General features: G+C 37.8%; 1 pseudogene; it reads right to left on the bottom strand.

Annotated features, from left to right (window-relative positions):
• Positions 1-27,380: 27,380 nt before the first annotated feature.
• Positions 27,381-59,146, bottom strand: LOC127665208 (cathepsin Q-like; annotated as a pseudogene).
• Positions 59,147-72,089: the final 12,943 nt, after the last annotated feature.

The following is a 72,089-nucleotide window of genomic DNA, read 5'->3' as shown; positions in this document are numbered from 1 at the left end:
GCTATTGTGAAGGGGGTCATTTCCCTAATTTCTTTCTCAGCCTACTTATCCTTTGAGTATAGGAAGGCCACTGATTTGCTTTAGTTGATTTTATAACCTGCCACTTTGCTGAGGTTGTTTATCAGCTGTAGGAGCTCTCTAGTGTTTTTTTTTTTTTTTTTTTTTTTTTGGGTCACGTAGGTAGACTATCATGTCGTGTGCAAATAATGATAGTTTGACTTCTTCCTTTCCAATTTGTATCCCTTTGACCTCCTTATGTTGTTGAATTGCCCAAGCTAGTACCTCAAGTACGATATTGAAAAGATAAGGAGAAAGGGGGCAGCCTTGTCTGGTCCCTGATTTCAGTGGGATTGCTTCAAGTTTCTCTCCAACTAGTTTGATGCTGGCTACCGGTTTTCTGTATATTGCTTTTACTATGTTTAGGTATGGGAATTGAATTCGTGTTCTCTCCAAGACTTTAAGCATGAAAGGATGCTGAATTTTGTCAAATGCTTTTTCAGCATCCAATGAAATGACCATGTGGTTTTTTTCTTTGAGTTTGTTTATGTAGTGGATTGCATTGATGGATTTCCATATATTGAACCAACCCTGCATTCCCGGGATAAAGCCTACTTGATCATGGTGGATGATCGTTTTGATGTGTTCTTGGATTCAGTTGGCAAGAATTTTATTGAGTATTTCTGCATCAATGTTCATAAGGGAAATTGGTCTGAAGTTCTCTTTCTTTGTTGGATCGTTTTGTGGTTTTGGTATCAGCATAATTGTGACTTCGTAGAAGGAATTGGGTAGTGTTCCTTCTGTTTCTATTTTGTGGAATAGTTTGAAGAGTATTGGTCTTAACTCTTCTTTGAAGGTCTGATAGAATTCTGCACTGAAACCATCTGGTCCTGTGCTTTTTAGGTTGGAAAACTTTCTATGACTCCTTGTATTTCTTTAGGCATTATGGACTGTTTAAATGATCTATTTGGTCCTGATTTCATTTTGGTATTTGGTATCTGTCAAGGACATTGTCCATTTCCTCCAGATTCTCCAGTTGTGTTGAGTACAGGCTCTTGTAGTAGGATCTGATGATTTCTTGGATTTCCTCAGTTTCCGTTGTTATATCTCCCTTTTCATTTCTAGTTTTGTTAATTTGGATACTTTCTCTGTGCCCTTTGGTCAGTCTGGCTAAGGGTTTATCTATCTTGTTGATTTTCTCAAAGAACCAGCTCCTGGTTTTGTTGATTCTTGTATGGTTCTCTTTGTTTCTACTTGATTGATTTCGGCCCTGAGTTTGATGATTTCCTGCCTTCTACTCCTCCTGGGTGAAAGAGCTTCTTTTTGTTCCAGGGCTTTCAGGTGTGTCATTAAGCTGGTAAATTATGCTCTCTCCATTTTCTTTTTGGAGGCACTCAGGGGTATGAGTTTTCCTCTTAGCACTGCTTTCATTGTGTCCCACAGATTTGTGTATGTTGTGTCTACATTTTCATTGTGTTCTAAAAAGTCTTTAATTTCTTTCTTTATTTCTTCCTTGACGAAGGTATCATTGAGTAGAATATTGTTCAGTTTCCACGTGTATGTGGGTTTTCTGTTGTTTTTGTTGCTATTGAAGACCACTTTTACTCCATAGAGATCTGATAGGAGGCATAGGATTAGTTTGATTTTCTTATATTTGTTGATGTCTGTCTTGTGACCAATTATATGGTCGATTTTGGAGAAGATACCGTGAGGTGCTGAGAAAAAGGTATATTCTTTTGCTTTAGGATAGAATGTTCTATATATATCTGTTAAATCTAATTGGTCCAAAGCTTCAATTAGTTTCATTGTGTCCCTGTTTAGTTTCTGTTTTCCTGATCGGTCCATTGAGGAAAGTGCAATGTTGAAGTCACCCAGAATTATTGTGTTAGGTACAGTGTGTGTTTTGAGCTTTAATAAAGTTTCTTTTATGAAAGAGGGTGCCCATGCATTTGGAGCATAGATGTTCAGGACTGAGAGTTCTTCTTGTTGTATTTTTCCTTTGACCAGCAAGAAGTGTCCCTCAGAGTCTCTTTTGATGACTTTGGGTTGGAAGTCAATTTTATCTGATATTAAAATGGCTACTCCAGCTTGTTTCCTGAGACCATTTGCTTGTAAAATTGTCTTCCAGCCTTTTACTCTAAGGTAGTGTTTTTCTTTGACCCTGAGGTGTGTTTCCTGTAATCAACAAAATGTAGGGTCCTGTTTACGTATCCAGTCGGTTAGTCTATGTCTTTTTATTGGGGCAATGAGTCCACTGATGTTAAGAGATATTAAGGAATAGTGATTGTTACTTCCTGTCATTTTTGACGTTATTTTTGAATTTGATTGGTTAACTTCTTTTGGGTTTGATGAAAGGTTACTATCTTGCTTTTTCCAGGGTGAAGTTTCCCTCCTTGTATTGGTGTTTTCTCCTATTATTCTTTGTAGGGCTGGGTTTGTGGATAGATATTGGGTAAACATGGTTTTGTCATGGAATATCTTAGTTTCTCCATCTATGGTGATTGAGAGTTTTGCTGGATATAGTAATCTTGGCTGGCATTTGTGTTCTCTTAGAGTCTGCATGAGATCTGCCCAGGATCTTCTAGCCTTCATAGTCTCAGGTGAAAAGTCTGCTGTGATTCTGATAGGTCTTCCTTCACATGTTTCTTGGCCTTTTTCTCTTACTGCCTTTAATATTCTTTCTTTGTTTACTACATTTGGTGTTTTGATTATTATGTGACGGGAAGTATTTCTGTTCTGGTCCATTCTGTTTGAAGTTCTGTAGGCTTCTTGTATATTCATGAGCATCTCTCTCTTTAGGTTAGGGAAGTATTCTTCCATAATTTTATTGAAGATATTTGCTGGCCCTTTATGTTGTAAATCTTCACTCTCATCTATGCCTATAATCCTTAGGTTTGGTCTTCTCATTGTGTCCTGGATTTCCTGGATATTTTGGGTTACAAGTTTTTTTGCATTTTGCATTTTCTTTAACTGTTGAGCCCATGGTTTCTATGGTATCTTCAGCATCTGAGATTCTTTCTTCTATATCTTGTATTCTGTTGTTGATATTTGCATCTATGTCCACTGATTTCTTCCCAAGGCTTTCTATCTCCAAAGTTGTCTCCCTTTGAGTTTTCTTAGTTGTTTCTACTTCTGATTTTAGATTCTGGATGGTTTTGCTTAGCTCCTTCACTTGCTTGTTTGTGCTTTCCTGTAATTCTTTCAGAGACTTTTGTGTTTCCTCTTTCATTACCTCAGCCTGTTGACCAAAGTTCTCCTGTATTTCTTTAAGTGTTTTTTGCGTTTCCACATTATTGACTTTTGTATTCTCCTGGATTTCTTTCAATGATTTTTGTGTTTCCCTTGCAAGGGCTTCTAACTTTTGATCCGTTTTGTCCTGGATTTCTTTAAGTATACCTTCATGTGTTCCTGTACCAGCATCATGACCAGTGATTTTAAATCCAAATTTGTTTTACTGGTGTGCTGGGGTATCCAGGACATGCTGGTAAAGGAGAATTGGGTTCAGATGCTGCCATATTGCCTTGATTTCTGTTAGTGACGTTCCTGCATTTGCCTTTTGCCATCTAGTTCTCACTGGTGTTAGTTGGTCTTGTCAATGCTGGACTCACCAGTGCAAGCTGCCCCTTTCCAGGTGGCCTCTGGTGCACAAGCTTAACTCCTGCACTTCCTATAGACAGGGTGCTGTTCCCCAGGCTGTTCAGATCTCGAAGCAGACACCTGAAGGCTCCTGCTGGGGCTTGCTGGATTCACCGGAACACATGGACTTCTCTCCCCTGGCCGCCCGGAAGCCCCTCTTGCCTCTTGCAGGACCTGGAGATGTGGTGTTGCCACTCAGGCTTATCTGGATCCGGAAGCAGAGAGAGCCGAGGGCTCCTGCCAGAGGCCTCAGGACTGGAACCTAAGCTCCGTGCCACAGGAGCAAGCTGTGCTGTCAGCTCCCAGACTGCCTCTGGGTGCACACTACGTCTCCCGCTATGAACATAGTGGAGCATGTATCCTTATTACATTCTGGGGAATCCCCTTGGTATAAGCCCAGGAGAGGTATAGCAGGATTTTCTGGAAGTGAGGTGCCCAGTTTTCTGAGGAACTGCCAGACTGATTTCCAGAGTGGTTGTACCAATTTGCGACCCCACCAGCAGTAGAGGAGTGTTCCTCTTTCTCCACATCCTTCCCAACACCTGCTGTCTCCTGAGTTTTTAATCTTAGCCATTCTGAGTGGTGTAAGGTGAAATCTCAGGGTTGTTTTGATTTGCATTTCCCTGATGACTAATGACGTTGAGCATTTTTTAAGATGTTTTTCCACCATCCAAAGTTCTTCAGGTGAGAATTACTCGTTTGACTCTGTACCCCATTTTTAAATAGGGTTATTTGTTTTTCTGGGGTCTAACTTCTTGAGTTCTTTGTATATGTTGGATATTAACCCTCTCTGTCTCTCTGTCTTTCTGTCTCAATGTACCTACCAAATGGAGGAAATGTAATGACTAAACCAGTAAGGAGCAATTTGAAAACAGATCATGGTACTGGAGGAGAATGGTCTAGATTTGGCTTCAATGCTATCCATCTGTCTCTATTTCCCAAAACATTCCCATATTCTCTATACTAAGACCATTTTAAATGTGTTGTTTCTTTATGGAACTCAAATTTTCTGCTGCTCATCCCCAGAGAATCCTGCTGACAAGTGTTATCCATTTCCCAAGACTTTGGAAGCCTAGTGTTCACTCACAAGACAAGATCAATGTACATTATTTTGGGAAATTCTGTATTATTGTCAAACCAGGCATTCCACCTCACAACCCTTTTTCCCCTGAGTTCCCCAAAGGGACAGAAAGCCTTTCTTGTCATATTTAGTGGAAATACTAGGATTTTTTTCTTGGCCTTCATAACAAGTAACCAATCTAAATCTAATGGTGAATGTTGTGGTTTCCAGCACACCTGAGACCTATTTATGTGATTGAGATGATTAAGAAATAAATGAATGACAAAAACTTTAGAAGCTGCAAAGACATCTTCAGATCCTCTGTAATGTCATCGATTCCATACATTCTAATATAATACACCCTTTATGTAACCCGGAAATCATCATATTAATTATATATGATACAAGAGACAGGAGAAGTTACCTAGTTTTGTTGGAAGATCTCTGTAATGGAACCCTCTCAGGTTGTAAGTGTCATGAAGGAGGGAGATTTGGTTGACAGTTCTTGCATACACTGGTTTTAGATAAAGGTCAATTGTTTATCAGCATTCCTACTTTGAGCAGATGAAGGCTTTACATCCATATATTTTTCATTTCTATAGGTCTGCAGCATTGTGCTTCTTAACTTTTTTGGCACTGGGGATTCTTGACATGTCCATGACCACCATGCCAATGGTTCATATTCAGTCTGTGTTATCTCACCTTCAAAGTATCAGTAAGTTTTCCCTAGTAAGTGTGATCTTAGGAGGCTTACATTCATGGCTAACACCTCTATGTTTTTCATTTGTATTAAGGAATTTTAAATGCTATTAAACTCTGGAAATCTTTAGTTTATATGCTGCCAAATACTGAATACAGTTTCATCCTCAAAGTTCTTGTTCAGATAAGCATTACTTAGACCCATGAGAAGAATGCAGACATGGTCACAGTGCACATATAAGTCAGTTTTAACAGGTCCCATGTAAAACATCAGTGCAGTGTACGTTTCCTCAAAGTGAAAATGGTTCTAACCTCTGTAGGAAATTCTTCCCCTTGAGTTCTAATCACTATTTCTAATCAGAACCCTAATACATTCTTTGAACAGAAACATAAACATTTTTGACCCTGTATTCTAATTCTTAGTGTGATGGATCTTTGGTGTGGGTGTCTGAAAACCTGTTCCAAATTAGCGAGAATCTGGCACACGCACACACACACACACACACACACACACACACACACACACACACACACACACACAACACACACACACACACATGAAGCATCAGTGCGAAAAATTTGAGCAAGTAATTTAGTTTGGGACTGTCGTGTTGCTGAAGAGCAGAATGTGTTCATTGGATGGGATGTCCTAGGAGCATATGGTTTAGGGAAATATCCACTTGAAGATTGACAGAACAGATAACCCAGTAAGTCTTAAACAGCAAATACTTGAGGAGTACACCTGAGGAATTCTCTATCTAGTATATAGAAAAATAGATTAGGGGCAATTAACCAACAAATTATGTTAAAGCTTGCTTTAAAAAGAAATCCATAGAACTGTGCCTCAAATATTTGTGGTGAAGCCTGGGCCTTATTAAGAAATAATAAAAGTTTCCTAAATGCCATTTACATTACTAAGTACAAATTCATTGCTAGAAGAGTTTACAACTTAGACATACAGCTTTTGGAATAGAATCCAACTGAGGAAAACACTAATGTCAATGGAAAGAACACAAAAATCAGCCTACTGGGTAGGAATTTGGTTGTGTGATCCATGTGTTCTCCTGGAAGGCTAATACTTTCACTTCTGAGCTGATATTGAATAAAAAGTGGCTTCTGATCTCTAGTTTTCTCCACGTCACATCAGTAAAATGAATATGCATTGTCACCAAACACTATTCAAAGCATAACCTATATTCCCTTTGTTTCTTTCCTGAGATTTAAGATAAAGACCAGTAACTGAACTGTCAAATATTGATATTCTATTAAGGATTCTTCACTTGCATTGTTATTGAGTATTCAGCTCTACAGTACAGCTTCCAGCAAATTCTCTGACAGTTTTTTTTTTAATTCTTCATCCTGAAGTTTTCTCATATGACATGGAGAGACATAGAAGAAGGTGACTTGCACTGTTATCTCTGTGTCTGAGGCACCGTTTATCACCTTAAATATCACAGAGAAGCCAAAGAGAGGAGTTCCTCAGGAAGGGACAAGATAGTCATATGTGTGTCTAATTATTCTGAAGCCAGAATTAGCTTGGCAAAACTCTGTAACATTAGCTGGACCAGTTAAATTCTATTAACATACATAACATTTAAAGACAAATTAGTGAATAACTGGAGTCACTGAGCAGGGGGGAATGACAGAAAGTCTTTCCTGTTCTTCACCTATGAAAGCCTTTCATAGTAAAGCACACAAACCTTTAGGAAAGCATCGAAAACTTGGCTTTCTCTTGTGGTCTGATTTCGGTTCAGGCCTTTATTTTGGCATCTGATCTTTATTTTGCTCCCTTCCAAATATATTGACACATTCTTCAAACTCTGGCATATACTATTCAGACTTTCCTTTGGCAGAATATGTAAGTTGTGGGAACAAAATGGTAAGAATACTTGCAGACACTTGAGTGACTTTTCATCAGGCAAGTACAGTGAACACTAGCTTAGAAAGATCTGCAGAAGGATTTCTGTCACTTTGTGTCTCACTGAACAATAATTCTAGACCTTGGGCCAGGTACTCTCTGAACACCAAGAGAGATGGACAATCAACAGGAAAGATCTAGTCAACAAAATTGAAGCTTTAGGCCAAAATGAACACCCTTCCTGAGTCACATCTACTTACATTTCCTATAATAGACATAAGGACCTGCATCCTCTTTCTGTCTTGTATCTCTGTCTTCCCTATGCCCACACGGTTCTGTATTTTTCTCACTAAAATATCCTGTATTTTTTTTATCACAAAACAGAGAAAAATTAGTAGAGTTATGCCCTCAATATATTTGTTCATCAATAAGAGAAAAGGAACTTTTCTATATTCTTAAATCATGATCAGATTTTGGGGATATCTCAGTGCCTCTGATGAATCCCTGCTACCCCAAAACCCTCACCATAGGAAGACATTTCACCTTTGATGGCAAACAGTCTCCTTCCAGGGCATCAAGGATGATGCTCAGGTACCAAAATGACCCCATGTTTTTTGCATAGTCCATGGGATTATGGGTTCAAAGCCAGTAGACAATAATAGGTCCACAAAAGATTTGTCTTTTGAATATACTTGGTTTATCACAAAATCATTATTTATAATATCATGCTAATATAAATGTTAAACTGACATCTGTCAAAGCATAGAACAGCAGTTATGTGGAAATGCTTAAGATGCATACTAGTGGGCATTGTCATCCAGTGATGATGCTTTTGAATCTTGATGACTTGAGTAATGGCTGCTTTAAAGTCATTCATTTGTGGCAGGCTCAGTGGTGTTTGGAATTTTGGCCGTCTAGGATGTTCTTGTTAGATTAGAGCAATGATTATGACCAATAGAAAGTCTGGTGTGCACACAGTGACAGTGCTAGAGTCTCATTGGTCCCTGAAACCATGTCAATGTAGAGTCTCATGTTCACTTGCATATGTGTATAAATACAGAGCAGAAAATACATGTTTCCAGAGCACAACAGAGTAATCAAACATTCAATTCCTAAAATTTCAGTAATTTTAAGATTGAATTTTACAGAAATTTTGTACTATAAGATGTCAGAGTTTTGGGCTAGGGCACTAGTTTTTCAACACATCATGAATCTTACTTCATTAGACTGGTAGAGATATATCTGGGCTAGGTTCCTATTTGAGCTGAACACTGGCCTGCCTGTAGCATTAGTGCCTAGTTCTTACCAGAACTTTCTGGTGCCAAACTTCTATTTCATCACTGCTAAATCATTTCTGCTCACACAAAAAGATTTCTAAATTAACAAAAATGGTTTTAAAGTTATGTTTCTTACAGTTAGGGAATCAGAAAGCTCAGATTTTTGTTAGTGATATGTGTATTCATTCAAAGACATAACATTAAAACTTCATCATTTTTTGCTTGTTGCTTCAGACATAAAACAAGTGTTTTGTTACAATAGACATCATCCCTTTTTGCTCATTAATCACCTACTAATCAACTCAGGAACTCAAAGTACATATTATATACAAATGAAGGACAAGGGTTGGCTAGTTTGGGTAGGGGATTTCTGTAGTTGGAACTCTTGGGCTCTAAAGATCAGTGAAAAAAGAGAAAGGAGATGTAGTTGATAATTCTTGTATACACAGAGGTTTTACATAAAGGCTGATCATTCATTGGCATGACTTCTTAGAATAGGGTAAGGTAGGCCATATACATTTTGTATACAGATTTAAGGCTTTACTATTCCCATGGGTCTTAGCCACTGGGAAACTTAACATGGCCATGTCTGTATCTACAGTACAAATTCTGCCCAGATTTCTTGTACTCTCAAAAGTCTTTTTCAGTTTATTCTGGTAAATGTGACTTGAATAGGCACAAATGAATAAACATACTTGTATGAAGATTTAAATGCTGTCCTGTACCAAGTACAGTGCCATCCTCATGTGTGTCCTCTGATATTTGTTAGTAGTATATCTTAGAATGTTTCTCTCATATGAGAACAGAGCACAGAAAATCCATTTTCCTGTTAAGACTCAGGAAAAAATCAACCTAATACTTCTTGTATGAACTTGAAATAATTTTCAACAAGATAAAGTTTGATGAGGCCTTATCTTTCATCAGTTCAACTCAGCATTGTCCCTTAGAGCCAATATGGTTTCTCTAAATACAGACATAGAGGAACCATTGATACTATATACTGATTTTTTGGTGTGCTACACAGTTTTTTTTTTTTTTTGTTGTTGTTGTTACAGGTCCAGTTAACCTGACTAAAATCCCCCAATATGCAATGAAAAATAAAAAATGAAAAATTTGAATCCTAAATATAAGGATGTACTCCAGTAATTCCTTGGTATAAGAGCACACAACTCAATGATTGTAGAACCCAATTGAGAAACAAAGGAGGCAACTGGCAAGAACAGCAAAGAAGTAGAGAAAGATTGTGAATGCATGAACTTGTACCTTATAAAGCATGCGTACTATAAGACTACCTTCTACAGCAATATTTTTTTTTTTTTTGGTTTTTTGGGACAGGGTTTCGCTGTATAGCCCTGGATGTCATGGAACTCACTCTGTAGACTAGGCTGGCCATGAACTCAGAAATCCGCCTGCCTCTGCCTCTCAAGTGTTGGGATTAAAGTCATGCACCACCACTGCCCGGGTTCTAAAGCATTTTTATTGAGCTGGCATTAAAAGAAAAGTTGCTCCTGTCATTCTTGCCTTCACAACATATTTATATAATGAATAATTCTTGCCAAAAATCACTATTCAAAATATAGGCTAGGTTTCTTCTGCTTCTATCTAAGGATTAAAGATGAAGAGCAACAAATAAACACTGTAATGCTTACTATCTCTTAAATGCTTTAACACACATAGTGACTAGGTATTTGGTTTTACAATACTGCTTCCTGTAACTACTTTAACAAAGTTTCTCATTTCTTGAATATGAATATTTCTTGTTTGAAATCTAGAACCTAGAAATACTAGGAAGAAAGTTGGTTTCCTTTTTCTCTTCATGTCTGAGACACAACAAGGCTTGGGCCAAAAAATTGTATTTATACAATACAATTGAGAATTCAGTCCAGGAAGTTCATAAAGAAGGCTCTGAGGCTAGAATGACGTTGGTACAACTGAAAAATCAGGTAGATCACTCAAGTTCTATTAACACCCTTACCTTTCAAAGACACTCATGAATAAAACTGAGGTATTTGAATGTGACATGAAGACAGTAACTCCTTCATCTTCTTTACCACTAGAAGTTCTTCATAGTAAATCTCACACACTATCAATGTGGCCAAAAAGAAAATCAAGGTCATGTTTTAGTCTGAACAGATTTGCTGATCTCTAGATTCAACTCTGGTATATTTTGCTCCAATCCAGTGTACAGGCCCAACCTTCAATCTCTACTGTATACCATTAAGGCCCTCCTTTCACAGAATGTGTGAGTTTGGGGGTTAAATATTTGAAGTAAACTCAATCACTCAAGAGGCTTTACATCATGCATTTATAATTAACTCTAATTTGGAAAGATCTAGTTCCGTCATTCTGTGTCCCAGTGACAAATGACTCTGGACCTTGGGTCAGGAACTCTTTAAGCAGGAAGAAATAGATACAATCAGCAGGAAAGAGTGAGTCAACAGGAATACAAGCCTTGGGCCAAAACAGTCTACCTTTTCTGTGTCACATCTACCTACCTGCACTCTGAATTTTATGAAGACCTATATCCTCATACTCTGTCATGACTCTACCTTCATAAAATTCTTTAATTCTATATCTTCCTTATTGAAATCTCAACTCAAACAACAATAAGGAGCCTAATAATTTGTAATTATATTTTGATAAATGACCAGGAAGGCATGGTCAGGCTTATTCAGAACCTGACTATTGGAAATTTCTTCATGTCTCAGTGGGCATCCACACATGTGAAGATTTTAGCAGGAACAACTGGTTCATGGGCTATTAATGTCAATAAAATGTGACAAGAATTCTTTGGAAAGATGAGTTGGAGGCTTAGTATGTATGGTGGATTGTTAGTATACATTGTAAATATGTATAAAGCATTTAGAGAAGAGAAATATCCCCTAAAAGTGAACTGTACACATCTCCATACTCAATGTGTATACAGAGACAGCAAGTCTTTTTTTTTTTACAGAAGGTCAAGAAGGCAGACATCACATACACTTTTTAAAATGTATGAAATTTCTTTTTGTTCATTAGATATTTGCTTAATTTACATTTCAAATGATATCCCCTTTCCATGTTATCCCTCTGAGTACTCCCTCCCTCCACCCCCTCCTAACCCCGCCCCTGACAATTTCCAGACTTTCATTCCCCTATTCTGGGGAATCGGTCCTTCATAGGGCCAATGGCCTCTCCTCTCATTGATGTCTGAAATGGTCATCTTCTGTTAAATATGTAGCTGGAGCCATAGTTCCCTCCATGTGTACTCTTTTGTTGGTGGTTTAGTCCTTGGGAGTTCTTGAGGTACTGGTTGGTAGCACATTATTGTTCCTACTGCAGGGCTGCAAACCTCTCCAGCTGCTCGCTTTCTTTTTCTGGCTGCTCTTTTGGAGACCCTATGCTTATTCTATTGGTTGGCTGTGAGCCATGGGTAATTTGGTCCACTTTCCAGTAAGGATCAAAGTATTCACACTTTGGTCTTCCTTCTTCTTGAGCTCCATGTGGTCTGTGAGTTGTATATAGGATATTCTGAGCTTTTGGACTAATATCAACTTATCAGTGAGTACATACCTTGTGTGTTCTTTTGTGATTGAGTTAGCCCACTCAGGATGATATTTTCGAGATCCATCTATTTGCCTAAGAATTTCATGAATTCATTGTTTTTAACCACTGAGTAGTACTCCATTGTGTAAATGCACCACATTTTCTGTATCCATTCCTCTGTTGAGGGACACCTAGGCTCTTTCCAGCTTCTGGATATTATAAATAAGGCACTATGAACATAGTGGAACATGTATCATTATTGTGTGTTGGAGCATCTTCTGGGTATATACTCAGGAGTGGTATAACTGGAACCTCAGGAAATGCTATGTTTAATTTTCTTTTGCTTTATTTTTATTTTCTATATCCTTTGTTTATATTCCAAATGATTTCCCCTTTCCCAGTTCCCCCCTCCCCATACGTCCCATAAGCCTTCTTCTCTCCACCCATTCTCCAATCACCTCCCTCCCTTTTCTCTGTCCTGGTACTCCCTACAATGCTAGGTCAAGCCTTTCCAGGATCAGGAACCTCTCCTTACTTCTTCATGGAAGTGATTTATTATGCTAATTGTGCCTTGGGTATTCAGAGCTTCGGGGCTAATTAATATCCACTTATCTGAGATTGCATTCCATGTGTATTCTTTTGTGATTGGGTTACCTCACTTAGGATGATATTTGGACATGACACTTCCAGATGATCCTGCTATACCTTTCCTGTGCATATACCCAAAGGATTCCCTGGCATGCAATAAGGACACATGCTCCATTATGTCCATAGCAGCCTTATTTATAATAGCCAGAAGCTGGAAAGAACACAGATGTCCCTCAGTGTAGGAATGGATACAGAAAATGTGGTATATTTACACAATGGAATGCTACTCGCAATTAAAAACAATGAATTCATGAAATTTTTAGGCAAATGGTTTGAACTGGAAAATATGTTCAATTTTCTAAGGAACTGCCAAACTGATTTTTAGAGTGGTTTTACCAGTTTGTAATCCCACCAGCAATGGAGGAGTGTTCCTCTTTCTCCACATCTTCTCTAGAATTGGCTGTCCCTTGAGGTTTTTATCTTGGCAATCCTGACTGGTGTGAGGTGAAATCTCAGGGGATTTTTTTGATTTGCATTTCTGTGATGATTAAAGATCTTGAACATTTCTTTAGTTGTTTCTCAGACATTTGGTATTCCTCCATTGAGAATTTCTTGTTTAGCTCTGTACCCCACTTTTTAATAGGGTGATTTGGTCCTCTAGAGTCTACCTTCTTGAGTTCTTTGTATATATTTGATATTAGCCCTATAGGATGTAGGATTGGTAAAGATCTTTTGCCAATATCTTGGTTGCCATTTTTTCCTATTGACAGTGTCCTTTGCCTTAAAGAATCTTTGAGAATTTATGAGGCCCCATTTGTCAGTTCTTGACCTTAGAGCCTAAGCTATTGGTGTTCTATTCAGGAATTTTTCTCCTGTGCCTATGTGCTCCAGGTTCTTTCCTACTTTCTGTTCTATTAGATTCAGTGTATCTGGTTTTATGTGGAGGTCTTTGATCCACTTGGACTGGAGCTTTGTATAGAGAGATAAGAATGGATCAATTTACATCCTTCTACATGCTGACTGCCAGTTGACCCAGCACCATTTGTTGAAAATGCTGTCTTTTTTCCACCTGATGGTTTTAGCTCCTTTGTCAAAGATCAAGTGATCAAAGGTGGGTGGGTTCATTTCTGGGACTTCAATTCCCTTCCATTGATCTACCTGCCTGTTACCCAATACCATGTAGTTTTATCACTATTGTTCTCTAGTATAGCTTAAGGTCAGGGATGGTGATTCCCCTAGAAATTTTTTTTTTATAGTTGAGAGTAGTTTTTGCTATCCTGGGATTGTTGATATTCCAGATAAATTTGGAAATTCTTCTTTCTAACTCTATGAAGAATTGATTTGGAATTTTGATGGGGATTGCATTGACTCTGTAGGTTGCTTTAGACAAGATGGCCACTTTACTACATTAACCCTGCCAATCCATGAGCATGGGAGTTTTTCAATCTTTAGAGATCTTCTTCAGTTTCTTTCTTCAGAGGCTTGACGTTCTTGTCATATAGATCTTACACTTGCTTGATTAGAACCACACGAGGGTATTTTATATTATTTGTGACTATTGTGAATGGGTGTCGTTTCCCTAATTTCTTTCTCAGCCTCTTTATTCTTTGAGTTTATGAAGGCTCCTGATTTATTTGAGTTAATTTTACATTCAGCATCTTTGCTGTAGTTGTTTATTGGGTTTAGGAGTTCTCTGGAGAAGTTTATGGGGTTAAATAAGTATACTATCAGATCATCTCCAAATAGTGATACTTTGACTTCTTCCTTTCTAATATGAATTCCATTTAACTCATTCTGTTGTCTAATTGTTCTGGCTAGGAATTAGAGTACTATATTGAACAGGTAGGGAGAGAGTGGACAGCCTTGTATAGTCCCTGATTACAGTGGGGTTGCTTCAAGTTCCTCTCCATTTAGTATAATGTTGGCTATGAGTTGCTGTATATTGCTTTTACTATGTTTAGGTATGGGCCTTGAATTCCTCATCTTTCCAAGACTTTTATCATTCAGAGGTGTTGCATTTTGTCAGTGCTTTCTTAGCATCTAATGAAATGAACATTCTTTTTTTTTTAGTTTGTTTATATTGTGGATTATATTGATGGATTTCTATATGTTTAACCATTACCAAATCCCTGGGATGAAGCCTGCTTGATCATCATGGATGATTGTCTTGATATCTTCTTGAATTCAGTAGGCAAGAATTTTATTGAGTATTTTTGCATCAATATTCATAAGGGAAATTGGTCTAAAGTTCTCTTTCTTTGTTGGGTCTTTGTGTGGCTTAGGTATAAGAGTAATTGTGGCTTCATAAAACCAATTGGGTAGTATTCCATCTTTCTATTTTGTGGAATTTCTTGAAGAGTATTGGTATTACGTCTTCTTTGAAAGTTTGATAGAACTCTGCATTGAACCCATCTGGTCCTGGGCTTTGTTTGGGAGACTGTTAATGACTTCTTCTATTTTGTTAGGGTTTATAGGATTGTTTAGATCATTTATCTGATCCTGGTTTAACTTTAGTACCTAGTATCTGTCTAGAAAATTGTCCATTTCATCTAGCATTTCCACGTTTTACAAAAGTGTAGACTTTTTTAGTAGAATCTGATGATTTTTAGGATTTCCTAAGTATCTGTTGTTATTTCTCCCATTTCATTTCTGATTTTGCTGATTTGGATACTGTCTATGTGCCCTCTGATTAGTTTAGCTAAGGGTTTATCTCTTTTGTTCATTTTACGAAAGAACTAGCTCCTAGTTTGGTTGATTCTTTGTGTGGTTCTTTTTGGTTCTACTTTGTTAATTTCAGTCCTGAGTTTCATTATTTCTTGTTGTCTACTCCTCTTGGGTGTATTTGCATCTTTTTGTTTTAGAGCATTCAGATTTACTGTTAAGCTGGTTAGTGTATGCTCTTTCCAGTTTCTTTTTGGAGGCACTCAGCTATGTTTTTTCCTCTTAGCACTGTCTTCATTGTGTACCATATGTTTGGGTATGTTGTATCTTTGTTTTTATTAAATTCTTAAAAGCCTTTTATTTTTTAATTTTTTATTAGATATATTCTTTATATACATTTCAAATGTTGTCCCCGTTCCTGGTCCGCCCCCCCCCCCCCGACCCATTACTGACAAGCCCATAACCCATCTCCCCTCCCCCTGTCCCTAATCAACCCACTCCTGTTTCCCTGTCTTGGTACTCCACTAAACTGTTGCATTGAGCCTTCCCAGGATCAAGGGATTCTCCTTTCTTTTATGTCTAACAAGCCATTCTCTGCTGTGTATGCCTCTGAAGCCAAGGGTCCCTCCATGTGTACTCTTTGGTTGATGGTTTAGTCCCTCGGAGCTCTGGGGGTACTAGTTGACTCAAATTGTTGTTTCTTTTATGGTGCTGCAAAATCCTTTCAGCTCTTTGGGTCCTTTCTCTAATTCTGCTCTTGTGGACCCTGTGCTCAGTTTAATGGCTGCCTATGAGTGCCACCTATATGTATTTGTGATACACTGGCAGAGCCTCCCAGGTGACATATATATCAGGCTCTGGTCAGCAAGCACATGTGGGCATTTGCAATATTCTCTGGGTTTTGTAACTGTAAATGGTATGGATCCCTAAGTCAGGCAGTCTCTGGATGGCCTTTCCCTCATACTCTGCTCCACAGTTTCTCACTGTATTTCTTTTTCCCTTCTAATAATAACCAGACTATCCCTACTTTGTTCTTCCTTCTTCTTGAGCTTCATTTGATCTGTGAATTGTGTCTTGGGTATTCCAAGTTCTGGGCTAATATCCACTTATCACTGAGTGCATACCATGTATGTTCTATTGTAATTGGGTATCTCACTTAGGATGATATTTTCTTGGGTGTATTTGCTTATGTGCTGTCAAGCTGTTAGTGTTTGCTCTTTCCAGTTTCTTTTGGAGGCACTCAGAGCTATGCGTTTTCCTCTTAGCACTGCTTTCATTGTGTTTCATACATTTGTGTATGTTGTGCCTTTGTTTTCATTAAATTCTAAAAAGTCTTTAATTTCTTTCTTTCTTTCTTTCTTCATGGACCAAGTTAACATTGAGTGGAATGTTGTTTATTTTCTGTGTGTATGTGGACTTTCTGTTTTTTCTGTTGGTATTGAAGACAAGCCTTAATCTGTCGTGATTTTGTAAGGTACATGGAATTATTTCAATCTTCATATATCTGCTGAGTTCTGTTTTTGACCAAGTATGTGGTCAATTTTGGAGAAGGTATCATGAGGTGCTCAGAAGAAGGTATATTCTTTTGTTTTAGGGGAAAAATGTTATATAGATATCTGTTAAATACATTTGTTCCATAACTTCTGTTTGTTTCACTGTTTCTCTGTTTAGTTTGTGTTTTCCTTATTGCTTTATTGATGAGAGTGGGATGTTGAAGTCACCCACAAATATTGTGTGAGATGCAATGTGTGCTTTGAACTTTAGCAAAGTTCCTTTTTTGATGGTAATGCCCTTGTATTTGGAGCATAGATGTTCAGAATTGAGAGTTCATCTTGGTAGATGAACTTTGATGAGAGTGAAGGGACCTTCTTTATCTTTTTGAATCTTTTAGGTTGAAAGTTTATTTTATGCGATGTTTCAATAGTTATACCAGCTTGTTTCTTGGGACCATTTACTTAGAAAATTGTTTTCTAGCCTTTTACTCTGAGGTTTTGTCTGTCTTTGTTCCTGAGGTTAGCTTCCTTGTATGCAGCAAAATGTTGGGTCCTGCTTATGTATCCAGTCTGTTAGTCTTTGTTTTTTTTTTTTTTTTGCTTTTTTTTTATTTTATTGGAGAATTGAGTCCACCGAAATTAAGAGATATTAAGGAGAAGTGATTGTTGCTTCCTGATATTTTTGTGATTAGAGATGGAGTTACGTTTGTGTGGCTCTCTTCCTTTTGGTTTGTTGAAAGAAGATTAATATTTTGCTTTTTTCTAGTGTGTAGTTTCCCTCCTTTGTTGCTGTTTTCCATTCATTACTCTTTGAAGTGCTGGAATTGTGGAAATATATTGTGTAAATTTGTTTTTGTCATCGAATATCTTGGTTTCCTCCATATATTGTAATTGAGAGTTTTGCCTGGGCTGGGATTTGTGTTGCCTTATGGCCTATATGGCATTTGCCAAGGATATTCTGGCTTCCATAGACTCTTGTGCGAAGTTTGGTGTAATTGCGATAGGTCTGCTTTTATATACTATTTGCCCCTTTTCCCTTTCTGCTTTTAATTTTCAATTTTTGTTTAGTGAATTTGGGGTTTTAATTATTATGTGATGGGAGGAATTTTTTCCAGTCCAATCTATTTGGATTTCTGTAGGCTTCTTGTACATTCATGGGCATCTCCTTCTTAAGGTTAGGGAAGTTTTCTTTTTAATTTTGTTGAAGACACTTACTGGCCCTTTAAGTTGGAAATCTTCACTCTCTTCTAGAACTGTAATGCTCAGGTTTTGCCTTCTCATTTTGTCCTGGATTTCCTGGATGTTTTGGGTTCAGAGTTTTTGCATTTTCCATTTTTTGGCTGTTGTGCCAATGCTTTCCATTTTTCTATGGTATCATCTGAACATGAGAGTCTTTCTTCTATCTCTTGTATTCTGTTGTTGATGCTTGCATTCTTGGTCTCTGACTTCTTTCCTAGGATTTCTATGTCCAGAGTTGTTTCCCTTTGTGTTTTCTTTATTGTTTCTACATCCATTTTTAGATTCTGGATGGTTTTGTTCAATTCCTTCACCTGATTTTTTGGGCTTCCTGTAATTCTTTAAGGGCTTCTACCTATTTAGCTACGTTCTCCTCCACTTATTTAAGGGAGTTAATTATGTCCTTTTTGATATGCCCACTATCAGCACCGTGATCTGTGATTTTCAACCCCACTCTTGCTTTTCTAGTGTGTTGGGGTACTCAGGACTTGCTGTTGTGGGAAAATTTGGTTCAGGTGGTGCCATCTTGCCTTGACTTCTGTTGGTAACTTTCCTACATTTGCCTTTTGGCATCTGGTTATCTCTAGTGTTAGGTGGCCCTGCTGTCTCTGGCTGTTGCTTGTCCCTCCTGTGGGCCTACAAGCTTGTCTCGGCACCCCTGGCCCAGTGTGCTGTTGTGATGCCCAGCTTCTGGGTGCAGGTGGAGCCTAGACTGACCCTGTCCCAACTACTCTGCCACTCATATTCTTTGTGCTCCTGTCTGTACCTGCCTGCTCAGTCATTGGAGAGAAGATGGCTGCCTCACTTCTAAACCTGGGAGTCAAATCATGCCCTGAAGAGCAGTTTGCCCCTGGCAGGATTTGTGCACAGATGACTGTTTTGCTACCCATCTCGTGGGCACAGATGGAACCTGGCTCTACCCTGGCCTAGCTGTTCTGTCACTCCTGTGCTCCCTTTGCTCCTGGCTGTACCTGTCTGCTCAGTTTCTGGAGAGAAGATGGTGGCTTCCAAGAAGACAGACCTCCGACACTGTCATAACTGCTCCAAACAAGAGCCACATACTTTTCTTTTGCCAGCCCACACAAATTTCTGGAATACAGTGACAACGTAATGTTTCCTCATATTTTTCCCTTCCATTTGAGTCTGTAAAGCAGTCAGCATTGTCGATATTTTCACCAGTCTCTAAGGAAAAATACATAAATTATTATAATATAAAAGACTTCATGTCTTTTTATATTATAATAACAGAACATGGCTTGAAATCAGTCTATGCCACACTCACTGTGTCACTGAAGTTGTTCATTGCTGTGCTTTAGAATTCCTTCCTGTGCCTTACTCCCCATGGTGCAGTTTGATCATTTCTACGTTTTCTTCTTATACTGCTTTGTCTGTATTTAAACTTCTGTGAAAGGGTGCAATAGGTGACATTTCTTTTTAACTAAACTTATGGAGAAGCTGACTGTTTGGGCTTATTGCTCCAGGTTAATAGAGGCCATGAAGTGTAATCTCAGTATACTAAACTATACTTACAGAGTCTGAAAATGGTGAGGGAAAGAGAACCTGAATACCATGTTTTTACAATGATTGTGATTAATCTTTCGGTTATATTTGGGGCTTATGACCACTCATATGGTCACACACTTGCTATAGGAAATCAAAATCTAATCTGGGCTTCTTCTGAACAGTTTCAGGTACCCAACCAAGGCTGTGTGATATTTACTCATCTTTTACTCTTGCCATTCAGCATTTAATTTACTATCAAGTAGTTGAGAATCTGCGGTCTCTCCAAAACATGGAAGGACATGAAGACATCAGAAGTAGTGTCTCATCAACCTGGAGAGATAACAAATATTAAGACATTACCAGGGTTTTTTTTTAATAAGATATATTATTTATTTACATTTCAAATGTATTCCCCCTTCCTGGTTTACCCCCCCACCCTCAAAAAATCCCCTTGCTCATTGCCCCCCCTCACCAATCCACCGACTCTGGCTTCTTTGTCCTGGCATTCCCCTATAATGTGGCATCTAGCCTTCTCAGGACTAAGGGCCTCTCCTCCCTTTGATGTTCATCAAGGCCATCCTGTCCTGCATATGAATCTGGAGCCACATATTCCCTCCATGTGTACTCTTTGGTTGGTGGTTTAGTCCCTGCGAGTTCTGAAGGGTACTGGGTAATTCAAATTGTTGTTCCTTCTATGGCATTGTAAACACCTTCAGCTCCTTGGGTCCTTTCTTGAGCGCCTCAATCGGGAACCCTGTGCTCAGTTTAATGGTTGGCTGAAAGTGTTCCCCTCTGTATTTGTCATGCAGTGGCAGAGCCTTCAAGGTGACAGCTAAATCAGGCTCCTGTGAGCAAGTACTTGTTTGCATCCATAATAGTGTCTGGATTTTAAACCGTATATGGGATGGAACCCTAGGATCCCTAGTCTCTGGATGGTCTTTCCCTCAGTCTCTGCTCCACACTTTGTCACTGTATCTCCTCCTGTAGGTATTTTGTTCCCCTTTCTAAAAAGGACAGTTTGTTCTTCCTTCTTAGAGAGCTTCATGTGTTCTGTGAATTGTATCTTGGACATTCCAAGCTCCTGGGCTAATATCATTTATCAGTGAGTACATACCATGTGGGTTCTTTTGTGATTGGGTCACCTCACTCAGGATGTTATTATCTAGTTCCATCAATTTGCTTAAGAATTTCATTAATCTATTGTTTTTTTACAGTTGAGTAGTATTACATTGTGTAAATGTATCACATTTTCTGTATCCATTCTTCTATTGAGGGACATCTGTGTTCTCTCCAGCTGTGGGGTATTATAAATAAGGTTGCTATGAACATAGTGGAGCATGTGTCCTTATTACATGTTGCAGTGTCATTGGGTATATGCTCCGGAGTGGTATAGCAGGGTCCTCTAGTAGTTTATTCCCACATTTCTGAGGAATCACCAAACTGATTTCCAGAGTAGTTGTAGCAGCTTGCAATCCTACAAGCAGTGGAGGAGTGTTCCTCTTTTTCTACATCCTCATCAGCACCTGCTGTCTCCTGAATCTTAGCCTTTCTGACTGGTGTGGGGGGACATCTCTCAGTTGTTTTGATTTGCATTTTCCTGATGACTAAGGATGTTGAACATTTCTTTAGGTTCTTCTCAGCCATTCAATATTCCTCAGTTCAGAGTTCTTTGTTTAGCTTGTACCGTATATTTTAATAAGGTTATTTGGTTCTCTGGAGTCTACCTTCTTGAGTTCTTCATATATATTGAATATTTCAGATATAGGATTGTTAAAGACCTTTCCGCAATTTGGTGGTTGTCATTTTGTCCTAATGACAGTGTCTTTTTCCTTACAGAAACTTTGTAATTTTATGAGGTCCCACTTGCCAATTCTTGTTCTTAAAGCATAAGTAAGCCATTGGTGTTCTTTTCAGGAAATATTCCATGCGTACATGTGCTTGTGGCTCTTTTGTACTTTCTTTTCTATTAGTTTCACTGTATCTGGTTTTATGTGGAGGTCCTTGATCGACTTGAACTTGAGCTTTATTCAAGGAGATAACAATGGATCAGTTTGCATTCTTCTGCATGCTAGCAGCCAGATGAACCAAACCATTTGTTGAAAAAGCTATCTTTTTTCCACTGGATGGTTTTAGCTACTTTGTCAAAGATCAAGTGACCACAAACGTAAAGGTTCATTTCTTGGTCTTCAATTCTATTTCACTGATCTATCTGCCTTCCACTGTACCAATACCATGCAGGTTTTATCACTATTGCTCTGTAGTACTTCTTTATGTATATTATACTGATTTTCCCCAGAAGTTCTTTTATTATTGAGAATAGCTTTCGCTATCCTGTTTTTTTGTTTTTGTTTTTGTTTTTGTTTATTTTTTGTTGTTGTTGTTATTCCCGATGAATTTGAGAATTTCTCTTTGTAACTATGAAGAATTGAATTGGAATTTTGATGGGGATTGCATTGAATCTGTAAATTGCTTTTGGCAAATGGTCATTTTAACTGTACTAATCCTGCCAATCCATTAGCATGGCAAATCTTTCCATCTTCTGAGGTTTTCTCTGATTTCTTTCTTCAAAGAAATCAGAACTTGAAGTTCTTCTCATACAGTTCTTTCACTTATTTGGTTAGAGTCACATGAAGATACTTTATATTGTTTGAAGCTATTGTGAAGGGTGTCATTTCCCTAATTTTTTCTCAGCCTGTTTATCCTTTGAGTATAGGTAGGCTACTGATTAGTTAGAGTTAGTTTTATTTCTGACCACTTTGTTGAAGTTGTTTATCAGGAATAGGAGTTCTCTGGTGGAGTTTGGGATCACTCAAGCATGCTATCATATTATCTGCAAATTGTGATATTTTGACTTCTTCCTTTCCAATTTGCATACCTTTGGCCTCCTTTTGTTGTCTAATTGCTCTAGCTAGAAATTCAAATACTATATTAAATTGGTATGGAGCCTTATCTAGTCCCTGAATTTTGTGGGATTGCTACTAGCTGCTTTCCAATTAGTTTGATGTTGGCTACTGGTTTGATGTATATTGTGTTTAGTATATTTAGGTATGGGCTTTGAATTCCTGATTTTTCCAAGACTTTTAGCATGAAAGGATGCTCACTTTTGTCAAATGCATTTTCAGCATCTATGAAATAACCATGTGTTTTTTTTCTTTGTTTGTTTATGTAGTAGATTACATTGATGGATTTATGTATATTGAACCATCCCTGCATTTCTGGGATGAAGCCTACTTCATTGTGGTCAATGATAGTTTTGATGTGTTCTTGGATTTGGTAAGTAAGAATTTTACTGAGTATTTTTACATCGATATTCATAAGGGAAATTGGTCTGAAGTTCTCTTTCTTTGTTGGATCTTTGTTTGTTTTTGTATTAGCATGATTGTGGCTTCATAGACTGAGTTGGGTAGAGTTTCTTCAAGAGTATTGGTGTTAGGTCTTCTTTGAATATCCGATAGGCTAAAACCTTCTGGTCCTGTGCTCTGTTTCGGTTGTGGAACTTTCAGTGAATGCTTCTTCTTTCTTTAGTGGTTATGGGACTGTTTAGATGGTCTACCTGATCCTGATTTAACTTTGGTAATTGGTATCTATCTAGAAAATTGCCTATTTCATCCAGATTTTCCTGTTGAGTATAGTCTTTTGTAGTAGAATCTAATGATTTTTTAAATTTCCTCAGTTTCTATTGTTATATCTCCTTTTTTATTTCTAATTTTGTTAATCTGGATACTGTCTCTGGGCCTTCTGTTTAGTCCTGTTAATGGTTTATCTATCTCGTTGATTTTGTCATAGAACCAGATCCTGGTTTGGCTGATTCTTTGTGTAGTTCTTTTTGTTTCTACTTGGTTGATTTCACCTGAGTTTGATGATTTCCTGCTGTCTATTCCTCTTGGATGTATTAGCTTCTTTTCGTTTTAGAGCTTTCAGGTATGCTGCTAAGCTGCTAGTACATGCTCTCTCCATTTCCTTTTTGGAGGCACTCAAATCTATGAGTTTTCCTCTTAGCACTGCTTTCATTGTCTCCCATAAGTTTACTCATATTGTGATTTCATTTTCATTAATTTCTAAAATGTCTTTGATATTTTTCCTTATTTAGTCTTTGTCCAAGTGTATGTGGGCTTTCTATTGTTTTTTTTTTTTTCTATTGAAGACTAGCCTTAATCCATAGTGATCTGATTGGAGACATTGGATTATTTCAATCCTCTCATATCTGATTAATTCTGTTTTGTGGCCAATTATATGGTCAATTTTGGAGAATGTACTGTAAATTGCTGAGAAGTTATATTCTTATGATTCAGGATGAAATGTTCTATAGACATTTCTTAAATCCATTTTGTCCATAACTTCTGTAAGTTTTACTGTGTCTCTATTTAATTTGTGTTTCCCTTATATGCCTATATTTTAGAGTAGGGTATTAACGTCACCCACAATTATTGTGTGAGATACAATGTGTGCTTTTAAATTTAGTGAAGTTTCTTTTATGAATGTGGGTGCCCTTCCATTTGGAGCATAGATGCTCAGATTGAGAGTTCTTCTTAGTAGTTTTTATCCTTTGATAAGTATGAAATGTCTTTCCATGTTTTTTTTTTTTTTATGACTTTTGGTTGAAAGTCGATTTTATCCAATATTAGAATGGCTATTCCAGCTTGTTTTCTGGGTCCATTTACTTGGAAAATGGTTTTCCAGCCTTTTACTCTGAGTTAGTGTTTGTCTTTGACACCAAGGCACCTTTCCTGTATGCAGCAAAATGCTGGTTCCTGTTTGCTTATTCAGTCTGTTATTGTATGTCTTTATTGGGGAATTGAGTCCATTGATGTTAACTGATATTAAGGAATACTGTTCATTGCTTCCTGTTATTTTTGATGTTATTTTTATGTTTGTGTGGTTATCTTCTTTTGGGTTTTTGAAAGATTAAGTTCTTGCTTTTCCTAGGGCTTCATTTCCCTCTTTGTGTTGGCATTTTTGAACTATTATCCTTTGAAGGTCTGGATTTATGGAAAGAGGTTGTGTAAATTTGGTTTTGTCATGGAATATCTTGATTTCTCCATCTATGGTGATTGAGAGATTTTCTGGGTATAGTAGTCTGGGCTGGCATTTGTGTTCTCTTAGAGTCTGTATGAGATCTGGCCAGGATCTCCTTGCTTTCATTGTCTTTGATGAGAAGTCTGGTTTAATTCTGATAAGTTTGCCTTTATAGGTTGCTTGGCTATTTTCCCTTACTTATTTTAATATTCTTTCTATGTTTAGTGCATTTGGTGTTTGATTATTATGTGACAGGAGGAAGTTCTGTTCTGGTCCAGTCTGTTTGGAGCTTTGTAGGCTTCTTTTATGTTTATGGGCATCTTTTTCTTAAGGTTTGGCAAGTTTTCTCCTATAACTTTATTGAAGATACTTACTGGCCCTTTAAGTTGGGAATTTTCTCTCTTTTCTATAACTGTTATCCTTAGTTTTAGCCTTATCATCATGTCCTGGATTTCCAGGATGTTTTGGGTTAGGAGATTTTTCCCTTTTCATTTTCTTTGATTGCTGTGTCTATGTTTTCTATGGTATCTTCTGCACCTGAGATTCTCTCATCTATCTCCTTTCCTGTTGGTCATGCTTGCATCTACGACTCTTGATCTCTTTTCTTGGTTTTCTCTATCCAGGGTTGTCTCATGTTGTGATTTTTCTATTTCCATTTTCTTGATCTTGGATGGTTTTGTTCATTTCCTTTTCCTGTTTGATTATGCTTTCCTGTAATACTTTAAGGGATTTTTGTTTTTCCTCTTTATGGGCTTCTCCCTGCTGACCCACATTCTCCTGTATTTCTTTAAGGGTTTTTTTTTTGTGTTTCCTCTTTAAGGTCTTCTACCTGTTGACCCATGTTCTTCTATATTTCTTTAAGGGAGTTATTTATGTCCTTCTTGACATCCTCTATCAGTATCATGTGATACAATTTTATATCCAACTCTTGCTTTTCTGGTGTGTCACGGTATCCAGGACTTGCTATAGTGGGATAATGGGGTTCTGATGTTGCCATGTAGCCTTCATTTATGTTGGTAGGGTAATTGTGTTTGCCTTTTGCCATTTTGTTATCTCTGGTTTATTTGGTCTTGCTGTCTCTGGCTGGAGCTTGTCCCTACTGTGGGTCTGTAAGCCTGTGTCTGTACTCCTGGAAGGCCATTTCTCTTCTGTCAGGGTCAGTGCACAGAATGCTGTGGAGCTGCCTGGCTCAATAGTACAAATGTCAACTGAAAGGCTCATGTCCCTGCTGCTCCACTGATCATATGCCCTGTGTGCTCCTAGCTGTTCCCCTCCAATAAATATATTGGAAAGTGGATATCTCACCTCTGCATTCAGAACTTGAGCCACTGCTGGGAGATCACTCTCTCCTGGTGGGCTGTGCACAGAAGGCTGTGGAGTTGCCTGGCTCCCTGGTGCAAATGGCGATTGTGGGGCTCCTGTCTCTGCTACTCCACTGGCCATATATTTCATGCAGACAGGAACTTGGCATGGTATACATCTGAGAGGCTCTACCAGCAACTCAGAGAAACAAATGCAGATACTTTCAGCCAACCATTGGATTGAGGTCAGTTACCAATATGGAGGAGATAGAGGAAAGAATGAAGGAGCTGAAAGGGATTGCAACCCCATACTTAGAACAACAATGTCAACTAAGTCTGACTCCTCAGAACTCTCAGAGTTTAAGGCAAAAAAGGAGCACACATGGGCTGATTTGTGGCGTGGGCACATATGTAGCAGAGGACTGTCTTGTATGGCCTCCGATGGAGAGGACTCTCTTAAACATATGGAGACTTGATTCCCCAGGAAAGAGGGATGCTGGTGGAGGTGAGGTGGTATTGAGGAGAACCCTCTCAGAGGCAGGGGAATGGAGGATGGGGTAAAGAATGCAGGGAAGGGGTCAGGGGAAAGAGGGTGAACTATTGGAAAGTAAGCAAGTAAAAAAGTTAGTAAAAAGGATTTTTATTTCCTCCTTAATTTTCTATTGGTGAGATTCATGTTCAAATAACTAAAGTTTTTTATTTCTGGAATTTCTTTAATTTGATAATTCTTTATTTTATTGCTACTCTTAGGTTTTGAACTATTTTATTCATTTTTTTTTGCTTTTTTGTCTTCATCAATTCTGTCATTACAAATATAAGGATATCTATAACGTGTATAGAACGTATTTTAAAGTCTTTTTCTATGCTTCTGTTCTGATGCAGTTAGCACAGCCTACTGTAGCAGGTTTGCTGCACTTATGGGATAGAACCTAATGCATGATTGAAGTCATGGAGAAGGGAGAGCCACAGACCAACACAAAGCAGTAACTCATGCTGACCTCTCATTGCATAGAGGGGCCACGAGTTAAAATTGGGTGCAGTTGTGTTGGTTCAAAGTGTCCAATTCAGAAACTATCATATAGTCTTTCAGAGAAGGGTTTCTGGAAGATGTATAGAACTTTAACAACAACAACTTGTAGTCAAACAACAGCCAATGAGAATAACATCTATCTCAGAGGATCTACCCACACTTTCTCCTGAATACCAAACCAACACTCAATCCTAATTTCAAGATGAATTACATTTCTTACTACAAAAAATAACTATGCGAAATATATAGAAGCTAGAAATTATACTCAAATAATTCTTTTTTAAACGGATTTTATTTGCACAAGCAGTGAAAGTGAAAATAAAGTTATTTTAGGAGACAAGAGCATTCATTAATGAGAGCAAAAATTACAGTGTTCATGTCAAGTATTTTGTGGGACTCAAGAGTTTAATATGTTCATCAAAAGCTGTGCATTGAAATGGATGTTATTCCTCTGGACATGGAGTCTCATGCCATGTGTTTTCTTGTGATCCTTAGGCTGCTCACACAATAGAATATTGAGGAAAGAAAGCAATTCCACAGTGGTTGTTCCTGTCTTTCGCAATCTTCATTTATCTGCCCAATCCCCATCATTTACTCCAGCTGAAAGAAATCATATTTTACATTTGCTAGTAATAATAACACGACAGATATATTACAATAACTGACATTAGGCCAACATAACAGAAGTATCAGAGAAAGCAAAAGGTTTAACCATGAGTATCAAGAGTTGCCTCAAATAGGATGTGAAAACTAGAGCAGAGAATGAAAATTTCCTCCTACATGTGCATCAGAACTAAAAACATGTTTTATGAATGACAAAAGTAATAACACTGACATGACACTGATATCCTAGAAACCAGAGTGAGAATAGAAATTTCACAATAGTATATTGTCAGTAAGATGTTAGAGTTATTGGGTAGCTCAGGGATTAATGAGTGGAGATCAACACCCACGGCCATTTGAAAGCCAGATACACATTTTAGTGTGCCTGTAATAAAAGTTTTTGGGACATGGATTCAGGGTATATACCTAGCAAGCTGACTAGCTAGAGTAAATAAGCTAGTCAGATCAGCCAGAAATACTGTCTCATTATGGAAGTTGTATAATGATTGAGAAACAACTGATGTTAAAATCAGTTCTCTGTACAGAGGCATTTGTACACACACACACACACACACACACACACACACACGCACGCACGCACACACACACACACACACACACACGCACACACACATGTGCACACAGACATGCAGATAAGCATACAAGCCTTACATGTATACATGGAAAAACAAGAATAAACTTTGTTCTACTTAAATTGGTCCAAATTTTCTAGGCTGTGTATCAGAATACTGACTACAACATTTAATTTCTTCATGCATCCCCTGTTAGGGCATCCAGACCCTTTACCAGTAAGCCATGTTTCTAGCACTTAGAATTTTAAATACAAAAATTTTGTCAGTTTATACCTGTTCCTGACCAGTAGTTATTGGGATCTGTTTCATTTCCCTCAAATCCATACCCAACCACCAGAACTGCATGATTCACAGCACGTTTTCACCTGGGCTCATGATAAACACCTGAGAAATAAAATGGATGCTGACATGAGATGCAAAAACTACATGACAGTGAGTACTGCCACCATCAATATGGAGGTATTTTCAAAGATCCTGGAATTCAGTGAACTACAATGAAATACTAAGCTTTATGATTTGTTCACATCTATACTGATATATGTATATGTATGTATATATATATACACTTGCATATAAGTGTGTAAAATATATGTACATATACAAACATATATATGTATATAATATGTATGTGTATGTACATATATATACACACATGCACATACATACACACATATGTGTTTGGTTTCACAGTAAGCAGATATATTCAAAATAGTGAGATTTTTTGATAACTATGTTCTACAAGCATATGAGATGACTTCTTGATATTGTGTGTTTGTATTAATAGAACCTCACTCACATTTTAACTTACAGGACATAGAGTACCTAATTAAAAAACTTTCTTGTAATTTGATTTCAGATAATCTGTCCCTGTGAATCTATAAAGCATCCATCAAAGTGAGAAGAGTTGAAAATGTAGCTGACCAATAAATTTTATCATGAGGATGTTCATATCCAGTGAAATTCAGTTTCCAAAACTATTGCATTGGGGTGAGTAAAACCTCAAACATTGAAATCATACATTTTATATAGCAACTGGTCTGTAAACTTGTCATGACATAGGGATGTCACACATTTTTTTCTTTATAGCTAGAAATAAATATACTAGCCTTTTTTTATAGAACCTTAAAGAACTGTAGACAACATTAATTCCAGAAGCAACAAGCCCTTTAGTTGCTACAGCATCCATTAGGACATCTTTATTTTGTGGAAGGGCCACAAATCTTATGATTTTAGCAGCTGAATTCTTAGGATTGTACCTGCATAGTCCTTCCTTTAAAAGATAAAGAGGTAGAAACTCAGTTATTTCTGCCTACTGCCTAAAAGCAAGAGTCAAAACTACAACACTCTGCACTTTGCAAATGAACACAGTCAAGTAAGGAGTTTTACAAATAATCCAAGGAATTAATATGCTACTGGATGGTTAGGAACTAAAAATATGTTCTGTTATCTTCATTAGAAACCAACAGGTCATCCAATTCATGAGAAAATTTGGTACCACAGAGTTCTGAGTTATGTGTACAACTGTTCACATTTTGTCCATGTACACAGAAGGAAAAATATCTATATGATATCAGCACACCAAGACTTAAACATAGAATACATCACAATAACACCGATAGTGTGTGAAGAGATTATACCATGTAGTCTGAGCTCTGAAGATAGTTTATTATCTCTACAATTGTCACTACAAGCTGAGCTGAAATGAAAACGTAGGAAGTCTACTTACTTTTTCTTCATATGGATAGGTTCCCTCAGCCTCAAAACCTCCATTGTGAAAAACATACTGGAAGGCATTGCATGTAGTACCCCAATGACAGCCTCTATTGCCTTGAGGTTTAGAACAGTCCACTAGGTTCTGTACACTCAGTGGGATAATTTTTCCTGTTTTCTTGAAAATTTGTGCTTCTATGGCACCAGTCACAGGAAAAGCCCAACAAGAATTACATTGTCCCTAAGCAGAGAAGAATATATCGTCATCCATAAAGAAATACTAACTCAAGAAACAGCATAGACACCCTAATAATTAATAAAAATAGAGAGCTGGCAGTAGATACATCCACAGGAAGAAGTGGTCAGTCTCCTAGAGAACTTGGATGCTGGCCCTATGTACCTGTTCAAGTACACACACACACACACACACACACACACACACACACACACACACACACAGAGAGAGAGAGAGAGAGAGAGAGAGAGAGAGAGAGAGAGAGAGAGAGAGAGAGAGAGAGAGGGAGGGGCACAGGCATCTGATTTGGAGCTATTGGTTTTATGGGTTATTAATGACAATAGAATGGTGCATAAGAGGTATAGCAGGGTCCTCGGGAAGTGTCATGCTCAGTTTTCTTAGGAACCACCAGACTGATTTCCATAGTGGTTGTACCATCTTACAATCCCACCAGCAGTGAAGGAGTGTTCCTCTTTCTCCACATCCTCGACAACACCTGCTGTCTCCTGAGTTTTTAACCTTAGCCATTCTGAGTGGTGTGAGGTGAAATCCCAGGGTTGTTTTGAGTTGCATTTCCCTAATGGCTAATGTTGTTGCGCATTTCCTAAGGTGCTTCTCGGCCATCCAAATTTCTTCAGGTGAAAATTCTTTATTTAGGTGTATACCCCACTTTTTAATAGAGTTATTTGTTTCCCTGGGGTCTAACTTCTTGAGTTCTTTATATATATTTGATATTAGCCCTCTATCAGATGTAGGGTTGGTGAAGATCTTTTCCCAATTTTTTGGTTGCCATTTTGTCCTTTTGATGGTGCCCTTTGCCTTACAAAAACTTTGTAATTTTATGAGACCCCATTTGTCAATTCTTGATCTTAGAGCATAAGCTATTTGTGTTCTGTTCAGGAACTTTTCCCCTGTGCTTATGTTGTCAAGGGTTTTTCCCAGTTCCTTTTCTATTAGTTTCAGTGTGTCTGGTTTTCTGAAAGATCCTGTTATACCACTCCTGGGCATATACCCAGAGGATTCACCAGCATGTAATAAGGATATATGCTCCACTATGCTGAGAGCAGCCCTATTTATAATAGCCAGAAGCTGCAAACAACCCAGGTATCCCTCAACAGAAGAATGGATTCAAAAAATGTTCTATATATACACAATGGAGTACTATTTAGCCATTAGAAACAATGAATTCCTTTGACCAGCAAGAAGTGTCCCTCAGAGTCTCTTTTGATGACTTTGGGTTGAAAGTCAATTTTATCTGATATTAGAATGGCTACTCCAGCTTGTTTCCTGAGATCATTTGCTTGTAAAATTGTCTTCCAGCCTTTTTCTCTAAGGTAGTGTTTGTCTTTGACCCTGAGGTGTGTTTACTGTATGCAGCAAAATGTAGGGTCCTGTTTACATATCCAGTCAGTTAGTCTATGTCTTTTTATTGGGGCATTGAGTCCATTGATGTTAAGAGATATTAAGGAATAGTGATTGTTACTTCCTGTCATTTTTGATGTTATTTTTTAAATTTCATTGGTTAACTTCTTTAAGAAGTCTCAATCCTGAACATCTATGCTCCAAATTCAAGGGCACCCTCATTCATAAAAGAAACTTTATTAAAGCTCAAAGCACACATTGCACCTAACACAATAATTGTGGGTGACTTCAACACTGCACTTTCCTCAATGGACCAATCAGGAAAACAGAAACTGAACAGGGACACAATGAAACTAATTGAAGCTTTGGACGAATTAGATTAAATATATATATATATATATATATATATATATATATATATATATATATATATATATATATATATATATATAAAACATTCTATCCTAAAGCAAAAGAACATACGTTTTTCTCATCACCTCATGATACCTTCTCCAAAATCGACCATATAATTAGTCACAAGACAGACCTCAACAAATATAAAAAGATTGAACTAATCCCATGCCTCTTATCAGACCACTATGGAGTAAACGTGGTCTTCAATGAGGCCTTTTCTTTATCAGTTCTACTCAGCATTTCACTTTATTGATTCTCTGAATGCTGACATAGAGAAACCATTTACACTGTATGCGGATTCATTGGGTGATATACAGGGTTTTTTCCTTTGTTACAGGTCCCTGTAAACCTGACTAAAATCCCCTCAGTTGACAATGAAAAATTTAAAAATTGTAAAATTGGAATGCTAAATATAATGATATACTCCAGTAATACCTTGGTAGAAGAGCATACTACTCAATGATAGTAGGACCCAATTGAGAAACAAAAGGATGTAAGTGCAGAGAACAGAAAACAGCAAGTAGAGAAAGAAGGTGAATGCATAAACTTGTACCTAATAAAGTATGTGTACTATAAGAGTATGCTCCAAAGTATTTACACTGAGCTGCCATCAAAAGAAAAGTGGCTCCTGACATTCTTGCCTTCATAACATATTGGTATAATGAGTATATCTTCCCAAAAATCACTATTCAAATATAGGCTAGGTTTCTTCTGATTCTATCTTATGAATAGAGATAAAGCAAAACAAATAAGCACTATAATTTTAGCTATCTCTAAAGTACTTTAACCCACATAATGATTGGGTATTTGGTTCTGCAATGCTGCTCCCTGTAATTACTTAAATAAATTTTCTCAATTCTTGAATATGAATATTTCTTGTTTGGGATCTAGAACTTGGAAATAGTAGGAAGAAGCATAGCTTCCTTTTTTTCTCTCTGTCTGAGACACAACAAAGCTGTATTACCTAAAATACAATTGAGAATCCAGTCCAGAAAGTTCCAAAGAATGTGTGAGAAACTTCAAAATATAAGTTGATGTTTTCTGAGGTTCTCAGGCTAGAAAGACCTTGGTACAACTCTGAAAAATCAGGTAGACCAGTCAAGTTATATTAATACCCTTACCTTTCAAAGACACTCATGAATAGACCTAAGATCTTTCAATATGAAATAAATACCTTCACCACTAGGAGTTCTTCCTAGTAAATCTCACACACTATCAATGTGGCCAAACAGAAAATCAGGTTCATGCTTTCATCTGAAAGGACTTGTTGATCACTAGATTTAACTCTGGTTTATTTTGCTCCCACTCCTCCATTGTACAGACTCATTCTTCAATGCTAATAAATACCATTAAGGCCCTGCTTCAGCAGAATATATGAATTTGAGGGGCAAATATTTGGAATAAACTCAGACATTTGAGTGACTTTACATCAGGCATTTATCATTAACTCTACCTTGGAAAGATATATTAACAAACTTCCACCTTTCTCTGTCCCTGTGACAAATGACACTGGACCTTCTATAGGTGCTCTTTGAGCAGTAAAAGATAGATACAATCAGCAGGAAAGAGCAAGTCAACAGGAATACAAGCCTTGGGCCAAAACAATCCACCTTTTCTGCGTCACATCTACTTTCCTGCACTCTGAAATACCTGAAGACCTGTATCCTCATTCTCTGTCATGACTCTGCCTTCATTAAATTCTTTAATTCTATATCTTCATCATTGAAATACCAACTCAACCAACAATATATGAAGCCTAATAACTTGTAATGATGTTTTGATAAATGATTAGGAAGGCATGGTCAGGCTTTTACAGAACATGACTGTTGGCAGTTTTTTCATGCCTCAGTGGGTATCCATGAATGTGAACATTTAAGCTGGAACAACTGGTTTACAGTCTATAAATGTAAAACTGGGACATGAGTTCTTTTGAAAATTGAGTTGGAGCATAAGGTTGTGTTGTGGATTGTTAGTATACTTTGTAAAAATGTACAAAGCATTCAGAGAAGAAACTGTACACATGTCCATATTTAATGTGTATTCAGAGAGAGCAAGTCTTCTTTTAACATAAGGTCAAGAAGATAGACTTTTGACACTATCCAAATCAGAGTCATATACTTTTCTTTTGCCAGCCCACAAATTTTGGAAATGTAGTGCCAACGAAAATTTTCACATGATTTTCCATCTTCTTTGAGTCTGAAAAGTAATCATAATTTTTGGATGTTTTCACCAGCCTCTAAGGAAAAATATATAAATGATTATAATATAAAAGACTTCATGTAAAGTACTGAAGAGAACACAGTTTGCAATCAATCCATGCCACATTCACTGTGTCACCAAGGTTGTTCATTTCTGTGCTTAAGAATACTTTCCCATGCCTTTCTCCCCATGGTGTAGTTGGATCAATTTTACATTTTCTTCTCATACTACTCTCTCTGTCCTTAAACTCTGGGAAAAGAATGCAATAGATAACATTTATTTCTAACTAAACTTTTGGAAAAGTTAGCCATATGGACTTGTTGCTTCACGTTAATAGAGGCCATGAGAAGTAGTCTCAGTATACTATACTTACACATTCTCCAAATGGTGAGGGAAACAGAACCAGATCACCCTGTTTTGAAAATGATTGTGATTAATCTTTCAGTGATATTTGGGACTTATGACCACTCATATGTCTATACACTTGCAACAGCAAATGAAAATCCAATCTGCTGTTCTTCTGAACTGTTCCAGGTACCCAACGAAGGCTGTATGATATTTCATCATCTTTCACTCTTGCCATTCAGCATTCAATTTATTATCAAGTATTTGAGAATCTGAGTCCTTTCCTACATGGGAGGCTAGGAAGACATCAGAAGCCATGTCTCAGCAACCTGAAGAGATAAGAAATATTAAGACATGACCATGGTTTTTAAATGTACTTAATATATCCTGAGAATTCATGCCTTCCATGGTTAATAAGATAATTTGAACTACATTTCAAAATATGTATCAAAAAATTTCTTTTACTTTTTTTTCATTGAAAAGGTAAGTAAAGGAAAGAAAAATTACTTTATGATAAAATTAAAGATGTACATGGAAAATAATTCAGATAAACTCGCTAAAATTGACAATTTTCATGGAAAATTAGAGTAAAGTGGTAGACATGTAAGACATTGCTAAATTAATGGAAATATGGGATAGAAACATTTTATGATAGAATTGAAGATTTACATGGAAAATATTTCTGATAAAATTGTAGAAAATATAGAAAAACTAGTTAGAGTTGAATATTATCATGGAAAATATTATAAAGATATAATAATGGTAGGTATAAAAGTATTCCTGAGTTGGTTGAAAGTGGAATTATAAACATTTTCTGATAAACTTGAAGATTTACATGGAAAATATTTCTGATAAAATTGAAGAAATATATAGAAAAACGTTAAATTAAAGATTTTCATGGAAATTATACAGATAAAATGATAGGCATAAAGATAATTCTAAGTTGATTGATGGTGTAATTATAAACATTTTCATATAACATTGAAGATTTACATGGAAAATACTTCTGGTAAAATTCAAGAAATAAGTAGGCATGTTAAAATTGACTATTTGATGGAAATTTTTACATAAAATGGTAGATATAAAAACTCTTTCTTAATTGATTAAATGTGGAATTAGAAACATTTGTGATTAAATCAAACATTTAAATTGAAAAAATTTCTCATAAAATAGAGGAGTATAGAGAAAGACATTAAAACTGAACATTATCTTGAAAAATAATGCAAATAAAACGGTAGACATAAAAAATTACTAAGTTAATTAAAAGGGGAATTACAAACATTTTCTGATAAAATTGAAGATTTACATGAGATATATTTCATTAGTCTTTGTCTTTTCATTGGGGAGTTGAGTCTATTGTTGGTAAGAAATATTAGGGAATAGTTGACTGTTGCTTCTTGTTACTTTTGATGTTATTTTCATGTTTATGTGGTATCTTCTTTTGGGTTTGTTGGAAGAAGATTACTTTCTTGCTTTTTCTAGGGTGTAGTTTCCTCCTTGTGTTGGCATTTTCCATGAACTATCCTTTGTAGGACTGGATTTGTAAACAGATATTGTGTAAATTTGGTTTTATCATGGAATATCTTGGTTTCTCTATCTATGATGATTGAGAGTTTTGCTGGGTATAATAGCCTGGGCTCCAGCAGTGGAGGAGTGTTCCTCTTTCTCCACATCCTCTCCAACACCTGCTGTCTCCTGAGTTTTTGACCTTAGCCATTCTGACTGGTATAAGGTGAAATCTCAGGGTTGTTTTGATTTTCATTTCCCTAATGACTAATGATGTTGAACACTTCTTAAGGTGCCTCTCGGCCATCCGAATTTCTTCAGTTGAAAATTCTTTGTTTAGATCTGTACCCCATTTTTTAATAGGGTTATTTGGTTCCCTGGGGGTCTAACTTCTTGTGTTCTTTGTATATATTGGATATTAGCCCTCTATCAGATATAGGGTTGGTGAATATCCTTTCCCAATTTGATGGTTGCCGTTTTGTCCTTTTAACAGTGTCCTTTGCCTTACAGAAACTTTGTAATTTTATGAGGTCCCATTTGTCAATTCGTGATCTTAGAGCATAAGCTATTGGTGATCTGTTCAGGAACTTTTCCCCCGTGCCCATGTCCTCTAGGGTCTTCCCCAGTTTCTTTTTTATTAGTTTCAGTGCGTCTGGTTTTACATGGAGGTCCTTGATCCACTTGGTGTGAAGTTATTACATGGAGATAAGAATGGATCAATTTGCATTCTTCTGCATGCTGACCTCCAATTGAACCAGCACCATTTGTTGAAAAGGCTATCATTTTTCTATTGGATGTTTTTGGCTTCTTTGTTGAAGATCAAGTGACCATAGGTGTGTGGTTTCATTTCTGGATCTTCAATTCTATTCCATTGGTCCACTTGTCTGTCACTGTGCCAATGCCACGCAGTTTTTAACACTATTGCTCTGTAGTATTGCTTGAAGTCAGAGATACTGATTCCCCCAGAATTTCTTTTGTTGTTGAGAATAGTTTTAGCTATCCTGGGTTTTTTGTTATTCCAGATGAATTTGATAATTGCTCTTTCTAACTCTGTGAAGAACTGAGTTGGGATTTTGATGGGGATTGCATTGAATTTGTAGATTGCTTTTGGCAAGATGGCCATTTTAACTATATTAATCCTGCTAATCAACAAGCATGGCAGATTTTTCCATTTTCTGAGGTCTTCTTCGATTTCTTTTTTCAGAGACCTGAAGTTCTTGTCATATAGATCTTTCACTTGTTGGTTAAAGTCACACCAAGATAATTTATATTGTTTGTGGCTATTGTGAAGGGTGTCATTTCCCTAACTTCTTTCTCAGCCTGCTTATCCTTTGAGTATAGGAAGACAACTGATTTGCTTGAGTTGATTTTATAACCAGCCACTTTGCTGAAGTTGTTTATCAGCTGTAGGAGTTCTCTGGTGGAGGTTTTCAGGTCACTTATTTAGACTATCATGTCATCTGCAAATAGTGATAATTTGACTTCTTCCTTTCCAATTTGTATCGCTTTGACCTCCTTATGTTGTCTAATTGCTCTAGCTAGAACTTCAAGTACTATATTGAAAAGATATGGAGAGAGAGGACAGCCTTGTCTAGTCCATGATTTTAGTGGGATTGCTTCAAGTTTCTCTCCGTTTAGTTTGATGTTGGGTACCGCTTTGCTGTATATTGCTTTAACGATGTTTAGGTCTGGGCCTTGAATTCCTGTTCCTTCCAAGACTTTTAGCATGAAAGGATGCTGAATTTTGTCAAATGCTTTTTCTGCATCTAATGAGATGATCATATGGGTTTTTTTGAGTTTGTTTAAGTAGTGGATAGCATTGATTGTTTTTTTTTATATTGAACCATCCCTGCATCCCTGGTATGAAGCCTACTTGATCATGGTGGATGATTGTTTTGATGTGTTCTTGGATTCATTTGGCAAGAATTTTATTAATTAATTTTGCATCAATATTCATAAGAGAAATTGGCCTGAAGTTCTCTTTCTTTGTTGGATATTGTATGGTTTTGGTATCAGTGTAATTGTGGCTTAATAGAACGAGTTGGGTAGAGATCCTTCTGTTTCTATTTTGTGGAATAGTTTGAAGAGTATTGGTGTTAGGTCTTCTATGAAGGTCTGACAGAATTCTGCACTGAAGCCGTCTGGTCCTGTGCTTTTTTCGGTTGGGAGACTTTCTATGATCCTTTTTTTTTCTTCAGGTGTTATGGGACTGTTTAATTGATCTATTTGATCCTGATTTAGTTTTGGTGTCGGATATCAGTCTAGGAAACTGTCCATTTCCTCCAGACTCTCCAGTTGTGTTGAGTATAGGCTTTTGTAGTAGGATATAATGATTTTTTGAATTTCCTCAGTTTCTGTTGTTACATCTCCCTTTTCATTTCTAAGTTTGTTAATATGGATACTGTCTGTGTGCCCTTTGGTTAGTCTGGCTAAGGGTTTATCTATCTTGTTGATTTTCTCAAAGAACCAGCTCCTGGTTTTATTGATCTTTGTATGGTTCTCTTTGTTTCGACTTGATTGATTTCGGCCCTGAGTTTGATGATTTCCTTCCTTCTACTCCTCCTGGGTGAAATAGTTTCTTTTTGTTCCAGGGATTTCAGGTGTGTCATTAAGCTGTTAGTGTATGCTCTCTCCATTTTCTTTTGGGAGGCACTCAGGGCTATGAGTTTTCCTCTTAGCACTGATTTCATTGTGTCCCATAGATTTGGGTATGTTGTGTCTTCATTTTCATTAAGTTCTAAAAAGTCTTTAAGTTCTTTCTTTATTTCTTCCTTGACTAAGGTATCATTGAGTAGAATATTTCTCAGTTTCCACGTGTATGTGGGTTTTCTGTTGTTTTTGTTGCTATTGAAGACCACTTTTACTCCATAGTGATCTGATAGGAGGTATGGGATTAGTTCGATCTTCTTATATTTGTTGAGGTCTTTCTTGTGACCAATTACATGGTCGATTTTGGAGAAGGTACCATGAGGTGCTGAGAAAAAGGTATATTCTTTTGCTTTAGATAGAATGATATATATATATATATATATATTAAATCTAATTCATCCAAAGCTTCAATTAGTTTCATTTTGTCCCTGTTAAGTTTCTGTTTTCCTGATTGGTCCATTGAGGAAAGTGCAGTGTTGAAGTTACCCACAGTTATTGTGTTAGGTGCAATGTGTGCTTTGAGCTTTAATAAAGTTTCTTTTACGAAAGAGGGTGCCCTTGCATTTGGAACATATATGTTCAGTATTGATATTTCTTCTTGTTGTATTTTTCCTTTGACCTGCAAGAAGTGTCCTTCTGTGTCTCTTTTGATGACTTTGGGTTGAAAGTCAGTTTTATCTGATATTAGAATGATTACTCCACCTTGTTTCCTGAGACCATTTGCTTGTAAAATTGTCTTCTAGCCTTTTACTCTAAGGTGGTGTTTGTCTTTGACCCTGAGGTGTGTTTCCTGTATGCAGAAAATTGTAGGGTCCTGTTTATGTATCCAGTCGGTTAGTCTATGTCTTTTTATTGGGGCATTGAATCCAATGATGTTAAGAGATATTAAGGAATAGTGATTGTTACTTCTTGTCCTTTTTGATGTTATTTTTTAAATTTCATTGGTTAACTTCTTTTGGATTTGATGAGAGAAGGTTACTCTCTTGCTTTTTCCAGGGTGAAGTTTCCCTCCTTGTATTGCAGTTTTCCTCCTATTATCCTTTGTAGGGCTGGATTTGTGGATATATATTGTGTAAACTTTGTTTTGTCATGGCATATCTTAGTTTCTCCATCTATGGTGATTGAGAGTTTTGCTGGGTGTAGTAGTTTTGGCTGGCATTTGTGTTCTCATAGAGTCTGCATGAGATCTGCCCAGGATCTTCTAGCTTTCATAGTCTCAGGTGAAAATCTGCTGTGATTCTGATAGGTCTTCCTTTATATGTTACTTGGCCTTTTTCGCTTACTGCCTTTAATATTCTTTCTTTGTTTAGTACATTTGGTGTTTTGATTATTATGTGATGGGAGGTATTTCTGTTCTGGTCCAGTCTGTTTGGAGTTCTGTAGGCTTCTTGTATATTCATGTGCATCTCTCTCTTTAGGTTAGGGAAGGTTTTTTTTTTCCATAATTTTATTGAAGATATTTGCTGGCTTTTAAGTTGTAAATCCTCACTCTCATTTATGCCTATAATCCTTAGGTTTGGTCTTCTCATTTTGTCCTGGATTTCCTGGATATTTTGGGTTACAAGCTTTTTGCATTTTGCATTTTCTTTAACCGTTGAGTCCATGGTTTCTATGGTATCTTTAGCATCTGAGATTCTTTCTTCTTTCTCTTGTATTCTGTTGTTGATATTTGCATCTATGTCCCCTGATTTCTTCCCAAGGTTTTCTATCTCCAAAGTTGTCTCCCTTCGCATTTTCTTAGTTGTTTCTACTTCTGATTTTAGATCCTGGATGGTTTTGCTTAGCTCCTTCACTTGCTTGTTTGTGCTTTCTTGTAATTCTTTAAGAGATTTTTGTGTTTCCTCTTTCATGACCTCAGCCTGTTGACCAAAGTTCTCCTGTATTTCTTTAAGTGTTTTTTGCGTTTCCTCATTATTGGCTTTTGTATTCTCCTGAATTTCTTTCAATGATTTTTGTGTTTCCCTTGTAAGGGCTTCTAACTTTTGATCCATTTTCTCCTGAATTTCTTTAAGTATGGCCTTCATGTGTTCCTGTACCCGCATCATGACCAGTGATTTTAAATTCCAATCTTGTTTTACTGGTGTGATGGGGTATCCAGGACATGCTGTTAAAGGATAATTGGGTTCCGATGGTGCCATATTGCCTTGATTTCTGTTAGTGACGTTCCTGCGTTTGCCTTTTGCCATCTAGTTCTCACTGGTGTTAGTTGGTCTTGTCAATGCTGGACTCACCAGTGCAAGCTGCCTTTTCCCAGGTGGCCTCTGGTGCACATCTGACCTCCTGCACTGCTTGGAGACAGGGTGCTGTGGCCCAGGCTATTCAGATCCCGAAGCAGATATCTGAAGGCTCCCGCAGAGGCCTGCTGGACTCACCAGAGCACACTGACTCCTCCCAGCTGGCTTCCCAGATGCCCCTCTTACCTCTTGCAGGACCTGGTGATGTGGCATTACAGCCCAGGCTGTTCTGGATCCCAAAGCAGAGATCTGAAGGCTCCTGCCAGAGGGCTCAGGACTGGAACCTAAGCTCCGTGCTGGAGCAAGCTGTGCGTTCCCAGTCTGCTTCCAGGTGCACACCAGGCCTCTTGCACTTCCTGGAAACTGAGTGCTTTGGCCCAGGATGTACAGATCCCGAAGCAGACATCTGAAGGCTCCCGCAGGGGCCTGCTGGACTCACCAGATCACACTGACTCCTCCCAGCTGGCCTCCCGGATGCCTCTCTTGCCTCTTGCACGACTTGGAGCTGTGGCATTGCAGGCCAGGCTGTTCTGAATCCTGAAGCAGAGATCTGAAGGCTCCCAACAGTGGCCTTAGGACACAGACTACTTTTATAGTTCTACTTTGCTGTTGTTTCTATTTTACCTTAATAGTTTCATTGGGCAGTTGCCTTACAATATCTTAACTCAAATCTGGACGTTCGTTTACTAGCACAACAGTACCACCTTAGAATTATCATCTCATTAGCATATCAAAAGTATATCCTCAGCCAGGATCATATTTGAGCTGTTTGGTGGCATCCTTGAGCTTGGTTCTGAGGCCTACCTTATCCAGAGCTACCTCCTGACCAACTTCTATCTCATATAAGTTACATTATAAAAACAAAAGATAGAGAGAAGGGTTTTTATTTTAGGTCATTATTCTGACTTCACACATGTATTATGTGCCTTATTTAATGATACAATTGATGTGATGAAACACCAAGACCAAGAAAACTTTAGGAGGAAAGGGTTTAGTCAGCTTATGCTTTCAAAGCACAGTTCACTATTAAAGAATGTCAGGACAGGATCTCAAGCTGGTCAGGGACAAGGAGACAGAAACTGATCCAGAAGCAATTGAGGAAAGTTAGTTACTAGATTACTCATCATAGCTTGCTCAGCCTGCTTTCTTATAGAACCAACAAATATGTGCTCAAGGATGGAACCATTCACAATGTGTTGGATCCTATCACATTGACTACTAATCAAGAAATATCCTATATCTGGATCTTTTGAAGTCATTTTCTCAATTGAGTCTCCTGTCTTTCACTTTATTCTAGGCTTTTTCAAATGGGCACAAACCCATCTGGCCCCACTGACCACTTCTCAACTTGACAAACACATCACTGTTGACCCATAACTTTCCTTCCTTTCCCATATCACACATTAATATTACCATTCTAAAATTTAAAATGTCTACATTTTTTTAAAAAATGAAGTGCTTCATTCAATCTTTTGAAAAACTAATTTTTAAAGTATTCAAAGTCTCTCATGTATGAACTGCTATAAAATAAAAAAAATAATTAAATACTTTATTATTTCCAGAGGGATGATCCAGAGTACAGTGACTCTTAAAGCAAATCTGAACTTAAATGAAAATTACTCTATATCCTATTATCTTCTGTCATCCTCTAAGGGTTTTGGGTGACTTCTAGGGCTCTGCTCTGTTTAGCCCACACAGGTTGTTGTCTAGGCCAGAATCGTCCCAAGCATTGTATTGTTGTTCTTGGTGGTTATCCTATGGTACTGGCATCTCAAAAATAGCTGTGACCCCCTTGCTTCAACTGAGATGAACTGCCATACCTAACTTCTTGTAGGCTCTTTTCAGGGATTCCAGTCCTCTCCCACAATGTTAGGCCTTAGCTGTTCTCCATGACATTCTCAAGACTTCAAGACTATTTGCACCTGTGTGATTTTTACATTAGGAAGTTTGGCTGCCCCTAGGATGTACAACCTTGGCTGCTTTTGGAACACAGATTCTGTGTGGTTATTCTGAGGAAACACTTTTCAGAAGACTTTACTTCAATTATGCTTGTCTCTTGTTAGTCATGGCTGATTCTTTAGCCCCAGCAAATCAGCATCCACTGTTCCAGCTAAACAAAGGTTTTACTTCAGTGGTTTTGGTCTTTTTTTAATCACAGCAAATTCTGTAGCTCTGGCTGACCATATACCATAGATGCACCAAAAATGCACAATGGAGTCTTTGCTTTGCTCTGAAACTTCAGAAGCCCTACATCTATTGTCTGCATCCCCGTCAACATTATTATCAACCAAACTCATACAAAGGGTGTCACTGAGCTCTCAACTCTCAATGGCTTTTCTAGACCACAGTTGAAAATCCTTCCAAAATATTCTCCAAAGCACCATGCCCAGGTCTGACAGAGTAGTATCCCACTGTTCTGATAGCAACTTGTTTTAGGTTATTCACTGCTGTGATAAAAGACCACGGACATGTAAGCCAATATATACCTTTTTGATTCATTGATTATTTGTATTGCTTTCACACTTGATTTTGTTTGTTTCTTAACATTAACTCTTTTTGTTTATAATTTCTTCTTTTTGGTTTAAAGATTTTAGGCATATTGTTAAGCAACTAGTATGAACGCACTCTAATTTTTTACATATACCCTTAATACTATGATGTTCCCTCTTAGAACTGATATTGTTTTGTTCCATATAGCTATTGTGCATTAATTTTCATACAGTTCTATAAAGTATTTATTAACTTTCTTAATTGCTGTGTTAACCCATTTTCATTCAATAGAGACTTATTTGGTTTCTACAAGTTTGTAGTCTTTTTGTTAGTTATATTGTTGATGAAATCCAGCTTTAATCTCTGGTGGGAAGGTAAGATCCATGGTTGTATTTTCAATTTTCTTTTATCTGTTGAAATTTGCTTTGAGTACATGATTAATTTTGGAGAAGGTTCTTTGAGCAGCTTTGAAGAAAGAATATTCTTTTATCTTTAAATCTTTTTTTTTCTGAAAGTGTCTTTTCAGTCTTTTTTGGCTTATCATGTGAGTTCCAGGATTTTCTGTTTACTTTTTCTAGATAAAAGTGTTGATTAACAATGTAGGGCATGAAGACCACACCCTATTAGTGTATAATGGTCTGTATGTGACTTAAGCTGTAGCTGTGGAGTATTATTTCAAGTTTCTTTCCGTTTAATTTGATAGTTGCTATCTGTTTGCTGAATATTGCATTTATTATGATATGTACCTTGAACTCCTGACCTTTCCAAGACTTTTAAAATGAAGGAGTATTTTCTTTAGTTGAAATCATTTTCAGCATCTAATGAGATGATTGTGTGATTTATTTCATTGAGTTTGTTTATGTAGTGGATTATGTTGAGAGATTTCCTTATATTGAACCACCAATTCATCCTTGGAGAAAACCCATTAGTTGATGTTGAATGATTGTTTTAATATGTTCTTGGATTTGGTTTGGGAGAATTTTATTAATAATTTTGATCAATATTCAATTTTGTCTTCATAGGACAAATTAGATAGTGTTCCTTCACTCTCCATATTTTGGAATAATTTGAGAAGTATTGGTATTAGCTCTTCTTTGAAGGTCTGATAGAATTCTGCTTTTAAACCTGAAGTCCTGACCTTTTTTTTGGTTGGGAGACTTATACTGACTACTTCTATTTCCTTAGAAGTTACTGGACTGTTTTGATGGTTTATCTGATGCTGATTTTGTTTTTGTGCCTGTTTAGAAAATCATCCATTTCATCTAGATTTCCAATTTTGTTGAGTATAGACTTTGTGGTAGGATCTGGTAATTATTTGAATTTCCTCAGTTTCTTTTGTTATGTCTCCATTTTCATTTCTGATTTTGTTAATTTGAATGCTGTCTATCTATCCTTTTGGTAGATTGGCTAAGGATTTACCTGTATTTATCTCTGTCTCTCTGTCTTCCTGTCTCTATGCCCCTACCAAATGGAGGATGTATAATGACTATGAACCAGTAAGGAGCAATTAGAAAACAGATCATCACAATGGAAGAGAATGGTCTAGATTTGGCTTCAATACTAACCATCAGTCTCTATTTCCAAAAACATTCCCATATTCTCTATATTAAGACCATTTTAAATGTGTTGTTTCTTAATGGTACTCAGATTTTCTGCTACTCATCCCCAGAGAATCCTGTTGCCTAGTGTTATCCAATTCCCAAGACTTTGGAACCCTGGTGTTCACTCACATGACAAGATCAATGTACATTATTTTGAGAAATTCTGTATTATTGTCAAACAAGGCCTTCCAACCCACAACCCTTTTTAACACCTGAGTTCCTCAAATGGACAGAAAGCCTTTCTTGTCATATTTAGTGGAATTACTAGGATTTTTTCTTTGCCTTCATAACAAGCAACCAGTCTAAATCTAATGATGAGTATTGTGGTTTCCTGCACACCTTACTTCTGTAAATATGATTGAGATGATTAAGAAATAAATGAATGACAAAAACTTCAGAAGCTACAAAGACATCTTCAGATCATCTATAATGTTATGGACTGCATTCATTCTGATATAATGGACCCTTTATGTAACCCAGAAGATCAGAATATTTATTATATATAGTACAAGAGACAGGAGAAGTTAGCTAGCTTTGTTGGAAGATCTCTGTAGTGGAATTCTCTTAGGCTGTAAATGTAATGAAGGATTGATATACAATTGACAGTTCTTTCATACACTGGTTTTAGATAAAGGTCAATTCTTTATCAGCATTCCTACTTGGAACAGATGAGGGCTATACATCTATAAGTACTGTTTTGCTTTCTTTTTCATTTCTATAGGTCTGCAGCTTTGTGATTCTTAACTTGTATGGCACTGGGGATCCTTCACATGTCCATCACACCATGCCAATGGTCCACATTAAGTCTGGGCTACCTCACCTTCAAAGTATGAGTAAGTTTATCCTAGTAAATGTGATCTTAACTTTCACTCATGGCTATCACTTATATGTTTTCCATTTGTATAAAGGAAATTTAAATGCTATTAAACTGTGGCTGTCTTTGACTAGCTTATGCCACAAAATACTGAATACAGGTTCATGCTCAAGGTTCTTGCTCTGATAAGTATTACTTAGACCCAGGAGAAGGATGCAGACAGATGGTCACAGAGAACATATAAGTCAGTTTTAACAAGATACATCTAAAATATCAGTTTACTGTGTCTTTCCCAAAGGAAAATGGTTCTAACCTCTGTAGGAATTTCGTTCTCTTGAGTTCTAATCACCATTTCTAATCAGAACCCTAATAGCTTCTTCAAACATAAACATAAAGAATTTTTGACCCTGTATTCTGATTCTTAGTGTGATAGACCTTTGGTATGAGTGTCTGAAAACCAGTTCCAAATTAGCCAGAATCTGGCATGCACACACACACAAACACACACACACACACACACACACACACACACACACACACACAAACATGAAGTATTAGTGTGAAAAATTTAAGCAAGTTATTTAGTTGGGGATTAGTCTGTTGCTGAAGAACAGGAGGTCTTCATTCGATGCGATGTCCTGGGAGCATATGGTCTAGTGAAATGCCCCCTTGATGACAGACAGAACAGATAACCCAATAAGACTTAAACAGCAAATAATTGACGAGCACACCTGAGGAATTGTCAATCTGATATATAGAAAAATAGATTAGAGGTAATTCACCAACAAATTATGTTAAAGCTGTTTTTTAAAAGGAATTGATAGAACTGTGCCTCAAATAGTGGTGGGAAAGTCTGGACTTTATTAAGAAATAATAAAAGTTTCCTAAATGCCATTTATATTACTAAGTACTGATTCTTTGCTGGGAGCATTTCCATCTTAGTCATGCAGTTTTTGTAGTAGAATCCAACTGAGGAACACACTAAGGTCAATTGAAATAATACAAAAATCAGCTGAGTGAGTAGGAAGTTGATTGTGTGATCCATGTGCTCTCCTGGAAGGTTAACACTTTCACTACTGAGCTGATATTCCATAAAAAGTGGCTTATGCTCTCTAGGTTTCTCCTTGTCACATTAGTAAAATTAATATGCATTGTCAACAAACACTATTCAAAATATAACCTATATTCCCTGTGCCCCTTTCCTGAGATTTCAGATAAAGACTAGTAACTAAATCATGAAATATTAACATTCTATTAAGGATTCTTTACTCACATTGTCACTGGGTACCTAGCTCTACAGTACAGCTTCCTATAAATTCTCTGACTGTTTCTTTTTAATTCTTCATCCTGAAGTTTTCTCATATGACTTTTAGGGACTCACACTCTTTTTTTTTAATTTATTGATATATTTATTTATATTTCAAATGATTTCGCTTTTTATGGAACCCCACTCCCCGGAAGCCCCATTAGTCCCCTTCCCTCCCCCTGTTTTCCCACCCAACCCTTCCCACTTCCCTGTTCTGATTTTGCTCTATACTGCTTCACTGAGTCTTTTCAGAACAAGGGGCCACTCCTCCATTCTTCTTGTACCTCATTTGATGTGTGGATTATGTTTTGGGTATTCCAGTTTTCTAGGTTAATATCCACTTATTAGTGAGTGCATACCATGATTCACTTTTTGAGTCTGGGTTACCTCACTTAGTATGATGATCTCTAGCTCCATCCATTTGCCTAAGAATTTCATAAATTCATTGTTTCTAATGGCTGAATAGTACTCCATTGTGTAGATATACCACATTTTTTGCATCCACTCTTCTGTTGAGGGATACCTGGGTTCTTTCCAGCATCTGGCAATTATAAATAGGGCTGCTATGAACATAGTAGAGCATGTATCCTTATTACATGGTGGGGAATCCTCTGGATATATGCCCAGGAGGGGTATAGCAGGATCTTCTGGAAGTGAGGTGCCCAGTTTTCAGAGGAACCGCCAGACTGCTTTCCAGAGTGGTTGTACCAATTTGCAACCCCACCAGCAGTGGAGGAGTGTTCCTCTTTCTCCACACCCTCTCCAACACCTGCTGTTTTTTAATCTTAGCCATTCTGACTGGTGTAAGATGAAATCTCAGGGTTGTTTTGATTTGCATTTCCCTAATGACTAATGAAATTGAGCATTTTTAAAGATGTTTCCCTGCCATCTGAAGTTCTTCAGGTGAGAATTCTTTGTTTAACTCTGTATCCCATTTTTTAATAGGGTTGTTTGGTTTTCTGGAGTCTAACTTCTTGAGTTCTTTATATATATTGGATATTAGCCCTCTATCTGATGTAGGATTGGTGAAGATCTTTTCCCAATTTGTTGGTTGCCGATTTGTTGTTGAACCAGCACCATTTGTTGAAAAGGCTATCTTTTTTCCTTGGATGTTTTCAGCCCCTTTGTCGAGGATCAAGTGGCCATAGGTGTGTGGGTTCATTTCTGGATCTTCAATCCTGTTCCATTGATCTGCCTGCCGGTCACTGTACCAATACCATGCAGGTTTTAACACTATTGCTCTGTAGTATTGCTTGAGGTCAGGGATCCTGATTCCCCCAGAATGTCTTTTGTTGCTGAGAATAGTTTTAGCTATCCTGGATTTTTTGTTATTCCAGATGAATTTGAGAATTGCTCTTTCTAACTCTGTGAAGAATTGAGTTGGGATTTTGATGGGTATTGCATTGAATCTGTATATTGCTTTTGTCAAAATGGCCATTTTAACTATATTGATCCTGCCGATCCATGAGCTTGGGAGGTTTTCCCATTTTTTGAGGTCTTCTTCCATTTCCTTCTTCAGAGTCTTGAAGTTCTTGTCATACAGATCTTTCACATGTTTTGTAAGAGTCACCCCAAGGTACTTTATACTGTTTGTGGCTATTGTGAAGGGGGTCATTTCCCTAATTTCTTTCTCAGCCTGCTTATCCTTTGAGTATAGGAAGGCCACTGATTTGCTTGAGTTGATTTTATAACCTGCTACTTTGCTGAAGTTGTTTATCAGCTGTAGGAGTTCTCTAGTGGAGTTTTTTGGGTCATTTAGGTAGACTATCATGTCATCTGCAAATAATGATAGTTTGACTTCCTCCTTTCCAATTTGTATCCCTTTGACCTCCTTATGTTGTCTAATTGCCCGAGCTAGTACCTCAAGTACAACATTGAAAAGATAAGGAGAAAGGGGGCAACCCTGTCTAGTCCCTGATTTTAGTGGGATTGCTTCAAGTTTCTCTCCATTTAGTTTGATGCTGGCTACCGGTTTGCTATATATTGCTTTAATGATGTTGAGGTATGGGCCTTGAATTCCTGTTCTTTTCAAGACTTTAAGCATGAAAGGATGCTGAATTTTGTCAAATGCTTTTTCAGCATCTAATGAAATGACCAGGTGGCTTTTTTCTTTGAGTTTGTTTATGTAGTGGATTGCATTGATGGATTTCCGTATATTGAACCCACCCTGCATCCCTGGGATAAAGCCTACTTGATCATGCTGGATGATTGTTTTGATGTGTTCTTGGATTCGGTTGGCAAGAATTTTATTGAGTATTTTTGCATCGATGTTTATAAGGGAGATTGGTCTGAAGTTTTCTTTCTTTGTTGGATTTTTGTGTGGCTTTGGTATCAGCGTAATTGTGGCTTCGTAGAAGGAATTGGGTAGGGTTCCTTCTTTTTCTATTTTGTGGAAGAGTTTGAAGAGTATTGGTGTTAGGTCTTCTTTGAAGGTCTGATAGAATTCTGCACTGAAACCATCTGGTCCTGTGCTTTTTGTGGTTGGAAGAATTTCTATGACCCCTTCTATTTATTTAGGGGTTATGGGACTATTTAGATGGTCTATTTGGTCCTGATTTAATTTTGGTATTTGGTATCTGTCTAGGAAATTGTCCATTTCCTCCAGATTCTCCAGTTGTGTTGAGTATAGGCTCTTGTAGTAGGATCTGAAGATTTTTTGGATTTCCTCAGTTTCTGTTGTAATTTCTCCCCTTTCATTTCTAATTTTGTTAATTTGGATACTTTCTCTGTGCCCTTTGGTCAGTCTGGCTAAGGGTTTATCTATCTTGTTGATTTTCTCAAAGAACCAGCTCCTGGACTCGTTGATTCTTTGTATGGTTCTCTTTGTTTCCACTTGATTGATTTCCACTTTGATGATTTCCTGTCCTCTACTCCTCCTGGGTGAAATAGCTTCTTTTTGTTCTAGGGCTTTCAGGTGTGTCATTAAGCTGCTGGGATATGCTCTCTCCATTTTCTTTTTGGAGGCACTCACGGCTATGAATTTTCCTCTTAGCACTGCTTTCATTGTGTCCCAAAGATTTTGATATGTTGTGCCTTCATTTTCATTAAATTCTAAAAAGTCTCTGATTTCTTTCTTTATTTCTTCTTTGGCCAAGGTGTCATTGAGTAGAGTATTGTTCAACCTCCATGTGTATGTGGGCTTTCTGTTGTTTTTGTTGCTATTGAAAACCACTCTTACACCATAGGATCTGATAGGAGGCACGGAAGTAGTTCGATCTTCTTGTATTTGTTGATGTCTGTCTTGTGACCAATTATATGGTCGATTTTAGAGAAGGTACCATGAGGTGCTGAGAAAAAGGTATATTCTTTTGCTTTAGGGTGAAATGTTCTATAGATATCAGTCAAATCCAATTGGTCCAAAGCTTCAATTAGTTTTACTCTGTCCCTGATCGGTCCATTGAGGAGGGTGGAGTGTTGATGTCCACCACAAATAGTGTGTTAGGTGCAATGTGCGCTTTGAGCTTTAGTAAAGTTTCTTTTACGAATGAGGGTGCCCTTGCATTTGGCGCATAGATGTTCAGAATTGAAAGTTCTTCTTGGTGGATTTTTCTTTTGACCAGCAAGAAGTGTCCCTCAGTGTCTCTTTTGATGACTTTAGGTTGAATGTCAATTTTATCTGATATTAGAATGGCTACTCCAGCTCGTTTCCCAAGACCATTGGCTTGTAAAGTTGTCTTCCAGCCTATTACTCTAAGGTAGTTTTTGTCTTTGACATTTAGGTGTGTTTCCTGTATGCAGCAAAATGTAGGGTCTTGTTTCCTTATCCAGTCTGTTAGTCTATGTCTTTTTATTGGGGAATTGAGTTCATTGATATTAAGAGATATTAAGGAATAGAGATTATTACTTCCTGTCATTTTTAATGTTATTTTTATATTTGAGTGATTATCTTCTTTTGGGTTTGATGAAGGAAGGTTACTATCTTACTTTTTCCAGGGTGTAGTTTCCCTCCTTGTATTGGAGTTTTCCTCCTATTATTCTTTGTAGAGCTTGGTTTGTGGAAAGATATTGTGTAAATTTGGTTTTGTCATGGAATGTCTTGGTTTCTCCATCTATTGTGATTGAGAGTTTTGCTGGGTATAGTAGTTTTGGCTGACATTTGTGTTCTCTTAGAGTCTGCATGAGGTATGCCCAGGATCTTCTAGCTTTCATGGTCTCTGGTGAGAAGTCTGGTGTGATTCTGATAGGGCTTCCTTTATATGTTACTTGGCCTTTTTCTCTTACTGCCTTTAATATTCTTTCTTTGTTTAGTGTATTTGGGGTTTTAATTATTATGTGGCAAGAGGTATTTCTGCTCAGATCTAGTCTGTTTGGAGTTCTGTAGGCTTCTTGTATATTCATAGGCATCCCTCTCTTTAAGTTGGGAAAGTTTTCTTCCATAATTTTGTTAAAGATATTTGCTGGCCCTTTCAGCTGTAAATCTTCACTCTCATCTATACCTATAATCCTTACGTTTGGTCTTCTCATTGTATCCTCGATTTCCTGGATGTTCTGGGATACAAGCTTTTTGCATTTTGCATTTTCTTTGACTGTTGAGTCAATGGTTTCTATGGTATCTTCGGCATCTGAAATTCTCTCTTCCATCTCTTGTATTCTGTTGTTTATATTTGCATCTATGGCCCCTGATTTCTTCTCAAGGTTTTCTATCTCCAAAGTTGTCTCCCTTTGTGATTTCTTAGTTGTTTCTACTTCTGTTTTTAGATCCAGGATGGTTTTGCTCAGTTCCATCATTTTTTTGGTTTGTGTTTTCCTGTAATTCTTTAAGAGATTTTTGTGTTACCTCTTTCATGACTTCTGCCTGTCGACTCAAGTTCTTCTGCATTTCTTTAAGGTTTTTTTTTTTTTTTTTTTTTTTTTTTGCCTTTCTTCTTTATTGGCTTCTATCTCTTGAGCCTTATTCTCCTGCATTTCTTTAAGTGATTTTTCTGTTTCCATTAAATGGATTTCTAGCTTATTCATGTTCCCCTGTATTTCTTTAAGAGATTCATTTATGTCCTTTTTGTGTTCTTCTAGCAGCATCATGATCAGTGATTTTAAATCCAAATCTTGTTTCTCTGTGTGTTGGTATAACCAGGACATGCTGATGTTAGAGAGTTTGGTTCAGATGCTGCCATATTGCCTAGATTTCTGTTAGTAGTGTTCCTGTGTTTGCCCTTTGCCATCTTGTTCTCTGGATTTAGTTGGTCTTGTCCCTGGCTGGTATTTGGGCCTCCCGTGGGGCTCTGGGGCTATTACTGCAACACTATATGGCTGGGTTTCCCCTGTAGCAGATTGCTGCTGTGCTGTCCTCCTCTTGGGTGCCCTTGCAGGTCTAGTGTGCTTTGCCCCAGATTGTGTTTGTGGACCAGATGGAGCCCATGTGCACCCCCAGGGAGTGCAGAAGGTGTATGCTACCGGGACCTCCCCTGCATGCTAATCACTCCACTGGGCAGCTGATCCCCCAACCGGGCTGGTGCACACAAGGTTAGCCTGGCCGCTCAGGCCCTGGATCCAGGCAAAAGCCTGTGAGGCCAAGGTCTGATCAAAGTTCCCCTTGGTCTATGACTGTCAACTGGGTCCATCAGGTGACGAGAATGGCGGGCGTGCATGCTCGCGCTCCCCGAAAGCGCCTGGAGAGTCTGCTGTGCTAACAACCTCCTGGGCGGGTTGACACACAGATGGCCCACCAAGCCGCCCAGTTCTTGGGGTCAGTCCAGGGCCTGTTGGGGCCTAGACCCCCGCTTTGTTAGCCTCAGGCTATGCCTGTTAGCCGGCTCTGCCCGCCAGAGCTCTCTGACGTCCTGTAGGCAAAATGGTGGTGCACATGCCGGCCCGGGCAAAAAAACCTCCTGGCTGGGTTGGCTATCCGATGCCCCCCCCAAACAGCCCAGGGCCTGGGTGGAGGCCAATGCCCGTCGGGCTCAGACCCCCGTGGTGTGGGCCTCGGGTTATGTTTGTGTACCTCAGTCTGTCCAATCTCTCTGGAGTCCGAAACCAAGATGGAGGTGAGCCTCTCCTGACTGGCGGGAGGCCGAGTTCAGGGACTCACACTCTTATATCTGTGTTTGAGACACTTTTTGCCACCTCAAATATCACAGAGAAGGCAAAGTGAGGAGTTCCTCAGGAAGAGACAAGAAACTCATGTTTGTGTTTAATAATTCTGAAGCCAGAATTAGCTTGGTACAACTCTTCTGTAACATTAGCTGAACCAATTAAATTATATTAACATTAGTGAAAAACTGGAATCACTGAGCAGGAGGGAATGGCAGAAAGTCCTTCCTCCTCTTCACCCATGGAAGCTTTTCATAGAAAAGCCCACAAACCTCTAGGCAAGCATAGAGGACTTGAATTCCTATTGCAGTCTGAGTTTGATGCAGGCCTTTATTTTGGCATCTGCTCTTTCTTTTGCTCTCTTCGAAATCTATTGACACATTCTTCAAACTCTAGCATATACTAATAAGACTTTCCATTGGCAGAATATGTTAGTTGAGGTGACAAAGTAGTGAAAATACTTGCAGACAACTGAGTGGCATATCATCAGGTAATTATAGCTTAGAAAGCTAGAACACTAAGCTTTCTAAGCTTAGAACACTAGCTTAGAAAGATCTGCAGAAGGATTTCTGTCACTTTGTGTCCCACTGAGCAATGATTCTAGACCTTGGGCCAGCTACTCTCTGAACACCAAGAGAGATGGACAATCAGCAGGAAAGATCTAGTCAACAAAATCGAAGCTTTAGGCCAAAATGCTCACCCTTCCTGAGTCACATCTACTTACATTTCCTATAATAGACATAAGAACCTGCATCCTCTTTCTGTCTTGTATCTCTGTCTTCCTTATACCCTTACAGTTCTGTATCTTCTTCACTAAAATGTTCTTTTTTATCACAAAACAGAGAAAAAATAATAGAGTTATGCCCTAAATATATTTGTTCATAAATAAGACATAAAATTTTTCCACATTCTTAAATCATGATCAGATTTTGGGGCTATCTCAGTGTCTCTGATGAATTTCTGTTACTCCAAAACACTCACCATAAGGAGGCATTTCATCTTTGATGGCAATCAAGCTGATTCTTGGCATCAAGGATGATTCCCAGGTACCAAAATGACTACATGTTTTTGCATAGTTCATGGGATTATGGGTTCAAAGGCAATAGATAATAACAGGTCCATACAAGATTTGTCATTTGAATATACTTGGTTTGTCACAAAATCATTATTCATGATATCATGCTAATATAAACGTTAAACTGATATCTCTCCAAGCATGGAAAGGCAGTTATGTGGAAATGCTGCTGATGCATACTAGTGGGCTTTCTCGTCTAGTGATGATGCTTTTAAAGCTTGATGATTTGAGTCATGGCTGCCTTGAAATCATTCATTTGCACAGGCTCAGTGGTGGAACTGATGGAGGTGTAGAATGTCCTTGTGAGATTAGGCCAATGATTATGACCAACAGAGAGTCTGGTGTGTACACAGTAACAGTGCTAGAGTCTCAGTGGTCACTGAAATAAAGGTAATGTAGAATCTCATGTCCTCCTGCGTAAGTATATAAATACAGAACATAGAAGACATGTTTCCCGAGCACATAAGAGTAATCAAACATACAATTCCTAAAGTTCCAATAATTTTAACATTGAATTTTACAGAAATTTTGCACTATAAGATGTCAGAACTTTGGGCCAAGTCATTAGCTTTTCAATACAACATGAAGCTTACCTCATTTGAATGGTAGAGATATGTCCTGGGCTAGGTTCTTATTTGAGCTGAACACTAGCCTGACTGTAGCTTGCTTTTAATGCCTAGTTCTTACCAGAGCTTTTTGGTGACAAACTTCTGTTTCATAGCTGCTAAATCATTTCTGCTCATACAAAAAGATTTCTAAATTAACAAAAATGGTTTTAAAGTTATGTTTCTTACACTTAGAGAATCAAAATGCTCAGATTTTTGTCTGTGAAATGTGTGTTTTTTCCAAGACATAACATTCAAGCTTCATCATTTTTTCTTTCCTTGCTTCAGACATAAAACAAGAGATATATAAAAATAGACAACAGTTTTTGTTGATGAGTCATCTACTAAACTCAGCAGCTCAAAGTACATATTATATCCAAATGAAGGGCAAGGGATGGCTAGTTTGGGTGGCAGATTTCTGTAGTTGGACACTTGGGCTCTAAAGATCAGGGAAAAAGGAGAAAGGAGATGTGATTTATGATTCTTTTATACACAGAAGTTTTACATAAAGGTTAATCACTCATTGGCAAGACTTTTTAGAATAGGGTAAGGCTGGCCATATACATTTTGTATACAGACTTAAAGATTTGCTATTTCCATGGGTCTTAGGCACTGGGAAACTTAACATGGCCATGTCTGTGTCCATGATGCAAATTCGGTCCAGATTCCTTGTACTCTCAAAAGTCTTGTTCAGTTTATTCTGCTAAATGTGACTTGAATAGGCACATACCAACAACCTTACTTGTATTAAGGTTTAAATGCTGTCCTGTACCACGTACAGTGCTATCCTCATGGATGTCCTCGGATATTTATTAGTAGTACACCTTAGAAGGGTGCTCTCATATGAGCACAGAGCACAGAAAAATCATTTTCCTGTGAAGACTCAGGAAAACAATCAACCTAGTACTTCTTGCATGAACTTGAAAAAAAATTTCAATGACATAAAGTTTAATGAGATCTTTTCTTTTATCAGTTCTACTCAGCATTTTCCCTTAAAGCCATTATGGTTTCTTGGAATGAGGACATAGAGGAACCATTGACACTATATGCTGATTCTTTGTTTACTATATAGGGTTTTTTTTTTGTTACAGGTCCCTGCTAACTTTACTAAAATTCCACCAATTGGCAATGAAAATTTTTAAAAAAATGTGAAATTGGAATCCTAAATATAAGGATGTACTCCAGTAATTCCTTGGAAGAAGAGCATACAACTCAAGGATAGTAGAACACAATTGAGAAACAAGTGTTGGTAAATGAGAAGAAGAGAAAACAAGTAGAGAAGAGGTGAATGAATGAACTTATACCTTATAAAGCATGTGTACTATAAGACTACATTCCAAAGCATTTTATTTAAGCTGGCATTAAAAGAAAAGTGGCTCCTGACATTCTTGCCTTCACAACATATTGGTATAATGAAAATTCCTTGCCAAAAATCACTATTCAAAATATAGGCTAGGTTTCTTCTGATTCTAAGGATTAGAGATGAAGCACAACAAATAAACACTATAATGATAGCTATCTCTTAAATACTTTAACACACATAGTGATTTGGTATTTGGTTCTGCAATACTGCTTCCTGTAATTAATAAAGTTTCTCAATTCTTGAACATTAATATTTCTTGTTTGGCTTCTTCCTTTCCAATTTGTATCAAACTATCATTATTTGCAGATGGTATAATAGTCTACCTAAGTGACCCAAAATACTCTACTAGAGAACTCCTATAGGTGATAAACAACTTCAGCAAAGTGGCAGGTTATAAAATCAATTCAAGCCAATCAGTAGCCTTCCTATACTCAAAGCATAAGCAGGCTGAGAAAGAAATTAGGGAAATGACACGCTGTACAATAGCTGCAAACAGTATAAAGTACCTTCGGGTGACTCTTACCAAACATGAGAAAGATCTGTATGACAAGAACTTCAAGACTCTGAAGAAGGAAACAGAAGAAGACCTCAAAAAATGGAAAAACCTCCCATGCTCATGGATCGGCAGGATTAATATAGTTAAAATGGCCATTTTGCCAAAAGCAATATACAGATTCAAAGCAATACCCATCAAAATCCCAAAAGCAATATACAGATTCAAAGCAATACCCATCAAAATCCCAACTCAATTCTTCACAGAGTTAGAAAGAGCAATCCTCAAATTCATCTGGAATAACAAAAAACCCAGGATAGCTAAAACTATTCTCAGCAACAAAAGAAAGTCTGAGGCAATAAGTATCCCTGACCTCAAGCAATACTACAGAGCAATCGTGTTAAAAACTGCATGGTATTGGTATAGTGACAGGCAAGCAGATCAATGAAACAGGATTGAAGTTCCAGAAATGAAGACATACACCTATGGCCACTTGATCCTCAACAAAGGAGTTGAAAACATCCAATGGAAAAAAGATAGCCTTTTCAACAAATGGTGCTAGTTCAACTGGATGTCAGCATGCAGAAGAATGGGAATTGATCCATCCTTGTCTCCTTGTAATAAGTTCACCTCCAAATGGATCAAGGACTTCCACATAAAGCCAGACACTCTGGCGCTAATAGAAAAGAAACTGGGGAAGACCCTTGAGGACATCGGTACAAGGGGAATGTTTCTGAACAGAACACCAATAGCATATCCTCTAAGATCAAGATTTGACAAATGGGACCTCATAAAATTACAAAGTTTCTGTAAGGACACCATCAAAAGGACAAATCGGCAGCCAACAAATTGGGAAAACATGTTCACCAACCCTACATCAGATAGAGGGCTAATATCCAATATATATAAAGAACTCAAGAAGTTAGACTCCAGAAAGCCAAATAACCCTATTAAAAAATGGGATACTGAGTTAAACAAAGAATTTTCACCTGAAGAACTTCGGAGTTGGAGAAGCATCTTAAAAAATGCTCAACTTCATTAGTCATTAGGGAAATGCAAGTCAAAACAACCCTGATATTTCACCTTAAACCAGTCAGAATGGCTAAAACTAAAAATTCAGCAGGTGTTGACAAGGATGTGGAGAAAGAGAAACACTCCCCCACTGCTGGTGGGGTTGCAATTTGGTACAACCACTCTGGAAATCAGTCTGGCGGTTCCTCTGAAAACTGGGCACCTCACTTCCAGAAGATCCTGCTATACCACTCCTGGGCATATACCCAGAAGATTACATAATGATATGTTCCACTATGTATCCTATTAATAAGGATACATGTTCCACTATGTTCATAGTAGCCCTATTTATAATTGCCAGAAGCTGGAAAGAACCCAGGTATCCCTCAACAGAAGAGTGGATGCAAAAAAAATGTGGTATATCTACACAATGGAGTACAATTCAGCCATTAGAAACAATGAATTCATGAAATTCTTAGGCAAATGGATGTAGCTGGAGAACATGGTGCTAAGTGAGGTAACCCAGACTCAAAAGATGAATCATGGTATACACTCACTAATAAGTGGATATTAATCTAGAAAACTGGAATAACCAAAACATCATCCAAACATCAAATGACGTACAAGAAGAATGGAGGAGTTGACCCTTGTTCTGGAAAGACTCAGTGAAGCAGTATAGGGCAAAACCAGAACAGAGAAGTGGGAAGGGTTGGGTGGGAAAACAGCGGAGGGAAGGGGGCTGATGGGACTTTCGGGGAATGGGGGTCTAGAAAAGGGGAAATCATTTGAAGTGCAAATAAAAATATATCAAATAAAAATATTTCTTGTTTGGAATCTAGTACCTAAAAATACTAGGAAGAAATATGGCTTCCTTTTTCTCTGTCTGAGACACAACATGGCTGTATTACCTACAATACAATTGAGAATTCAGTCCAGGAATTTCAGAAAGAATGGATGAGAATCTCCAAAATATAAGTCAATATTTCTGAGTCCATGAGCCTAGAATGACCTTGATACAAGTGAAAAATCAGGTAGACCAGTCAAGGTTTATTAACACCCTTACCTTTCAAAGAGACTCATGAATAGAATTGAGGTCTTGAATCTGAAATAAAGACAGGAACGCCTTCATCTTCTTTACCACTAGAATTTTTTCATAGTAAATCTCACACTATCAATGTTATCAAACAGAAAATCAAGCCCACACTTTAGTCTGAAAGGATTTGCTGATCTCTAGATCCAACCCTGTTTTATTTTGCTCCCTCTCTGGTGTACGGACCCATTCTTCAATACCTACTATATACAACTAAGGCCCTCCTTTGGCCGAATATGTCAGTTTGGGGGGGGGAGTAAATATTTGAAATAAAGTCAGACACTAGAGTGGCTTTATGTCAGTCATTTATAATTAACTCTAGCTTGGAAATATATAATTCCATCATTCTGTGTCCCAGTGACAAATGACCCTGGACCTTGGGTCAGTTACTCTTTGAGCAGTAAGAGATAGATATGATCAGCAGGAAAGAGCAAGTCAACAGGAATACAAGCTTTGGCACTGAACAGTCTACCGTTTCTGTGTCATATCTACCTACCTGCACTCTCAATTCATGAAGACCTATATCTTCATTCTCTGTCATGACTCTACCTTCATTAAATTCTTTAATTCTATGTTTTCCTCATTGAAATACCAACTCAACCAACAATATAGGGAGCCTAATAATTTGTAATGATATTTTGATAAATGACCAGGAAGGCATGGTCGGGCTTATACAGAACATAACTGTTGGCAGTTTCTTCATGCCTCAGTAGGTGTTTACAATGTAAAGATTTAAGTAGGAACAACTGGTTTATGGGCTATTAATGTCAATAAAATGGGACATAAATTCTTTGGAAAGATGAGTTGGAGGCTAAAGATGTGTTGTGGATTGTTAGTATACATTGTAAAAATATACAAAGCATCCAGAGAAGAAAAATATCCCCTAAAAATGAGCCGTATACATCTTCATACTCAATGTGTATACAGAGACTGCTAGTCTTTTTTTTTTTTTTAACATAAGGTCAAGAAGACAGACATCACATACATTTTTTTTAAATGTATGAAATTTCTTTTTGTTCCTTAGGTATTTGCTTAATTTACATTTCAATTAATATCCCCTTTCCATGTTACCCCTTTAAAAACTCCCTTTTCCTCCCCCCCCCCGGGCCAATACCTGACTTTCATTCTCCTATTTGGGGGAATTGAGCCTTCATAGGACCAATGGCCTCCCCTCTCATTGATGTCTGAAATGGTCATCTTCTGTTACATACATATCTGGAGCCATGGGTCCCTCCTTGTTTACGCTTTGGTTGGTAGTTTAGTCCCTGGGAGTTCTGGAGGTACTTGTTGGAACATATTATTGTTTTTCCTGCTGGGCTGCAAACCTCTTCAGCTTCTTGGGTCCTTAATCTGGCTGCTCTATCAGAGACACTATGCTCATTCTATTGGTTGGCTGTCAGCCATGGGTATTTTGATCTACTTTCTAATAAGGATCAAAGTGTCCAGACTTTGGTCTTCCTTCTTCTTGAGCTTCATGTGGTCTGTGAGTTGTATCTTGGATATTCTGAGCTTTTGTACTAATACCCACTTATCAGCAAGTACATATCATGTGTGTTCTTTTGTGATTGGGTTACCTCACTCAGGATGACATTTTCTAGATCCATCTATTTGCCTAATAATTTCATGAATTCATTGTTTTTAATTGCTGAGTAGTATTCCATTTTGTAAATGTACCACATTTTCTGTATCCATTCCTCTGTTGAGGGACATCTGGGTTCTTTTCAGTTTCTGGCTATTATAAATGAGGATGCTATGAACATATTACAACATATGTACTTATTATGTGTTGGAGAATCTTTTGGGTATTTGTCCAAGAGTGGTATAACTTGATCCTCAGGTAGTGCTATGTTCAATTTTCTGAGGAACAACCAAACTGATTTTCAGAGTTGTTTTACCAGCTTCCAATCCCACCAGCAATGAAGGAGTGTTCCTCTTTCTCCACACCCTCTCCAGAAATTGCTGTCCCTTGAGTTTTTGATCTTGGCAATTCTAACTGGTATGAGTTGAAATCTAATGGATTTTTCAGTTGCATCTCCCTAATGATCAAAGATGTTGAACATTTTTTTAGGTGTTTCTCAACCATCCAGTATTCCTCACTTGAGAATTCTCTGTTTATCTCTGTACCCCATTTTTAATAGGGTTATTTGGTCCTCTGGAGTCTAACTTCTTGGTATTTTTGTACATATTTGATATTAGCCCTGTATTGGTCTCTTTAGGTCCTTTCTCTAGTTCCACCCTTGTGGACCATGTGCTCAGCTCAATGACTGTCTGAAAGTGCTCCCCCCATCTGTATTTGTAATGCATTATAAAAGCCTCTCAGTATACAGGTATATCAGGCTCTGGTCAGCAAGCACTTGTGGGCATTTGCAATGGTCTCTGGGTTTTCTAACTGTAAATGGAATGGATCCCTAAGTGGGGCAGTTTCTGGATGGTCTTTCCCTCAGACTCTGCTCTACAGTTTGTCACTGCATCTCCTTTACCATTCTAAGAATAACCAGAGTATCCATACTTTGTTCTTCCTTCTTCTTGAGCTTCATTTGATCTGTGAATTGTGTCTTGGGTATTCCAAGCTTCTGGGGTAATATCCACTTATCAGTGAGTGCATACCATGTATGTTCTTTTATGATTAGGTTATTGAACTTAGGATATTTTCTTGGGTGTATTTGCTTCCTTTTGTTCTAGAACCTTCAGATGTGCTGTCAAGCTGTTAGTGTTTGCTCTTTCCAGTTTTCTTTTGAGGCATTCAGAGCTATGAGTTTTCCTCTTAGCACTGCTTTCATTGTGTCTCATATGTTTGGGTATGTTGTGCCTTCATTTTCATTAAATTCTAAAGAGTCTTTAATTTCTTTATTTCTTCATAGACTAAGTTAATGTTGAGTGGAATATTGTTTAGTTTCCATGTGTATTTGCACTTTCTGTTGTTTTTGTTTTTATTGAAGACAAGCCTTATTTTGTGGTGATCTTGTATGGTGAATGGAATTATTTCAATCTTTATATATCTGCTGAGGTCTGTTTTGTGATGAAGTATGTGGTCAGGTTTTGAGATGGTATCATGAGGTGCTGAGAAGAAGGTGTATTCTTTTGTTTTAGGGGAAAATGTCATATAGATATCTGTTAAATACATTTGGTCCATAACTTCTGTTTGTTTCACTGTTTCTCTGCTTAGTTTGTGTTTCCCTTATCTGTCCATTGATGAAAGTTGGGTGTTTAAGACCCCACAAACATTGTGTGAGGTGCAATGTGTGCTTTGAGCATTAGTAAAGTTTCTTTTATGAAGGTGGGTGCCCTTGTATTTGGAGCCTATATGTTCAGAATTGAGAGTTCATCTTGGTATATTTTTTTTCCTTTGATGAGAATGAAAGGTTCTTAACTTAACTGTTTTGATTCTTTTAGTGTGAAAGTCTATTTTATTCAATATTACAATGGCTACATCAGCTTGTTTCTTGGGACCATTTACTTGGAAAATTGTTTTCCAGCCTTTTACTCTGAGATGGTGTCTGTCTTTGTGCCTGAAGTGAGTTTCCCGTATGCAGCAAAATGTTTGGTCCTGCTTATGTATCCAGTCTGTTAGCCCTTGTCTTTTTATTGGAGAATTGAGCCCATAGATATGAACAGATATTAAGGAGAAGTGATTTTTGCTTCCTGTTATTTTTGTTATTAGAGGTAGAGTTATGTTTGTACGCCTCTCTTATTTTTGGTTTGTTAAAAGAAAATTAATTTTTTGCTTTTTCTAGTGTGTAGTTTTGCTCCTTCTGTTGGCGTTTTGCATTCATTATCCTTTGAAGAACTGGATTTGTGGAAAGATATTGTGTAAATTTGTTTTTATCATGGAATATCTTGGTTTCCTCCATCTACGGTAATTAAGAGTTTTGCTGAGTATAGTAGCCTGGGTTGGGATTTGTGTTCTCTTAGGGCCTGTATTACATATGCCCAGGATCTTCTGGCTTCCAAAGTCTTTTATGTGAAGTCTGGTATAATTCTGATAGGTCTGTTTTTATGTTTCTTACCCTTTCCCTTTTTGCTTTTAATATTCTTTCATTGTTTAGACCATTTGGAGTTTTAATTATTATGTGATGGGAGGAATTTCTTTTCCAGTCCAATCTATTTGGAGTTCTGTAGGCTTCTTGTACATTCATTAACATCTCTTAAGGTTAGGAAAGTTTTCTTCTATAATTTTGTTGAAGACATTATTGTCCCTTTAAGTTGGAAATCTTCACACTCTTCTATACATATAATCCTCAAGTTTGGTCTTCTGATTTTGTCCTAGATTTCCTGGATGTTTTTGGGTTCAGAGCTTTTTGCATTTTGCATTTTCTATGACTGTTGTGTCAATGATTTCTATGGTATATTTTGCACCTGAGAGTCTCTCTTCTAGCTCTTGTATTCTGTTGTTGATGCTTGGATCCATGACTCCTGACTTCTTTCCTAGGTTTTCTATGTCCAGAGTTGTTTCCATTTGTGATTTCTTCATTGTTTCTACCTCCATTTTTAGATTATGGATGGTTTTGTTTCTTTCACCTGTTTTTTTTTTGGGGGGGGGGCTTCCTTTAAGGGCTTCTACCTGTTTAGCTATGTTCTCCATTTCTTTAAGGGAGTTATATATGTCCTTTTTCATGCCCAGTGTCAGCACTACAACTTGTGATTTTCAATCGTACTCTTGCTTTTCCAGTGTGTTGGGATACTCACGACTTGCTGTTGTGGGATAATTGGATTCAGGTGGTGCCATGTTGCCTTGATTTCTGTTGGTAACTTTCCTACATTTGCCTTTTGCCATCTGATTATCTCTAGTGTCAGGTGGTCCTGCTGTCTCTGGCAATTTCTTGTCCCTCCTCTAGACCTACAAGACTGTCTCAGCACCCCTGATGACCTGCTTTCCTCTGGCACAGTGTGCTGTTGCAGTGTCCAACTCCTGGGTGCAGGTGGAGCTTGGACTGACCCTGTCCTCACTGTTCTGCCACTCCTATGTTCTCTGTGCTCCTGTCTGTACCTGCCTGCTCAGTCATTGAAGAGAAGATGGGTGCCTCACCTCTAAACCTGGGAGTCAAATAACTCCCTGCAGAGCAGTTCTCCTCTGCTAGGATTTTTGCACAGATAACTGTGGCACTGCCCATCTCCTGAGCACAGGTAGAGCCCGGTTGTACCCTGATCCAACAATTCTGCCACTACTGTGTTTCCTTTGCAGCCTGAACCTGCCTGCTCAGTTGCTGGAGAGAAGATAGTGGCCTCCAAGAAGACAGACTTATGACTTTGTCATACCTGCTCCAAACAAGAGTCACATACTTATCTTTTCCAGCCCACAAATTTCAGGAATGCAGTGATAACCTAATTTTCCTCACATTTTTCCCTCCTCTTGAGTCTGAAAAGCAGTCAGCATTTTCTGGATATTTTCACCAGTATTTTCTAAAGAAAAATAAATAAATTATTATAATATAAAAGTCTTTTATATTATAATAACTGAACAGAGTTTGAAATCAATTTATGTCACACTCACTGTGTCTCTGAAGTTGTTCACTGTAGTGCTTAAGAATTCTTCCCAGTGCCTTATTTTACATGGTGCAGTTTGAACATTTTTACATTTTCTTCTCATACTGCTCTCTCTGTCCTTAAACTTCTGGGAAAGTATGCAATAGATGACATTTCTTTTTAACTAAACTTATAGAAGAGCTGACCACATGGACTTGTTGCTCCAGGTTAATAGAGGACATAATGAGTAGTTTCAGTATACTATATTTACACATTCTTCAAATGGCGACGGAAACAGAACCTGAATACCATATTTTTACAATGATTTTTATTAATCTTTCAGTTATATTTGGGACTTATGACCATTCATATGGCTATATACTTGTGACAGGAAATGAAAAATCCAATCTGGGGTTCTTCTGAATAGTTACAAGTACCCAACCAAAGCTGTATAATATTTCATCATCTTTCACTTTTGCCATTTATCATTCAGTTTACTATCAAGTAGGTGAAAATCTGAGCTCCTTCCCAAACATGGAAAGCCATAAAGACATCAGAAGTCATAGCTCAATGACCTGGAGAGAAAACAAGTATTAAGACGTTACCATGTTTTTTTCATTAGATATATTCTTTATTTACATTTCAAATGTTGTCCCCTTCCTGGTTCTCCCCACAACATTCCACCAACCCACACCCCTACCCCTGCTCACCAATCCATCCACTCCCTCTTCCCTGTCCTTGCATTTCCTTATATGGGGGCACCTACCTAGCCTTCTCAGGACTAAGGACCTCTCCTCCTTTTGATGTCCATTAAGGCCATCCTCTGCTGCATATGAATCTGAAGCCACAAATCCCTCCTCCATGTGTACTCTTTTTTGGTGGTTTAGTCCCTGTGAGCTCTAAGAGTACTAGGTGATTCAAATTGTTGTTCCTACTGTGGCATTGCAAACCCCTTCAGCTCCTGAAGTCCTTTCTGTAGCTCCTCTATTTGGGACCCTATGCTCAGTTCAGTGGTTGGCTAAGAGTTTCCCTCTCTGTATTTGTCATGCAGTGGCAGAAACTCCCAGGTGACAGCTATAGCAGGCTCCTGTCAACAAGCACTTGTTTGCATCCACAATAGTGTCTGGATTTTGAATTGAATATGAGATAAATCCCCAGGAGGGGCAGTATCTGGATGGTCTTTCCCTCAGTCTCTGCTGCACACTTTGTCTCTGTATCTACTTCTGTGGGGTATTTTATTCCCTCTTCTAAGAAGGACCAGAATATTCATGCTTTGTTCTTCCTTTACTTGAACTTCATTTGGTCTGTGAATTGTGTCTTTGGTATTCCAAGCTTCTGGGATAATATCCACTTATCAGTCCGTGCATATCATGTGGGTTCTTTTGTGATTGGGTTACCTCACTCAGAATGTTATTTTCTAGTTCCATCCATTTGCTTAAGAATTTCATGAATCCATTGTTTTTAACAGCTGAGTAGTATTCCATTATATAAATGTATACCACATTCTGTATCCATTCCTCTGTTGAGGGACATCTGGGTTCTCTCCAGCTTCTGGCTATTGTAAATAAAGCTTCTATGAATATAGTGGAACATGTGTCCATATTACATGTTGCAGCATCTTCTGGGTATATGCACAGGACTCTAGTAGTATTATTCCCAATTTTCTGAGGAATCACCAAACTGATATCCAGAGTGGTTGCAGCAGCTTGCAATCCCACCAGCAGTGGAGGAGTGTTCCACTTTCTCCACATCCTCACCAGCACCAGTTGTCTTCTGAATTTTGATCTTAGCTATTCTGACTGGTATAAGGAGAAATCTCAGGGTTGTTTTGATTTGCATTTAACTGATGACTGAGGATTCTGAACATTTGTTTAGGTGTTTCTCAGACATTCAATATTCCTCAGTTGAGAGTTCTTTGACAGAGGATATGCTTACAATAATTCAGTCATTTGGGGTTACTAGATCCAGTGCTAAATAGCAAGCAAATGTCCACAATACTAGACAGGAAAATGAAGCTTTATTGTACCTTACTATTTTTTTAAGTTTTCATGATTTGTTTTATTCAACATCTAATGAGAACACTCTCAGCAAATCACACACAAGGATATTGAACCACCCTAAGTGCCTGCAGTAAGGCTTAGATGCACTAAACCATTGTTTGCACCCCTAAGAGGGCACTGATACTTAAAACAATGTCAACAGAAGTTATACACTTGGCATCACCTGAAGACCTGTGCTGCTGACATTCTTTTTTTTTTATTCGATATATTTTTTATTTACATTTCAAATAATTTCCCCTTTTCTGGCCCTCCACTCCCCGAAAGTCACATAAGCCCCCTCCCTCCCTCTGTTCTCCTACCCACCCCCTCCCACTTCCCTGTTCTGGTTTTGCCTTTTACTGCTACACTGAGTGTTTCCAGAACCCGGGGCCACTCCTCTGTTCTTCTTGTACCTCATTTGATGTGTGGGTTATGTTTGGGTATTCCAGTTTTTGAGGCTAATATCCACTTATTAGTGAGTGCATACCATGATTGATGTTTTGAGACTGGGTTATCTCATTTAGTATGATGTTCTCCAGCTCCATCCATTTGTCTAAGAATTTCATGAATTCATTGTTTCTAATGGCTGAATAGTACTCCATTGTGTATATGTAGCACATTTTTTTGCATCCATTCTTCTGCTGAGGGATACCTGGGTTCTTTCCAGCTTCTGTCTATTATAAATATGGCTGGTATGAACATAGTGGAGCATATATCCTTATTAAATGCTGGGGAATCCTCTGGGTATATGCCCAGGATTGTTATAGCAGGATCCTCCAGAAGTGATGTGCCCAGTTTTCTGAGGAACCACCAGACTGATTTCCAGAGTGGTTGCACCAATTTGCAACCCCACCAGCAGTGGAGGAGTGTTCCTTTTTCTCCACAACCTCACTAACACCTGCTGTCTCCTGAATTTTTAATCTTAGTCATTCTGACTGGTTTAAGGTGAAATCTCAGGGTTGTTTTGATTTGCATTTCCCTGATGACTAATGAAGTTGAGTATTTTTTGAGATGTTTCTCCTTCATCCAAAGTTCTTCAGGTGAGAATTCTTTGTTTAACTCTGTACCCCATTTTTAATAGGGTTATATGGTTTTCTTGCTTTTAACTTCTTGAGTTCTTTGCGTATATTGGATATTAGCCCTCTTTCTGATGTAGGATTGGTGAAGATCTTTTCCCAATTTGTTGGTTGCCAATTTGTCCTTTTGATAGTGTCCTTTGCTTTACAGAATCTTTGTAATTTTATGAGGTTCCATTTGTCAATTCTTGATCTTAGAGCATATGCTATTGGTGTTCTGTTCAGGAACTTTCTCCCTGTACCTATGTCCTCAAGGGTCTTCCCCAGTTTCTTTTCTATTAGCTTCAGCGTGTCTGGCCTTATGTGGAGGTCCTTGATCCATTTGGAGTTGAGCTTAGTACAAGGAGAAAAGGATGGATCAATTTGCATTCTTCTGCATGCTGACCTCCAGTTGAACCAGCACCATTTGTTGAAAAGGCTATGTTTTTCCATTGGATATTTTCAGCCCCCTTTTCGAATATCAAGTGGCCATAGGTGTGTGGGTTCATTTCTAGATCTTCAATCCAGTTCCACCGATCCACCTGCCTGTCACTGTATCAATACCATGCAATTTTTAACACTATTGCTCGGTAGTATTGCTTGAGGTCAGGGATACTGATTCCCCCAGAATTTCTTTTGTTGCTGGGAATTGTTTTAACTATCCTGGGTTTTTTGTTATTCCAGATGAATTTGAGAATTGCTCCTTCTAACTCTATGAAGAATTGAGTGGGGATTATGATGGGTATTGCTTTGAATCTGTATATTGCTTTTGGCAAAATGGCCATTTTAACTATATTAATCCTGCCGATCCAAGAGCATGGGAGGTTTTTCCATTTTTTGAGGTCTTCTTCTGTTTCCTTCTTCAGAGTCTTGAAATTCTTGTCATACAGATCTTTCACATGTTTGGTAAGAGTCACTCCAAGGTACTTTATACTGTTTGTGGCTATTGTGAAGGGTGTCTTTCCCTAATTTCTTTCTCAGCCTACTTATCCTTTGGGTATAGGAAGGCTACTGTTTGACTTGAGTTGATTTTATAACCTGCCACTGTGCTGAAATCAGGACCAAATAAATCATCTAAACAGTCACATAACCCCTAAAGAAATAGAAGGTGTCATAGAAAGCCTTCCAACAAAAAACAGCACAGGACCAGATGGCTTCAGTGCAGAATTCTATCAGACCTTCAAAGAAGACCTAGCACCAGTACTCTTCAAGCTATTCCACAAAATAGAAACAGAAGGAACACTACCCAATTCATTCTACGAAGCCACAATTACGCTGATACCAAAACCACACAAAGATCCAACAAACAAAGAGAACTTCAGACCAATTTCTCTTATGAACATCGATGCAAAAATACTCAATAAAATTCTTGCCAACCAAATCCAAGAACACACAAAAATGATCATCCACCATGATCAAGTAGGCTTTATTCCAGGGATGCAGAGTTGGTTCAATATACCAAAATTCATCAATGCAATCCATTACATAAACAAACTCAAAGAAAAAAAACACATGGTCATTTCATTGGATGATGAAAAAGCATTTGATAAAATTCAGCATCCTTTCATGCTTAAAGTCTTGTAAAGAACAGGAATTCAAGGCCCGTTCCTAAACATAGTAAAAACAATATACAGCAACCGGTAGCCAGCATCAAACTAATTGGAGAGAAACTTGAAACAATCCCACTTAAATCAGGGACTAGACAGGGCTGCCCCCTTTCTCCTTATCTATTCAATATTTTACTTGAGGCACTAGCTCGGGCAATTAGACAACATAGGGAGGTCAAAGGGATACACATACAAAGGGAAAGGAAGAAATCAACCTATCATTATTTGCAGATGATATGATAGTCTACCTAAGTGACCCAAAAAACTCCACTATAGAACTCCTACAGCTGCACCTTATTATTTACGTATCATGACCATACATGCAGATGACCAGAATCTACAAACAACTATAGAAATAAGAACATCAATGACTCAACATTTACACCAAATAAAAATCAATTATTTGATATCAGGTCCTAATTTTACCGTGAGTCCTCGAGTCTGAACGAATCATTCCATGTCCCTTTCTAGAACGAAAACTGTCAAATGTCTTTCTATGAAAAATGAGGTAAGAATCAGTTTTTATTTTTTCTGTCTCACAGTCGAGTACATGTGGCCAAATTCCCCAATACTACATCAATGAAGATTGTTTCATATGGAAACTCCATAAGCAGACAGAGCTAGAAGTGGAACTCTGTACTGTAGCAAAGTTTCATAAATTTTCATGTTCTCAAGTAACTGAATTTCTAAAACAACACTCCCCATAATAGATTGTTTCTCAACCTATGTGTCACATCCTGTGTGTCACATCCTGGATATTAGATATTAACAGAGCAATCCAAAGCAGTAGCAAAATTATAGTTATGTCAGAGCAATGAAATGATATTGTTTTGAAGGTTCTCTGCAATTTGAGGAACTTTATTAAAAATTTGCAGCTATAGGAAGTGTTAGAAGCACTACTCTAGTACCTAGATAAGAATTTCCTCCCTGTTATAACATTAGCATATATCAAGTGAAAAGGGATGTAGTCAGGGGTTATGTCCAAGAGATGATGATCTGTATTTGACCAATATGTGCCAATGCTGGCTAGGTGTGTAGAATGCTTAAATTTTTGTGAACAGACACAGGCTTGCAATTAATGAGACACTATACAGCCTTGGACACACAGAAACCTGCTTTATTCTCTGCATTCCCTACTCCTCCCTCCCACCTAAACATCACAGAGTTACTGAACTTAAAATACATTCTCCTGGCAGATCTTGCTAACTATCCATCGATAGTCTTATATTTCTTCTCCAGGGTCACTTTCAGTCTGCATTGGTGCAGACAATGTTTCACCTGTGATGACTATCCCTGTCTCAATGGAATTCAAAGTTGTTCAGAGGCTGCTGAAGTTTAGAATCTGGACCAACTATAACACATTTAAGCTTTAAATCCCAATTATCAGTCAGAACAGACCCCCAATTTTCATAAAACATCCCCCCACATCCTACAGAGATAGAAAGATTATATGCAAAAAGAGGATGAACAACCAGTTTCTGTAGGCCTAATATAATCACGAACATAGCCAATGAAAATGAGAAGACTGAAAGGCAGGTCCAAGTGTTTTGATATATTAGGCAATTTATCACCTGCAGAATGATTCTTTCCTAAAAGGTCAGTAGTAATTTCATCTTTGAGAAGCAATAGAAAAACCCATTTCTGAAACATATCTCACAATTACTGAATCATTCCTTGACACATTTACATCAAGACACTGGAGTTTTCTCAAGACTCTAGAATGCTTCTAATAGGCACTGCAGTTTCAGAACCACTGTTATCAAACTTAAAATGATGGGAGATGCATTTGTAAAGTTCTCAAAATAAGTCTTAGCAACTCAGAGCTATTCAACTGTATCTCCTTTGTGGAGGGGGATAATTCTGTAGGAATAATTTTCATTAATGATTTGATTTCAGTAATTGCTAGGTACTCAGAAACACATTGTCCTCCATTTGGAACAGTTTAATGATAGTGCATATTTTACCTGAATATTTCATTACAAATGTCCTCATTTAATACCACTGATTATAAATAGAAACTCCAGAGACCTGACATGGAGAGGCTCCCAAAAAGGTGATATAAGCTGAGATGCTTGACAGTGGCCACACTGAACTGGGTGAGACCACATCTTGTAGCCAGACAAGTTGTACAGTGGAGTGATTAGGACTCAGATGAACTCACAAAACTTTCAACCTAAAATTCATCCTGATTAAAAGGAATGCAATAGCAAAAATGGAGCAGAGACTGAAGGAATGGCAAACCACTTTCAAGCCCAACTTGAAACCCAACCTATGGGTATGCACCAATCTCTTAAACCAACAGGGCGACCCATAGCAGTAGAAAAATTACAGTTATGATAGAGCAATGAATGACCTCCTGGGGCTCTGTATGTGCAATGAGAGGGAAATCTTGTGTTCATACCAATGTCTGTAAGTATCTGAACTGGATTGAAGAGACCATGGCCATCAACAGACTCCTTTTACCTTCCATAAGTCATGCTATCTTGATCCATCTCCCATTTTTTCTATGTCTGAAATAAGCCTTAAATAAAATTTCTTCACTTTCAAAAAATGGAGCCTTATTTTCAGTGTATGAACATCTTTTCAATAGTAAGCAAATCTCACAACATTTAAACATCCCCTTGCCTTTAGTGACATATGTCTAACTTAAAAACTTAAAGTGACATTATACATACTATCATTTTTATTAGTTATTTTATTTATTTACATTTCAAATATTATCCCCCTTACTGGTTTCCCCTTTGTAAATCCCTATTCTACCCCCTCTACCCTGCTTCTATGAGGGAGATCTCCCACCAACCACCCTCTCCTGCCTCACTGCCCTACCTTTTCCATTTTCTGGGGCATCTAGCTTCCATAGGGCCAAGCGCCTTCCCTCCTATTGATGACAGATAAGGCAATCTTTTGCTGCATTTGCATCTGGATCCATGGGGCCCTCCATGTGTTCTCTTTGGTTGGTGGTTTAGTTCCTGGGAGCTCTGGGCATTTTGGTTGGTTGACATTTTTGATACTCCTGTGGGGTAGCAACCCCTTCAGCTCCTTCAACCTTCCACTAACATTGTGGTTCCTATTCTCAGTCCAATGGTTGACTATGAGGATCTGTATTGATCAGGCTCTGGCAGAGCCTCTCAGGGGACAACCATACAAGGCTCCTGTCAACAAGCACTTCAGGGATAGTGTCTTGGTTTGGTGTCTGTAGATGGGATGTTTCCCTATGTAGAGCAGTCTATGGATGGCCTTTCCTTTAGTTTCTGCTCCACTTTTTGTCCCTGCACCTCCTTTAGAGGAGAACAATTCTGTGTTAATATTTTTGAGACCAG

Source organism: Apodemus sylvaticus, chromosome 14 (assembly GCF_947179515.1).
Source record: "Apodemus sylvaticus chromosome 14, mApoSyl1.1, whole genome shotgun sequence".
Taxonomy (NCBI): domain Eukaryota; kingdom Metazoa; phylum Chordata; class Mammalia; order Rodentia; family Muridae; genus Apodemus; species Apodemus sylvaticus.
This window is presented reverse-complemented; position numbering and strand designations above follow the sequence as displayed.